The sequence below is a fragment of the Phacochoerus africanus genome, chromosome 1 (genome assembly GCF_016906955.1).
Source record: "Phacochoerus africanus isolate WHEZ1 chromosome 1, ROS_Pafr_v1, whole genome shotgun sequence".
Taxonomy (NCBI): Eukaryota; Metazoa; Chordata; class Mammalia; order Artiodactyla; family Suidae; genus Phacochoerus; species Phacochoerus africanus.
This window is the reverse complement of record NC_062544.1, coordinates 167,287,288-167,359,376: the sequence shown is the minus strand read 5'-3', so window position 1 is coordinate 167,359,376 and position 72,089 is coordinate 167,287,288.

The following is a 72,089-nucleotide window of genomic DNA, read 5'->3' as shown; positions in this document are numbered from 1 at the left end:
AATTTACAACTGCAGATTTCAAATAATTATTCTTTTTTCATGACAAGATTAAAAAGATAGTATTGGAAAATGTGTGAAGGATTAGATATTTTTAAAATATTTTAGTATTTTAAAAGTGTGCTAATTTATTTAATCATTTTGGTGGAAAATTGGGACATGTTTATCAAAATTTTAATGCATGTATAATCCTTGATCCAGCTCTTTCACTTAAAAAATTTCTGGTAGATGTACTCAAACAGGCACACATGCACACAACACACAATTGTTACTCATGGAACAGGACAGAAAAGAAACCTAAGCAACATGAACTGGGTACTAAGTTAAATAAGTCATGATACATATTTAATAAAGAAATATGTAATATACTATATAATAAATAAATATGCAATATTTTATTAGGTTTTCAAGAGACAGAACAAAGTAATCTTAGATATACACTTTTAAAAAGGTAGTCAAAACAATTCTGAGGTGGAGATAAGACAGAAGCACAAACGATTACTATTGCATGATCCATTTTAGTAGAAATATGCTTTATATGCATACATGTAAAGAAAAGCATCAAATTGTTAATAGCATTTACCTATAGGATATTTGATTTTTTTTATTTTATACATGCCCCTATTTATGACATATTTGTTTATATAAATGGAGTATAACTTAAACTTTAAACATTATTTTTATAAAGAATATATTTTGGAAACACACTGGCCTTTATTTAAATCCCATTTCCCACACAGATTAACTATGAAATCTTTGACAAGTTATTTATCTTTAAGCTTAAGGTTTTTCACCTATAAATCTATAAACTGCTTCTTTGGAGCTTAGGAGAGGATGAAATGTGATAATGTACTTAAAGTGCTTATCCTAGTGCCTGAAATAGAAAGTATTCAATAAATGATAGCTGTTATAGTATCATCACCAACTCTATAATGCTGTTATAAAATCTAAGATTAATATTGTTTCAAGTTAGTCATGAGTAAATACTTGAAAAGATGGACCCGTTACAACCGTAATTAATATTCTGACAAAATAAACAGTACCAGTTACTATTCACTGAATAGTTTCTTAATAAGCATACTCATTTCTAATGAGTTTTTTCTCATATTCTTAACAGATTTAAGATAAAGTCTGTAAAATCATTAAAATTTTTAATAACTGACCATTTCCTGCAGAATTGTAATTATACAGGTGGTTAAATGGAAGAATTCTGACCCAAATATTTTCATTCCCATCCACCCTGAAATTGCCTAAATTTGCTATAGAGAAATATAAACTACTAGATAATTTGCTATAGAGAAATATAAATCGCTAGATAATGGATTTACTTTTGGATGAATAGATATGGCTAAAGTATCCACTATTTATACTGACACACAAAGCAACAAATCAAGATTCTCTCTCAACATCTATATCTAAGATACTACTCCATGATAAAATTATTGAAGATAATTTTTATGAAAAGAAAATTTATTCACATTTTGATTTATGTGTTTTTTGTTCAGAGAATTGATCAATTTCTAAATGCAAATATGCTCTAACCAAGATTTTTGAGAAATTAAAATCCTCAAATCTTTCTCATCTGGAACTTCAAAATTTAAGAAAGTTTTGGCAAAATAAATGATTTTCAGCAAAATACACAGCTTCCCTGTTGGAAAAGAAAAAAAAAAAAAGGCTTTTAATTCCACCCATGTCCCATTATGCTATTAAAATACCTATGAATCTCAAGTGCAGTATAATTGGCATTATAACAAATGACGTGGCAAAGTATTGTGGAGCAGTACAGGTTACGAAGATATTGGTCCCACCCAGACACCAATTAACAACTCATCTCTATGATTACTTGTTACTGTTCTTGTCACACCATTCAGACTTACATCTTTTTAGTTCATATTTTGATTTCAAAAAGTTATGCTAAGAAAGGATTAAATGTATCCTGAATGCAAATAAATGTGAAACATACAAAGCTAATTAAGTTTATAACCATCGAGAATAATATGAAAAGGAAAATTAAATTGCTTTTGCTTCAAGGAAAATCTTTTAGGAAACATTCATTGCATAAACATGAAAGAAACTTTTTAAATGTGTTTTATACAGTTGCTGTTCAGCTTATATTCTTATATATGACAATCACTTACATTTCCTTTCATTTTTAATATATGCCAACTACTGTCTTCATAATATATTAGTATTGTGTGTTGGTGATGGGAGGGAGGGGAGAAATATATTTACCAAACCTTTAAAAAGAGCTCGCACAATTTTTAAAGCTTGTCGTGGAAAAACAACACTCCTTAACAATGATAAATAAATTTCACAAACAAGCAAAGTGACAACTTATGGGAAACACCAAGATACACTGAAAGTTTTGGTGATAAAGAAACATTAATTAAATAATGTTTTAACATTCATGACATTATAACACTTAATCTAAGGAGTTACGTCTTTTAAAAATATTCTCTTTAATTATATCTCTGCTATTCCCTACATTCTAAAATATTCAGTAGGCAATATTTTCAATGCAAGTGTTTCAATTATTATAGAGTTGAACTTCAAAATGTATCCATGATGATTTATTGATTAGTTTTAAGTCCTATATAAGAAAAAAGAGCATTGAGGGGAAGTTTGTCTCCACTAATAATTTTTTTGTTCCCCAGTTGACAGGTTTACAGGATTCAGCTTTTAGAGTGTTTGCTGGCACCCCCAGGATGTCTTTCCAGAGCAGAGCAGATTTTAGATCGACTCTGGGGTATTAGCACGTGATGAAGGTAATCTATCTCTTCAGCTGAAGCTCACAAACAAAGCAGTTAAATCCCCATTACAAATGGCTATACTGGGACTCATTACACTTTTCATAGGCCTGGATCTTTTTGTTTCTGAGTCTCTAAAACATTTATATAGGGCAATGAAATTTTCACAGAGTCTGAGCCAGTTCCTTTAACGAAGAATGAGATAGATTGCTTTGAAAGGTATAGTTTTCTTCCAAGTAGGAGTATAATCTAAGGAACAAAGAAGGAATGGAGGAATGAGGAATTAGCATTGCCTTCACAGCTCCTGGTTGAAAACAGAGTAGGGACTTTTCTCTTGAAATGCTGCATATTTTGCCAAAGTTTTCCTTTACTTATTAATTGATCACACTTTGAGATTCTATCATGTGCCAGCCTTTGTGTGAGGAGCTAAAAAAGTGAATATGACACGATATCTACCTCTGAGGAGTTTAGTCCAACAGAAGAGAATAAACAAATACTGTTATATGACAATATGTTACAAATACATTGTAAATATTGGCATAAGACAAGTATGTACATACTGTTACAGGGCAATAATATACATATTGTTATAAAACATTGTGATAAGTAAAAAATATCTAACATTGTGGGGAAAGAGATAAATGGGCTGTTCAGAGAGTATTTAGACTGGGATGAATGGAAAAGACTGGAGCAGAAGACGAAAGCGTTATGAAAGTACCAATTTATAGGTTAAGAGGTGAGAATTTCCAGGTATAAGGAAAAATGAGCTTTTTTGACATTTGTTTTTAAAGTTTCAGATTGACTTTTTGAGTTCAGCAAACCTACTTTCTAAGTGGTTTTAATGCTATGTTCTTTCCCATCTAACGTCTGACTTATTAAGCCAGAGGTCCACTTTTCAATGGGAAAAGAAATGCCTACAGAAACATTAAAACAACATGGATATTAGACTTCTAACAATAAAATTGTTTATATATTCATTATATTATCATCTTTATAGCTAATAATAAAATTGTATACATAAACATATTCTGTATATAACATCATTATGTCTTTATAGAGATAGCGACAGAGAAAGAGGATGAGGAGAAGGGGAAACTATGATGGGAGAAAGAAAGAGAAGGAGAAAGGAATAGATTTAGGAAACCCTGTTGGGCACTGGGTTATTAGAACTGAAATGAATCCTATCCAGTCACTGATGAGTCTCCGCAGTAGAGATTGTATATTATGCTAACAGTGCTCTAAGATTAAAAGTGGTACTGACTTTAGTAGACTTAAATCAGATGTTTAAAGTGTATCTAAATCTGTAAATAAAGACATGGCGAAACTCAGTAACTTGCCCTAGGTCAAAATGAATAAAGGAATCAGAGATGATTTCCAAAGAAGACAATAAAGCATGGTAACGTGTGGTATCTGTAAGGGACAGCAAATAAATCTGTAAACTTGAACACAGAAAGAGTTTATGGAGTTCTCTTGTGGCACATCAGGTTAAGGATCCTGCATTGTAACCTCAGCTGGCTTCGGTCACTATGGCACGGGTTCCACGGTCACAGCCAAAGAGGAAGAGAAAAAAAAAAAGGAGAGAAAAAAAAAGAAAGAGTTTAGGAATGGGGGAGAATAAAAGGGAAACTGGAAAGGGAACATTTTATAAATGAGGTTGTATCCCATGTCAAAAGGTTAAATTTTAGCATCTATTTGAAGGCTTGTGTTCTTCTAGGCCAGCACATCGTATTTGCCAAAATGAAGTTTTCCTGCCTATTTATTTTTATGAACACTGACGTACTTGATCATCAAATTCGACTCCTTGTAGCTCCAACTATCTCATTAGCCCATTCCCTCTGGTATACCCCAGACTAACTTTGTAGTTTAGGACTTGGTCTTTTTACTTAGATTCTACAATTATTTGAAAGGGAAAATGTTACTTAATTTGCAGGCAAAATTGAGACCCACCGCTCTATATGCATCCAATATTTATTTCTATAGTCACTAAAGAACAAATGTTTATTGTCCTATAGGCAAATTCTTCATTTCTTCTTTTATTCCATCCTCTTTTGCCTTTTCTAAGGAAACATATAATGACTCTGTCTCTCTCTCTCTTCTTTTTTTTTTTTTTTTTTTTTTAGTCTTTTTAGGGCCCACCTGCGGTATATGGAGGTTCCCAGGCTAGGGGTCCAATCCAAGCTGTAGCTGCCAATCTATACCACAGCCACAGCAACATGGGATCTGAGCCACATCTGTGAACTACACCACAGTTCACAGCAACGCCAGATCCTTAACCCACTGAGTGAGACCAGGGATTGAACCCACATCCTCATGGATGTTAGTTGGGTTTGTTAACCACTGAGCCACGGCGGGAACTCCTGTCTCTTAAGTTTATATGCATACTGCTTATTTCCATATACTCAAGATCCCAAATGGGAGTTTGGGATTAGTAGATGCAAACTATTGCATTTGGAGTGAATAAGCAATGAGGTCCTGCTGTAGAGCACAGAGAATTATATTCAATCACTTGTGATGGAACATGATGGAGTATAATGTGAGAAAAATAAATATGTATAATTTCTTATACACTTAAGAAATGTATGTATAACATACATACACATACATATGTAGTAATACATATATATGTATTTGTAACTGGGTCACTTTGCTGTACAGTGGAAATTGACAGAACATTGTAACTCAACTATAATAATTTTTTTTTGAATGAAAGTTGCATAAGAGTTAGACTATCATTCATGGGAATATGTTACTATAGATGGTGATTGTGAGGATATTTGCTAAGCTATCCACTAGGATACACCCACTAGAATTTTCTTAATTAAACAAAAATTATATGAACCATGAAATGTGAGATATATTTGATTTTAACATTACATGTATTTTTCCTATCTAACAGCTAAGGATATGTGGGGACAAAAGTGAGTTAGCTCTTACTCTTTTTCACATAGAGCTATAAACCTAGACTAATACATTAATATATCATCTTCTACATGAAGTCTAAATCTCTTAGCTGCCTATGATTGTGGAATGCATTGAAGAGCTTAATTAAATGGTTAATTTGAATTTATATGGTTTCAGAATGATTTTTGTCACAATATATAAAAAAATAAATAAGCAACAGCAGAAATGCGAGCCTACTTCTTGGACTTCATCTTTTACTTCTCATCAGCACTGAAGCTGAACTAGAAATCTAAGTATAATCTATTATCAGCCCAACCAGGATAGTTTCTTTTATTCTCTTCACTGAAGCTGTGCTTATATTGTTAATGGTGGTGTGTATCCTTCATAGAATACTGGAAATCTCTCAAGTCTAACAGTTGTATTCTACCCAACTACACAGTAGATTCAACTCTTTTTAACTGCATGCATTTATGTTTAAATAGTAGATTTTCTTTCCTGAACTGGTTATGACCAAGTAATTCCATCAATCTTATCTGTTTTATGAATTCATATGCATGGTTTTCATAATTTGATAGAACAACCAATACATTCTGGTTGCTATATATTTCTGTATTGTAATATATATTATAATACAGTTGACTTTGAACAACACAATTATGAACTGCGTGGGTCCACTTATACACAGATTTTTTTTCAATAAATACTAGGAAATTTTTGGAGATGCCCAAAAATTTGGAAAAAAACTCACAGACAAACCACATATTCTAGAAATATTAAAAAAAAGCTAAGAATGGAGTTCCCGCTGTGGCGCAGTGGTTAACGAATCTGACTAGGAACCATGAGGTTGCGGGTTTGGTCCCTGCCCTTGCTCAGTGGGTTAATGATCCGGCGTTGCCGTGAACCATGGTGTAGGTTGCAGAAGCGGCTCAGATCTCGCTTTGCTGTGGCTCTGGCATAGGCTGGTGGCTACAGGTCCGATTAGACCCCTAGCCTGGGAACCTCCATATGCCGCGGGAACGGCCCAAGAAATAGCAAAAAGACAGAAACAAAACAAAACAAAAAACTAGGAAAAAGTAGTATATGTTATGCATGCATAAAATATATGTAGATTTTAGTCTATTTTATCACTTACTACCAACAAATCTACATATATCTATTGTGAAAAAAAGATATTTATCAAAGCTTACACACACATACATTTACAGACCATATCTGGTGCCATTCAGAGCCAAGAGAAATGTAAAAATATAAAGATGCAGTATCAAATCATGACGGTGTAAAATTAGCTGTAGTACATACTATTCTACTGTAATAATTTCATAGTCACCTTCCTTTTTATTGCAGAGCTCAAGTATTGCAAGTATTCACTTAAAATTCTGTGTGATGCTAGTCATCTCCACAAGAGGAGTTCATCTCTCCAAAAAATTGCTTATCACAGTAAAAAGTGATCTCTTACAGTTCTCATGTATTTCTTAGTCTTTAGTGTAATACCATAAACCTTGAATAACACCATAGGACACATATGATGTACCACTGGTGATGCTGGAAGTGCTCCCAAGAAGCAGAGAAAAGTCATGACATTATAAGAAAAAGTTGAATTGCTTGATATGGACCATAGATTGAGGCCTGTAGCTGCGGTTGCCCTCCATTTCAAGATAAATGAATCCAACATAGGGACTGCTGTTTAAAAAAAAAAAGAGAGAGAGAGAGAAAAGAAAAGAAAAGGAACTTCATGATGCCATCACTGCAGCTATGCCAGCAGGCACAAAAACTTTGCACTTTGTGTGAAATACCTTTTGATCATTTTAGAGAAAACGCAGCTTTTATGTGGGTGTAGGACTCCTATAAGAAAGGCATACCTGTAGATTCCAATATGATTTGAAGAAAAAGGAAGTCATTATATGACAACTTAAAGCCAAAGGAAGGTGAAGGATCTAAATCTGGAGAATTTAATGCCAGAACAAAATGGTCTGATAATTTTAGAAAGAGTTGGCTTAAAAAATGTCAAGATAACAGGAAAAGCAGATTCTGCTGACCAAGCAGCAGCAGACGAGTGTCCAGATGCCATTAAGAAAATCACTGAGGAGAAAGGATATCTATCTGCTTAAACAGGTTTTTTTTTGTCTTTTGTCTTTTTTGTTGTTGTTGTTGTTGCTATTTCTTGGGCCGCTCCCGCGGCATATGGAAGTTCCCAGGCTAGGGGTTGAATCGGAGCTGTAGCCACCGGCCTACGCCAGAGCCACAGCAACGCGGGATCCGAGCCGCGTCTGCAACCTACACCACAGCTCACGGCAACGCCGGATCGTTAACCCACTGACCAAGGGCAGGGACCGAACCCGCAACCTCATGGTTCCTAGTCGGATTCGTTAACCACTGCGCCATGCCGGGAACTCCTTAAACAGGTTTTTAAACCAGAGAAAAGTGCCCCATTCTGGGGAAAAATGCCGTACAAAACATTTATTAGTAAGGAAAAAGGGAAAGCACCAAGATTTAAGGCAGGAAGGAACAGGCTAACTCTACTGTTTTGTTCAAATGTAGTTGTATTTATAATCAGGACTTCTCTTACCTATAAAGCTGCTAAATCCTGAGCCTTGAAGGGAAAAGATAAACATCAGTTGCTAGTCCTTTGGCTGTATAAGAAGGCTTGGACAACAAGAACACTTTTTCTGGATTGGTTCTATTGATGCTTCGTTCCTAAAGTCAGTAAGTACCCTGCCAGTAAGTGACTACATTTCAAAATCTTTTGATATTGGACAAAGCCTCTGGCTACCTAGAACTTTTTGAGTTCAGCAATGAAGGTGTCTAAGTGGTCTGCTTGCCCCCAACACAATATCTCTAACTCAGTCTCTAGACAAGGGGATCATAAGGACCTCCAAGCCTCACTACACGCTATACTCTATGGAAAGGATTGTCAACACTATGGAAGGGAACTTCAATAGAGAGAACATCATGAAAATATAGAAGGACTACACCATTGAAGATACCATCATTGTTAAAGAAAAAGCCATGAAAGCCATCCAGTCTGAAACAATAAATTCCTGATAGAGAAAACTGTGTCCATATTGTGCATGACTTCGCAGGATTTACAACAGACCCAGTCAAGAAAATCATAAAAGAGATTGTGGGTACAGCCAAAAAGGTATAGGATAAAGGATTTCAAGATATGTATCTTGGAGAAATTCAAGGGCTAATAGACACCACACCAGAGGAATTAACAAAAGGCAACTTGATGGAGATGAGTGCTTCTGAATCAGTAACAGATGATGAGGGAGAAGATGTAGAAACAGCGCTGGAAAATAAATCAACATTAGACAATCCAGCAGAAGGGTTTCGAATAAAGACTGTTTTTGGCTTCTTTTATGACAACATGGACCTTCTATGATACAGGCAATGAAACTAAAGCCAATGTAGAAAGAGTATTTTTACTATATGGAAACATTTTTAGGGAAAAGAAAAAGCAAAAAGGCAGACAGATTTTTACAGTGTATTTCCATAAAGTTACACCAAGTGTGCCTCTCCTCCACCTGCTCCACCTCTGCTGCCCCTGAGACAGGAAGACCAACCCCTTCTCTTTTCCTTTCCTCAGCCTGCTCCGTGTTAAGATGATGCAGATGAAGACCTTTATGATGACTCACTTCCACTTAATGAACAGTAAATATCATGCTGTATAGTTAAAAAACTTATCTGTTGTGTGTGTGTGTGTGTGTGTGTGTGCACGTGCACGCGCATGAGTGTCTTAATGGAAAAACTGAATAACTGTATGTCAGAGAGCCATATAAGACATTTTTGTGTCATCGTCATTGTCATTATGTACAACATCATGTGTAAGATTTGTGTTGAAGTGAATAGCCCATCCTTACACAGGCATAAGGTATATCATATTTAATATAAAATTAATAATGTGCTAGTTTTCTTACTGTTTTATAACTTTGCTTTCAAATAATTAATTGCTATATAGTATGCTTCTCTCTCACAATTGGAGAAAATGTGTATTAACCAATCATCACAGGTAAGTATTTTTTTTCTAAGTAATGATGTTTCAAATACTGCATTTTGAATATGGTTATAATACTGTATGCCATAAGAATTTTATAGCACTTCATTAACTAACGCATAGGCTAGGCTACCATGAAGCAATTGTATTGATTACACTAGGCTACCATAAAGTAATTATATTGCTGCTTCTTTGTTTTCAATGCATGCATTGTTATACCTGTAAATATGTATGAATTTACTTTCACATTATCTTTTCATTTTTGATGTCTAGTGTTAGTAAAATATATAACATCTACAGTGTATTGTATAAGACAGTACTGACATAGGTATTGACAGACAGATGATTCATCTTGTAAACTGATGCAAAAAATAATTTCAAGACATTAGTTAGAATAACAACCAGAGTTTACTCATATCCTACAGCTTGTCTCTCCAAAAAAAAAAAAAAAACCACCACCAACAACAACAAAATCAGTGTTTATAAAAGTTAAATCCACAGATACTCTATACACTATATCCTAAGTATTTCCCTCTCAGATATGCTGGTTAACTACGAAAGCTATTGGGAGACTATTTTGCTCTTAAAGAAGCTAAGTTAACAGAAAAGGCACTTTTAGTTCATTTGTGGGTTTCCAAGAAAACCTTGCAGTTTTGCCCATGAAATAAATGTGATAGCCTCTTCTCAGTGTGATGGCTACTACTGTGTTCTCATGTTTCTACTTTATTCAGCCCAGATCTATACAATTTCCCACTGAGGACTACTTCTTGATATATTCTTTTGTAATTGTTTAAACAACTAATCTGTTTCCTTCTGGCCTACGTTTACATAAATATTAATTTGTCACGTGTTTCTCAAGATGTCTGCAATTATTCTCACAGTTCTTGCCTTCCTCTGCTGTTTAATACCTAGGTGTGTTGTATTTCATTCAATTTCAACTCCAAGAAGAAAAGGGTCTCATGATATGAGACTGTGTTTTCATTCTGAATATTATCAACTGATTGCTGGCCAGGGATAATGGGTTATGTGGTAACATTAACACACCTAGATATTAAACAGCAGAGGAAGGCAAGAACTGTGAGAATAATTACAGACATCTTGAGAAACGTGACAAATTAATATTTATATAAATTTAGGCCAGAAGGAAACAGGTTAGTTGTTTAAACTATTACAAAAGAATATATCAAGCAGTAGGAAAAATAAGTAAATGAACAAGAAAAGTTAGTTACTATGTCCTCAACAGGGATCCTGAGCAGAATTTCTTAGAAGAAAGCTGAGTAGGTCTTTGCCATTGGTGTCATCCTGTTTATCAATGGGTGTGTGGATGGTTGTCTAGCCAAAGTCTGTCTGCTTCTATAGGCCTTTTAGTGAGTCTCATAATTAAATTTCTAGTAGGAATGTTTTGTCCTATAGGAAAATACTCTACTAGAGAAAAAGAAAAACCGGCAAAGCTCTCATAGTTTCAAGATACTGGTGTGACAAATAAGAAACTTGGAACAAGACGGATTTTCTCCATGAGTCATTTATTGACTTTTGGTCATAGGCAAGACGCTAGCAAGTCACGCCAAAAGTGTGTAACCTCCGGTGCTAGAAAAAAGATACTGCAAGGAAGTAGGTATAGGGATCAGTCTTCTTTTCAGTATATTTGCCATGTTTTGACACCACATAGCACTATAAGACAGAGATCTCATCTGTAAAACTATAAAGGCCAAACCAGGATCTTCCACAGTCTTTTAGGTATTAGGAGATAGAGAACAGTCAGGCTTTTAATAACAAGCTCAGGAGGGTACACTACCTGGCAAAAGGAGCTAAATAAAGGTAAAGTCAATATTACTAAAATTTCCACTATCTCCAATGCAGGTAAATCCATAATTGAAGTGATGATGCCCTAAAATTCTTTGCCTAAGAAAGTGGAAACCATCACTCATGGAAAACATATCATCTGGTACTTCTCTGGTCTTTTTCTATATTAGGTGTTCAATCAAAAATTACTAGATAAACAAAGAGGTGAAACAAAAGAGAAAGATAGAATAACAGAAAGAGAGGGGCAGGGAGTTCCCATTTTGGTTCAGTGGGTTAAGAACCCAAAATTGTCTCTGTGAGAATGTGTGTTTGATCCCTGGCCTCACTCAGTAGGCTAAGGATCTGACATAGCTGCAAGCTGCAGCATAGATTGAAGATGAAACTTGGATCTGGTTTTGCAGTGATTGTGGCATAGGCTGTAGCTGCAGCTCTAATTTAAACCCTGGCCTGGAAACTTCCATATGCCGCAGGTACAGGTATTTTTAAAAAGAAAGGAAAGAAAGAAAAAAAATGAGAGGGATTAAAAAATGATCAATAGTGAAGATACAAAATTGAGAACAGAAGCAAAATAGCAGATGATCTAGATATTGTAGTTAGTAGATAAATTAGTAGATAAAATAATTATAATAGATACATGAAGGAAATATGGGGGAAAAGTATTCAAATGGAAATGTTCATGAGAATTAAAATCTATAAAAATAAATATACATATTAAATTTTTTTAATGAAACAAAGTTTAGAACTCAATAGATAGATTCAGCAGGATTTTAGACACAGCATAGCATGGGACATATAAAAAAAGGCAGGTCATTTGAAATAATAAAATTAAGTACACAGATAAGAAAGAATGGGGGGGAAGATCAGACCCCTATCTTAATATATAACATGAAAATGAACTTCCCATAAATTGCTGACCTAGATATCAAAGAAAAGCTAAAGAATTTTAGAGAATAAAACATAGGAAAGCAGTTACGACGCTGAAGTAGTAAAGATTCCTTAAATAGGACCCAAATTACTAACCATGATTTTAAAATGATAAATTAAACAATATTAATGTTAAGAACTTTTGTTGGAGTTCCAGTGGTGGCTCAGTGGTTAAGGAATCTGACTAGGAACCATGAGGTTGTGGGTTCAATCCCTGGCCTTGCTAAGCAGGTTAAGGATCCAGCATTGCCATGAACTGTGGTGTAGGTCACAGACGTGGCTTGGATCCTACGTTGCTGTGGCTGTGGCATAGGCCGGTGGCTAGAGCTCCAGTTAGATCTCTAGCCTGGGAACCTCCATATGCCACGGTGTGGCCCTAGAAAAGGCAAACAAAGGAAAAAAAAAAGCCAAAAAAAAAAAAGAACCTCTATTAATCAAAAGAAACCATAAAAACTACACAACCACAACTTAAGATCTAAATCTATTAAAGAAATTGAATCAATAATTAATAACCCCTCGAAACAGAAAGGACAAGAGATTGGTATATTCATGAATTCTACCAAAAATTTAACAAAGAAATTATGCCAATTCTCTACATTCTTTCAGAGGATGAAAGCAGAGGAGATACTTCCTACAAAACTTTCATGGAAAAAGACACATGCACCCCTATGTTCACTGCAGCACTATTCACAATAGCCAAGACATAAAAACAACCTGAATGTCCATCAACAGATGAATGGATTAAGATGTGGTACATATACCCAATAGAATACTACTCTTCCATTAAAAAAAAAAATGCCATTTGCAGCAACATGGTTGGAATGAGAGACTCTCATACTAAGGGAAGTAAGTCAGAAGAAGAAAGACAAATACCATATCACTTATATCTGGAATCTAATATGTGGCACAAATGAACCAATCTACAGAAAGAAACAAACTCATGGACATGGAGAACAGGCTTGTGGGTGCCAACCAACAGGGAGAGTTTGGGATTAGTAGATGCAAACTATTGCATTTGGAGTGGATAAGCAATGAGATCCTGCTGTATACTACAGGAAACTATATCCAATGTCTTGTGATGGCACATGATGGAGAATAATGTGAGAAAAAAAATGTATAACTAGGTCACTTTGCTGTATACCAGAAATTGACAGAACATTGTAAATTGAATATAATAAAAATTTGTTTAAAAAATATTTCATTTGAAGAGGGAAGCATTATCCTAATAACAAAAACAGACAAAGAAATTACCAAAAAAAAAAAAGCCAAACTGTAGACCAATCTCTCATGAACCCAAAAATATATTAAAAAAATTATACACCAGAACCCAATGAAATGCATCACAGGTATTCAAGGCTGGTCCAACATTTGAAAATCAGTTATTGTACTTCATCACATTTACAAGCTAAAAAAGAATTACATGATCATATCAATAGATGCAGGAAAAGCAGTTCATAAAATCCAATACCCATTTATGAAACTTCTCAGTAAAATAGGAATAGAAAGGAACTTTCCCAACTTGATAAAGAATATCTATAAAAACTTACTGCTAATATACTAATAGCATACTAAATAACAATAAAAATCCAGAGCTTTTCCACTAAGATCAGGTACAAAGAAAAGATATCCCCTCATCACTTTTTTTGAATATCATACTAGAAGTTCTAGCTGATACAATAAGGAAATAAAAGGCATACTGATTAGGAAGGAAGAAATAAAACATCTTTGTTTACAGATAACATCATTGTCTCTGTAGAAAATATGAATGAATTGACCAAAAAATTCCTGGAACCAATAAGTGATTATATCAAGGCTCTGGAGTACAAGGTTAACATACAAAAGCTTAGTATTGGTTTCCAGGAGTTAAGGGTGGGAAAAGGATGAATAGATGAAGTGCAGAAGATTTCTTAGGGCAGTGAAAATACTTTGTATGATACTTAATTGATAGAAGGACATCATCATACATTTGTCCAAACGCCTAGAATTTACAGCACCAAGAGTGAACCATAATATAAACTATGGATATTGATCAATTATGAATGTACCAATGTGGTATGTCAATTGTAACAAATATACCACTCTGGTGGATGACACTGATAATGGGAGACATTAGGCACATGTGGGGCTAGAAAGTGTGTGGGAAACCATTGTCTTTACCCTCAATTTTTCCGTGAAACAAAAACTGCTCTAAAAGAAGTCTTAATTTTTCTTTTTAAAGAAAGGGCGACTTACACAGAGTAAAAGATATCTCCAATACCTATATTCAACAAAGAATTCATAGCCAGGGTATATAAAGTACTCTTTAAAAGCAGTAGGAACAAGACAATGCAAATAAAAATTCTTAAAATAGTTGAATACCCATTTCACAAAATAAGATGTTCAAATGACCAATAAATATATGAAAAAGTACTCAACTTCACTAGTCATCAAAGGAATGGGCATTCTTAAAAGATCAATGAAATATCATTGCACATCCTCTATAATATCTTAAATTTCAAAGACATGATATGCCTGTGATTCTATCCCTGGCCCAGGAACTTCCATATGACACAAGTGCAGCCCTAAGAAGAAAGACAAAAAAAAAAGACAGAATACACCAAGTGCTATTATAAACAAGGGTACACAGAAATTTCATACATTGCTTGTGAGAGTGGAAATTGGTTCAACTGCTTCAGGTAACTATTTAACATGACCTATGAGAGCCCTTTTTATGACTCAGCAAGTTCATTACCAGATATATCAATAAATAATGCCATGCCATAATTGTCTAGGGAAATATCAGACACGTCAGAATGTGATATATTTAGATTTTGAACAGCTGTTAAGTGGTCAAAAGATTAACTTTCCCTAGAAAAAGAAAGAAATGTAACTTTATTTTTATTAGTTTATAGGAAATAAGACACTAAAAGAATTCCTGAGGTGTTAACTCAGGTGAATAAGAATTTTTCATTACCATCTGGGTACCCCTTTGGATCTACTGCAGCATTTATAGAGGCCAAGCTTCCCACAGGCTGCTTCCAGCTTGTCTGAGCACAGCAGGACTATTAATGCTGGTCCGTTACTACAGGATGCATAGCTCTTCTAATTGATGACTCTAGCCATCAGCCTGACAAAGTTTTCCTAGAATTGTACTGCAGTCTAGAGAGTCTTCCAATCAAACCCATTTCATCCCTCCTACCTTCACACATGTCAATCAAAAGCAAATACAGACAACAGAAAGTTGTCTCAGTAGAAAACAGGATCCCTTAATGACAATGACCTAATTGTCAAAAGACACACATTAAGTTTCCCAAAGTTACTTTACTAGCAGAAATAAAATAGTGGCACCAGAAAACATTGAATCAGACTTGACTAAGACTCAGACTCTGTGTGTAAGATCCAGAGAGCTTGAACACTGTACATGAGGTATATCAGAGAAAGGCCACCCAAGTTATGTGCCTTGGTCAGCTCCAATGATGGACTAAGGTATGCAAATTTTGGAGGGACTTCTACAAAAAAGTGTCCTTTTATCGGAGGACAATTAGTCCTGTATAGATTTTCTCAACAAATGCAAAGAGTATTTATAAAAGTGAAGCCACAGACAATGAATAGTCGAGAGAGTTTTCTTAAGTCTTGCTTGTTTTTCTACATCTTGGGCAAGCTGACTGGCCAAAAGCTACCAAGGTGTCTGTTCATCCTTAAACAGGCTAAAAGAGTTGTCTGGGGAGGCCATTTTCATTTTTTATGGGGTTTATGGGTTTCCTGAGAAATTCTATAGGTATGAAATAGCTACTAGTGCCTTCTATTGAGGCCTCCACTTTAATTAGGCCATGTCTTCACCATTTCTCAGTGTGTTTCTCACAAGTAAGTTAACAAATTAATGTCAGTGGTTATTGAGTTGTACTCAGAAAAAGAAACAAAAACTATGTGACAAGCAGTGATGTTTATAGATGGGGGTAAATATTTTAAATGGATGACCATAGACATTCTCTCCGTGAAGAAGAGGTGGTTTTTGAGCTGAATCTTCTGTGATTATATGAATCAGTCATGCAAAGATTGGAAAGATAGATTCTCTAGGCCAAGTGATCTGACATTAGAATTCATTTGTCTTTTTCTTGGAACAAAAAGAAAAGCAAAGGTGCTTGGTCTATCTATAAGCCAGGAGAGGATCTGTGAGTTTAGAGAAGTGGGGCATAGTAAAAGGTCTTCACTTTTTGTTTAGGGAGGGGGCATGTGGAAGTTCCCAGGCCAGGGATCAAACACATGCCATAGCCATGACCCAAGCCACTGAAGTAACAATGCCGAATCCTTCACCTGTTGCACCATAAGAGAACTCCCAAAGCTTTCACACTTTAAGTGAAATGGGAAGCCACTGAGCCACATGATTTTATTCATGTTTTAAAAAGATTACAGGGAGCTCCCTTTGTGGCTCAGTGGTTAACGAACCCAAGTAGTCTCCATGAGGACACGGATTCTATCCCTGGCCTTGCTCAGTGGGTTAAGGATCCATTGTTGCCATGAGCTATGGTGTAGGTCATAGATGTGGCATGGATCTCACATTGCTGTGGCTGTGGTGTAGGCCAGCAGCTGTAGCCTGGGAACTTACATATGCCATGAGAGCAACCCTAAAAAAAAAAAAAAAGCCAAAAAAAAAAAAAGATTACACTAGCTGCTCTGAGATAATGAACTGGGAGTTGAAAAGAGTGAAAGCAGGAATATGGGGAATGGCAATTGATCATATCATTGGAAATAGAAAGTAGAGATGGATATCATGATATATTTGGAGACAAATGTATCAGGTGTTCTGTAGAGTGTTTGCGTGGGGTGAAAGCAGGAATGAACACTGACTCGGGATTTTACATTTCCATCCACTATTTACAGAAAGATTAGTTGAGGAATCCTCTATGGACCAAATGGGCTTAGAATGCCCCTTTAACATCCTAATGAAGATGTCAAGTGGACAGTTTCATATATGAAACTGGAGCTCAGGAGTGATATCAGTGCCAAGGACACATATTTGAAATAATCAGAATATGGATAGTTTTTAAAATTTTAAAGTCACGTAACTACATGAGATCTCTTAAGGGAAGGGGTATTTAGGAAAAGGAATACTCAGGATGCAGCATTAGGGTACTTCAAAATTTAGAGACTGAAAAAAGAAGGACAACTTTTAAAAGGAGACTCAGAAGTCAAGAGAAGAAATTATGTCAAAGACTATGAAAGGTCAAATAAGATAAGGACAGAATGTAACAACCATTGGATTTAGTGATACAATAGTTATTGGCCACCTTAACAAAAGTAGTTTCAGTGAACTGTGGGAATAGAAGCCCACATGTTCCATTGTAATATGAGAGAAGACTAAGAACAGTGGTTGACATGCAGGTGGTTGTAAAAATATTTTGATGAAAGTTGTTTCATCAAGTGGTTCCTATAAGATTGCTTAAATTCTATAAAATGTCCTTAATGAATTATTGCATAAGGCACTGGTAGAAGTGGGGGGTGCAATACTTCACACTTTGGAAGACAGAAGAAAAGTTGACTTGGTTATCAATTCCACATATCTCAAAGCTTGGCTATAAGTCTCTGAAATTCTAACAAACTGGCTAAAAAGATTAACCTTCCCAAGGAGTTAATTCACATGCATGAAGCTAGAATTAGCTGACTTTGCTATTTCCTACAAACTCTGCTTCTAAACTCTTTAAAATCTGTCTTGATGTCAATTGGAAGTTGACATAACAAGCACCCAAACAATTGTTTGTTTACATCAATTCATATACATAATTTCCCCTCAAAAATAATAATATACTTAGATAATTCTAGGGGAGTAGAAAGAGAATGCTGGGTCCAAACAAGAAAATGTTTGAGCATAAGGAATTTAAAAGATGTTTTTAAGAGTTCCTACTATGGCACAGTGCGTTAAGAATCCAACACCAGCAGCTCAGGTTGCTGCAGAGGCATAGGTTCCATTCCTGGTGAAGTGGGTTAAATGATCTGACATTGCCAAATCTGTGGTGTAGGTCATAACTGCAGCTTGGATTCAGTCCCTGGCCTGGAAATTTCCATATGCCATGGGTGTGGCCATAAAAAAAGATGAATTTAAAGTAATATAAAAAGTGTATTTGAATTTGAAAATATTCTCCAAATATAAATATTGAAATCTAAAGAGTTCCTTTATACGCTCATATTCTACCTCACCAGTCAAACAAACAAAAACTATTGTGTCAATATATGGCCAGATTTTTATACTATCTTCTTTTTTCTGCTGAGTGATAAATGAGATCACTGGTTGTTAAAGACACACACATACACATGCATATAGATAATAAATGAAATCCAAGTTGGTAAGACATGGGCACAAATTAGTAAAGATTCCTAATACTCCATGAAGAGGAGGTTGTGGTAATAGGTAGGGATACCTCCATAATCAACGTGACAATCATTTAAGATCCCTGCAAAAACTGCCCTTTTTTAAGGGCAATTGAAATAATTGATTCCACACTCCAGGTACAGTTCTTTACCTATATTATCACTAAGCCTTAATATAAGACTAAAGAGAAGTATCATTAACTCCCATTTTATAGATGAGTCAACTTGGGCTCAAGGAGATAATGGCAAATCTAAATTCACACAACTATTAAGTGGTGGAGCTTGGATCCAAACCCAGGCCTTTCTTCATTCAGTGTTGTAATTTTTCTACTATGCTACATTACTTCCAAAAACAAGGTCTGAAATAATTTGAGTGTTCTAGAGGTGACTAGGTACCCAAAACTGTTTCACAAGAGGACACCTGTGTATCTGTCCCAAACCAGACACAAGGCATGTCCTAGAATGTTTGGATAACTGTCAAGAACAAGTCAACATTGAAAAGAAATTTAGGTGATACCTAGATTTTGAATCTTTTCCTACTGTAAAAAATTTCTACTGAGCAAGATATGAGGATATACTACATTGAAGTTATATTTATTCCCAAACTTGTAAAAATCCACTTCTCTTCCTCAACACACATACACACACTCCTTGCTAACTACCAAGCGTGGAAATGGACAATCTCACTGCAATCTTGGGTATCTATCAAAGCAGTAAGAAAGGATATGGTTGACCACTGACAACCGACACACCTACTGAAACTGAACATTTTCCCCTGAGTCTCATTCTTTATTTGCCTTCAAAGTCTGATAATGTTTAATCAAGTGATGTTGGGAAGAGTAATTACTAAACAATGATTTCAAGAAAAGAAAAAGTCTATTCAGTTGATCGTATGAGATACTGAGAAAGTCTGTCACTCTATTTCACTTCATAAACATTACATTTCTTAAACTTTTTCTACCAACGTCATGGCTTTCATCTAAATAGTGCATGATGAAAACTAATCAGATTCTCTCTGAAACCACAAAATCTTGGATGAGAATCAATGCTTGAAAACACTCATGACTAAGTTTTGCTATTTTTAGGTGCAGTTACACTTACCAGCCCCAAATTATATAGCCTGATTGACCAGGTCTTTATGAAGACCTATGTTGTTTTTAAAATTATGTTGCTTTCAGACTGATTGTTGTTTGAAATGCATTGATTCTGACATAGTAAATGAAAAGATGCCTATACTTAGTAGGGAGTAAATTCTAATTATTTTAGACAGAGGCAATGAGTAATCAAACAAGGAAAGGGAAAGTGAGTAAAAGGAGGCAATGTCATTGTAAAGTCAAAACAACTGCTTCCTAGGAAGATAAGAAAGTCATACCAGACTTGGCTTTCACAATATAGCTCATAGCTTCCTTTGAAGGAAATAACTCAAAGAACTAGGGCTATAAATCTGAGTGTTGTGATTGAATCCCATTATCTACCTATGCTTTTTAGTTATTATGTCAGAGAGTAGAGCCTTTGTAGTGTTAGCACTCATCTCTCTTTATTTTTAAACATAATTTCTACTTGCATGCTACTTTACTTTCCTGCATTTTCAGAGTTAACTTATGCATCAAAATACTCCTGGAAAATATACCAATAAGAATAATTTTCCCTGCATGCACTGCATATGTCATAAAGCCCAGGCAACTAAAGAAAAACTCATAAATAATTCTGTGTATTCTTGTGTGAGAAACCAATATCATTTAAGAATTTGTAGCTTCCTGGTAAGTAATATAATCCATTAGCAATCCACCCAGTCAATACACAGCTAGTGAATCAAGAATGGTAATAGAGCAATTCAATTTCAGTCTGAGATTTCCATACAGTTAGAGCCAGAGAGGCCTCATGCACTGTCATATCCTACTTTATTAAAATTTTAAATTATAAACACTTTGTGAGTCTGCAAAAAAATCTATACAGAACTAGTTACTTGTTCTGATCTCTAATATCAATTTACATGATAAATAAACATATATTTGATAGGCTGCTAACGCCAATTTCTGAATTTAATTCCCTATGCTTAATGAACCTCATAAATTTGATCTAATGCCTTCCCAAATTAATATGTTAAGTCTAAATTGACTTGTATTTCATAAGTACAAATTTGTTCACATTTAAATTAATCTTGAAGAAAATATGTATTACATAGAAATGTGCATTTTATAGTCCTCATATATGAGGGTCCTTATTTTATTCATTTGGTGCTTTTAAAAGGGAAATAAATACCTAGCTCAAATAATCACATGCATAACAATTGCTAATTTCTTGCAAATGTTTTAAAGAGAAGACGTTCATTATATATGACTCACTGCCCACTGAGTGCAAGCTCCTAACCTAGGTGTTGTGAAATATAGCCAAACCATAGTTAAGATATAAAACTTTGCCCACGAACTTCAAGCCCATGTCAATGGATTCTATTCATCTGCGTATGTTTTTTCAATATAATTTTCCATTTATTTTATGCTTCCTATGCATGCTATCATATTTCCTTATTTTTATACCTATTTTATTATATAGACTATATAAAATGCACATTTATAGAAAACAAATATAACATCCGTTTAGAGAGAAAAAAGGCTTACATATAGAATCTTAAAATATAATATCATAAAATCATATAAGCACAAAACAGAGTATATATAAAGACCACAGTATAAATGTTGATAATAGAGGGAGAAACAACAAAATTATCAAGATGAGTAAGTCCAGTGTTAAGTATGAAAGGATATAAACAGAAGAGAATTATAGGATGTCACATTTGGATAGATCACAGCCAATTATTTACTCAGCAGATATGTACTGAGTACCACCTTTGTGTTGAGCCCTGTGTGGAGTAGAAAGGACTTAGAGGTGATTAAAAGAGACATAGACTCTGCCTTTGTAGAATGCATAGCTTCTGGAAGTAAGGGCAATAATATTAACCAAGTAGTCATTCCAGACAGGGATACAAATTATGAAAAGTGCTGTGTTGTAAGCACAGAGAAGCCTCATCTCAGCTAAGGCCTGAAGTGTGAACAGTTTCTGTGTGAATTTGGGTGGAGGAAAGGGTTAGGGAGTACTCTTATTCCCAGAAAAGGGGAAGAGGCATGGAAAGGTGTCTTGAAGCAGGAGGCAGCGAAGCACATCTGAAGAAGAGATGGAAACGTGTGTCTGAAATGTTGAGTGAGAGCAGAGAGTACTGTAAATTGAGACCACAGATATTGTTGAGGGTCAGTAGATGTGTTGTCCTGGTGGCCTTGGAAGCATTTGCAAGAATCTTTATTCTAAGCATAAGAGGAAAGTACTGAAACATTTTATGCAGAGATGATTTTTTAAAGGATTATTCCAGCTGGAGGATGGAGATTGTATTGGAGGGGTTCCAAAATGAAGGCAGTACCAGCTAGGTGCAATAGTTTAGGCACAAGGTTGCAGTACTGTGGGTTAATATGCTGTGCTATAAGTGCAGATGGAGTAGAAATAGATTAATATGAGAGATGTTTAAGTAAAGAAATCAAAAGAACTGTCATTTAATTGAATTAGGCAGGGGGGCAAAAATTACGTCAAAGATAACTCTTAGTTCTCTAGCTTGTTCAACTGGTGATGTCATTTACTAGAACTGGGAATCCTAGAGAAAGACAAGATTTGGGAGGGATAATGGAGTGAAAAATCATTGTTTGAGTTTTCGGTGTACTAGATTTTGAAGTTTCCATGAATAGATGACATGTAAAATTTTGGATAGAGCTATGAAGCTGGACTAGCAATTTAATTAAAGAGACTAGCTAGCCTTCTCCAACATTTAGCTGAAGAATGAGCGAAGAAAAGAAGAAAGAAGGAATGGAAGTATGGAAGGAGGTGATTTCAGAGGTAAAAATGGTACTGGAGAATCTATGTTATCTAATAGCCCCAAAATATACTATTTATCTTCATGATTTCATATCAGATTATGGACTTCTGCTCTATGATTTAAGACACAAGATTTTTTTCAGTTTCACCTTAGTTTAGATCACAAGACATGTACTTACTACCAGAATGCCAGAGAAGGAAAAGTCCTGTTGAATGGCAAACTCATATGGACATACTCAGCCGGCTCTTTTCACTGCAAAACGATCTGCATGGAAAGCGGGATTACAAATGATGGTTAATGATAATAAGATCTTAGTTATGAAACTGTTAACAGCATCAAGATTTAACAATCTTATGCTTTTCTCCTGGAAATCCCTAGCTATGTGTCCCACGAGTCTCAGAACCTTGGTACCTTTTTCTCTAGTCATTGTTTAGAGAAGGTAACCCAGTTCTGGTTTTTCAGGTTCTACTCTTCATGCTAATATAAACTTTTTGTTTCCAGATCATTTTTCAGACAGGATTGTTGTACTTCCCCTTCACCCATAAACAAAAGAGCTGGAAGCTCCTCTGATGATGATAAAAACATACCTATGTTATAAAAAGTAAAAAGCTACTTAAAGATTTAAAGAAGAAAGTAAAAATAAGTTGAATTCCTACTATGTTAAGATAATCACCATTAACACTTTCATAATTAATTCATGCATTTTTTTTTTTTTTTTTGGCCGCCCCATGGCATATGAAGTTCCCAGGGCAGGGGTCAGATCTGAGCTGCAGTTGCTGCCACAGCTGCGGCAACACTGGATCCGCAACACATTGTGCCAGGTCAGGGATCGAACCTGCATCCCAACGCTCTCAAGACCTAACCAATCCCGTCACGGTGCAGGGGAAATCCAGTTCTCGCAATTCATGCACATTATCAGGCAGCCTTTATTATTATTTATGATGATGATCATGATGATGACGTTCCTTTACTCTTTTCTATACTTCATTTTCCAAGACTATCAGACCAACTAGTTCTAAAAACCTGCTGCTTACCTTTTCATACATTCTGTGACGATTATGTAATGAAATAGATATGTGAGAGAGATAAATACATTTTTGTTATTTATGTTACAAAAATAGGATTATATTTTTTCCACTGCTCAATTTCATTTTTTTTTCATTTAATGTGAAAATTACCTCCTTTTAAATGCTAGGTAATAACATGGATGGCAGAAACACTATGGTATAAATATGCCATATATACACACACACATATATATAGACATACATATATAGTAATATTAATTCAACCGCTTTCTGTTTTCTATGCTTTCATCTATTTCTACTTTTTACCAGAAAAATGTTACAACAGACATACTTGGGAAAAAATATTTGTACTTTAATTTATTTGGCATACTGTCCCAGGACCCATATTACTTAGTACCAAAATCTGTTTATCTTTCAAGAGGGCTGTGACAATTCACATTTCCATCAGCAAGGTATGAGAATACTACAGCACTGTGAGCAGCAGGTGTTATCACTTGATTTAATTTCCCAATATGAAGTGCACAAAATGATGCAACTGTATTCCTATGATTTAGATTTTCTTGCTGCAGAGAGGTAGAGAGTAAGTTCATGCTTTTCTCTAAGAATTTTAGAATTTAACTTCTACATTTTTCTAAAATATTTACTTTATTTATATAAACTTTATCTAGATTTGTTTTTCATCCTAAATGGATAGTGTGTTTTATCACTGACATTTAGTAAATTAATCATCTGTATACCACCAAATCGATATATCTATTTTATTATATATAAAGTTTCCATGTATACTGGTTTCTATTTATAGAGACAATATATGTAATAATTGTTTTATTTTATTTTCCTCTTTCATTGTAGTTACAAAAATCTCTAAAAAATGTTAAAGAATAAGGAAGAAAGCTATGCATGCCTTGTTACTGTTTTTAATAAAAATTACTTTAATGATCCACCATTTATAATGATGCTTGTTGCTGATTTTGGCAGCCTCTATAATATTTAAGTAGCTACTTTCTATTACATTAGTGAGTTTTATTTGGAGTGGCTTCTGAGTTTATAAAATTACTTTTTAGCACATATCAATAATCATCATATGGTTTCCCTTCATTGATTGAAAGACACTATAGGTTGAAAGATTTCCTTATATTTAAAGATCACTGCATTCCCTGACATAAACACTTATGGTGTAGTATGTATTTATTATATCTTACCAAGCCTTGGTTTCCCATAAATTTATTTAGAATTTTTGTGTCCACATTAATGAGATTGGTATACAGTGTTTGTTTCATTTTGTCTTTTACTAGCTACTCAGGTATTGATATAAAGGTAATAATGGCTCTATTAAATGAATTGGAGAACTTTGATTTGGTAAATGAATTGGGGAGATTTCCAATATATTTCATACCATATGGTTTTGTTAATTTTAATATTTTTAAATGTGTGAATCTTTTATGGCCCTTCTAAAACTTTTCACAGATAATGTCATTAACCAGGCTTTTTTCTTTTGGTCAAGAATTGATAATTTATGATTTTTCTTTTTTAACTCAAATAATATGAATTATATGGCATATTTCTTAATACTGAAATACCTTCCATCCCTGAAAAAAAATAGATGTACTATATATATATATATACACACACACATACATATACACATATATATGTATATTTCTAATTTAACATAACTGTACTTTTCTGCATGTTTGTATGATTATTTAGATTAACTAGTGGTTTATTTATCTTTTTGGTTACTTCAGAAAACTTAAAAAAACTTTTGAACTTATTAATTCTACATTTTATCTTTTTACTAACATAATGACTCCTGCTTTTACCTTTCCTAATCCCTTCCTTCTACTTCATTTTGGAATTTTCTTTCTCTACATTATTTAAGTATTCATGCATTCATTTTAATTTTTCAAAATTTTCATTTTTATTTGTTATCTCTCCTAAATTTTAAGAAATTCTTCAGTTTTGTTTTTTAGAAATCATTAGAAAGAAAATGTGTTTAGTGTAGTGCTTTAATGTCCAATTGGAAGAACTCTTCTTTAGTATTCATTTCTATACTTAGAAAAAAAAGCTTTTTTATTACATCCATGCATACGTACATATTTATTGCTAAGCATAAGTTCCATTTTTTAAATATTATAATATATTCATTAATATCATTAAATATTCTAAATCTATCATTAATAAATTCCATCTAAAAAAAGAAACTCTTTGTCATTAATTACTTAGTTATCCTAAAGTACACTGGATGCATGACAATAAAATTTATGATGACTCTTTTTCTTGACTTACCAACTGGCAGAATAATGACTTTGTTCATTGGTGTTCTGCAAAGGAGATCAATAAGATTTTTTAAAGCAGATCTTTATTTTAATTTTATTATTTTTTTACATTTTTATAATTTTTAATTATTTCCCCAATACAATTTTTTTTCTACTGTACAGCATGGTGACGCAGTTACGCATACATATATACATTCTATTTCCTCACATTATCACGCTCCATCATAAGTGATTAGACATAGTTCCCAGTGCTACACAGTAGGATCTCATTGCTAATTCATTCCAAAGGCAATAGCTTGCATCCATTAATCCCAAACTCCCAATCCACCCCACTTCTTCCCCCTCCCTCTTGGCAACCACGAGTCTATTCTCCAAGTCCATGATTTTCTTTTCTGTGGAAAGGTTCATTTGTGCCATATATTAGATTCCAGATATAAGCGATATCATATGGTATTTGTCTTTCTTGTTCTGACTTACTTCACTCAGTATGAGAGTCTCTAATTCCATCCATGCTGCTGCAAATGGCATTATTTTGTTCTTTTTTATGCCTGAGTAGTATTCCATTGTGTATATATACACCACTTCTTCCTAATCCAATCATATGTCAATGGACGTTTGGATTGTCTCCATGTCTTGGCTATTGTGAATAGTGTTGCAATGAACATGCTGGTGCTTGTGTCTTTTTTAAGGAAAATTTTGTCCAGATACATGCCGAAGAGTGGGATTGCTGGGTCATATGGTAGTTCTATATATAGATTTCTAAGGTACCTCCATAGTGGTTGTACCAGCTTACATTCCCACCAAGAGTGTAGAAAGGTTTGCTTTTCTCCACACCCCCTCCAGCATTTGTTATTTGTGGACTTTTTTTTTTTTTTGTCTTTTCTAGGGCCGCACCCACGGCATGTGGTGGTTCCCAGGTTAGGGGTCAATTTGGAGCCGTAGCCACCAGTCTATACCACAGCCACAGCAACGCAGGATGAGCGGCATCTATGACCTACACCACAGCTCACAGCAACTCGGATCCTCAACCCACTGAGCGAGACCATGGATCAAACCCACAACCTCATGCTTCCTAGTGGGATTCGTTAACCACTGAGCCACAATAGGAACTCCTATTTGTGGACTTATTAATGATGGCCATTCTGACTGGTGTGAGGTGGTATATCTCATGGTAGTTTTGATGTGCATTTCTCTAATAATCAGGGATGTTGACATTTTTTCATGTGCCTGTTGGCCATCTGTATATCCTCCTTGGAGAAATGTCTATTCAGGTCTTTTGCCCATTTTTCCATTGAGTTGTTGGATTTTTTGCTGTTGAGTTGTATAAGTTGCTTGTGTAATTTAGAGATTAAGCCCTTGTCTGTTGCATCATTTGAAAGTATTTTCTCCCATTCTGTAAGTTGTCTTTTTGGTTTCATTTGCTGTGCAAAAGCTCGTCAGTTTGATTAGGTCTATTGGTTTATTTTTGCTTTTATTTCTGTTGCTTTGGGAGACTGACTTGAAAAAACATATCTTTAAAGTCAGAAGAGGTTAACTTCTATTACAAACAATTTCAAGATTTTGGTGTTTTAACACCTACTGCTTTACCATATCACCATCCAACATGTTTCTCCAAAGGCATATATGGTCCACTGCACACAGTCGGTCAGGACACAGGTTCCTTCCATCTTGAGACACTTCCATCTTCAACCAAGTTTCCTGGGTCTGCATGAAAGGAGAAGACATAGCACACAGATAACACTTATCTGCTCTTAAGTTTTTTAGTATTTCTATTCGTCTCCATTGGAAATACTTCATTACATAGCCACATGTGTATGCAATGGAATAGAAAATGAAAATTAGCTGAGTTCTGGGGAGGGGAAGGAATGGACTTACAGAGTATATAATAAACTAAGCTCTGCCAAAAGGAGTTTTAGGGTCAGAAAATTTGAAAGGTCTCAAAATGCACCCTATATGTAAGCTAATAAGTCAGTTTCACATATGTATATATATGTGATATATATTAATATGTAATATACATGTAATATACATTGTACATTATATATAATATGACTTTATTTTTATATTTTCATGAATTATATTTTCCTATATTAAGCCAATAGATTTTTTAAATCTTAAAGAGGAAAGCTGTAGTTTAAAATTATAGCAAATTATTATCAAGTGTTACCTTGATTTTAGATTTTTGGAAGATAACAGCAACATAAAAATAGTCAATAATCTGCAACATTAAGGTCAATGATTTTTAGCATTAAAATCAATTTACAGTATGTTTGCTTGAGGTGCACATAAATTTGAAGAGGCAGTAAGTATAAACAGAATAGCTGATTTTTTGGATGCCCTCCAATATAATTATAGCTATTCACCCTTGTGACTATATGCGTGTGCAGCTTAAAGCTATTTCCCTGCCCCAAGCCACACTTGCAGTATTTTTAGATAGGTTTACAACTGACTGAAATGCAAAAATCTCTGTAAATTAGAAAAAAATACTCTCTAAAATAAATACACAAGAAAATTTACATAGTAGATTAAACATGTATTATGTCATCCATGTCATTTCCTAGCTTATAATCTTGTGACTTGGAATTGAGTTATCCCTAAGTATTTAATCACAAAATAGTGTATTTCTAATAGGCAACTGTAAAGAAAATCATCAATCACATTTATTACAAACATCTCATAAAACAACAAAACATTTATGGGATTGTGGAAGGCAGCTAGGTTGTTCTGTAATGTGTAAAGTTTTGCATATATAAAAAAAAACAGCAGGCAGCAAACAAGGTTTTATTTCTCTATTTTCCAAAAAGTAAAATTGCATTTAATGCAATGTCTACTTAATTTTTATTAAAATATATTATATCTTTTTGTCAGTAGCAATGATAATCACTATATTCTAAGAAGCTTATATTTTGAAATAAGTAAACTCAAATATATGTGTGTGTGTGTGTGTGTGTGTGTGTGTGTGTACTGTTTCTCCAGCCCCAGGGTGAATCAGAACTCCTCAAACATATTTGTGATGTTAAATGATATTACCTTGTATTTCGTGCAGATATATACATATGTGGAAGTATTGTTATTGGTTTTTATTATTGTTTTGCTCTCTATGATGAAGATATTTAAGTGACAATAGTGTTCTCAAAATAATTCTGTTTATAGCTTACATAGCTAGCAATGTTTGTATGTGGGTAAGAATAAAATGTGATTTTATGGAAAGAAAGTAGTGCTCTTTTTATCTGTAGCCTTAAGGCCGCCAACTGTCGATACCTTAATCCACTAATCCCCTCTGTAATCATGTGTTCATGTGCTGTGCAAAAACACTCAGAAATCATTTTAAGAAACTCTTTTTCTTTCCTAGTCAAAAGTACACACATTGTAGGCTACATGTTATAAAATGGCTAATAAAATATTTGAATATTTATGTATCAGCAACTGAAAGTTCTTGCTTTGGGGTAGACCTTTCCATTTTCTGACAAAGTAAAAAACAAATGTCATAAAGTTTGAAGAAACAAATAGAATAGTAAAGAGAGAAATGAATGCCATCACGCTGTACACATTTGCAGGATATTTTTACATTTGGCTTTCAACCACTTTTAAAGATTCTGCCTTCTAATACTTGTCAGATGCTAGGATTTAATTTTTGTATGATGCATAGAATTTCTCCATATTAATATATTTATATAACAAATTTCTGAATGTTTTAGTGATTGATTCTGCTGACCAAAATATGCTTTCAGATTAGAAGTCTTTCTTTTTTTTTCCAGAGAAGACACCAGCTGGGACAGAAGTCTGATTGCCAAACAAAAGAAATGTATGGTTTCTTCAAGAGTTCCATCTAGCAGTTGGCGATGCTATTAAAAAAATTGCATTTTTAATGAAAATTACCTAAGGATTTAGGGGAAAAAAAAAAAACCTTAGGTTAAAATGGCCTAGCTACCTATTCTCAGGCAGTATTAGCATACTGATTGGCCGTTACTTCTGTCACTCTTCTGACTACAAAATTATGACAGGCGCCACAGTAGGAAGCAAATGATCATTAATACCCAGTCCTCTGGGTCACAATAAACTGTCATTCACTTGCATACAAATAAAATACACAAGATTTGTCTGGCAAGGAGACAAAAAAAGAAAGATGCTTTTGCAAAAGGGTTTGATACTAGAGGGTCCCAGTAGGATGGGACCACTGAAAGGGTTTTTTTGTCACTCTACCTCATCATGGTAAGGAGATTCTTTTATATAGATTTCATTTAAAAATATCCTCTCTTTCTCCACCTGAGCTCTTTGAGCTCTTCAATTAAATGGCAAGGTCTTGCTTCTAAGGAGAGGGAAAAAAAACCCTTTATAATCCTATAATTAATCCCACAACATAGAAAGCAAAAGAAATTCTAAAATTCCATTAAAATGTAAGACAATGCTCTCTTGTAGTTTAAATATAATGTGCAAAAAATTCTGATTAATGTATTTGAATAATCTCATTGCAATGAGTAGGGATGAGATAGACTTCAGAATCATAGGCTTGATGAGATCAATGTAAGCACACCATGTTTAGAAAAATGATACATGAATGGTATTATTGTTGAAACTCCACTGTCTACTTGCTACATTAAAAGATAAGGTCAAATTTCAGTTTAATTAAATATTACCACATGATTGAGTTTGTACTTTCTTATAACCAGGTGATATAGTACTGAGTAATAAATCAGGGCAACACTTGTAAAGAACTGTGAATGATTAATTATTTTGATATTTATTAGAGCAACAATTACTCTGATGAATGTTTAATTTTTCAATCACTAGGCTAAACTTTTCCTGAAAGCATGCAGAGAATATGGTGATTATTAGTAGACTCAAATGTTTCATAGATTGTATATTCATCAGTCTTACCTATAAAGACATTATTTTAACCTGAAAAAGTACAAGTGCATATATTTACAGTCTTCAAATACAATCTGCTTAATTAGTTTAACTTTACTGATTTTTCTACATGTTTATTCTCCTTGTGATTTTTCCAGTGAAACACAAGTTATGCTCAAGGATTTGATTTATACTCCCAACTTCTGAATCAGCTTTAAAAGAATTTGAATAAGAAAAAGTTGCTGATTCTATCATTTAAACTCTAGGCTAAAAGAAACAAATTACTTATACCTCACCACATAGATGAATATCAAATGCATTACACTAAATGAAATGAGCCAGACTCAAAAGGCTACATAATGTATGATTCCATTTATATGAAATTATCTATAAGGACAAAAAGCAGATCAATGGCTGTCAAAAGTTGGAGATGGGAGAAAAAGTTGAGCAAATAAACACAAAGAATTTTTTGGTGTAATGGAGCTATTCTATATCTTAATTTTAGTGAAGGTTACACATGACATGCATTTGTCAAAACTCAGAGCTCTACAGTAAAATGAATGAATTTTGCATTTTGCTGTACATAAATTATACTTCAATAAACCTTACTTAAAAAAAATCCTCCAGGCTTGGTAATGTTATGACAGCACAAGAATGTTCTAAATTAGGGTTATTTAGTCTAGGCAAAGTAGTACAAATGATAGTCATATCTTTAGAACTGGGTAGTTTTTTCAGAATTGCCTGTAGTGATACAACTCTCAATATTGAATATTAGGGAGAGTGAGAGTAGATTAAAAATATTCCCTGCTATTTTAATCTCTCCCTTATGTAGCATTAAGCAAAAGCAAAACTCCAATGTTAGTTAACACACTTCACAAGAAATAGGTGAAAGGGATTAAGAGGTACAGAGTTCCAGCTATAAAATGTCAGACATGGGTTGTAATATACAGCATAGAGAATTTAGTTAATAATATTTTAGTGACTTTGTATGGTGACAGATGGCTACTAGACTTATTGCTGTTATTATTTTGTAATGTATTTAATGTCAAAACACTACATTGCATACCTGAAACTAACATAATATTGTACATCAACTATACTTCATTTAAAACAAATAATTTTAAAATGACACTTCACCAGGGATAGATTATCATCTTCATTGTGAAAAGAAAAAAAAATGGCAGAAAATGCAGTTCTGTTAAGCACACTAACTCCTTCCCCTTTCTTGATTTGTTCTCCATTTTTATGCCTTAGAACCAAGGACATTATGAACTACATTGCTAATGTCAATTAAATAATCCACATCTTTCTTTAACCTGGTGGCAAAAGGCATGTGTCATTTTTACAACTGTGAATACATTTCATGGTATAAACCTAGAAATGTCACCTCTCAGATGTGACAGAATTGCCACTATGTCCCAGTAACTCCCCAAAATGATTTTTAACCGAGAAAATCAAGAGCAACTCTTTTCAATAAAATTGCAGAGAAATTTTTGGTAGTCTCAATGTTATTAGCCAGCTTGGATTATAGCCAGAACTGAGACATAAAAGTAGAAGAAATAAACACTTCCCAATTATTTAGTTTAAAATAAAGAACAAGTGGAAAATTATCAGCAATTGGAAAGAAGAAAAGAAAAAAAATGATTTGGATATTATGTGACATAATAATCATTAAAATTATGTATATAAATCTAAATCCATAAAAACAGAGAAACTCCACAGAGGGAAATTTCATTTCCAAATACATCTGCAATCAAGTTAGATGAAAACTAGCTATACATTCAGTAAAACCTGATTAGCTTATGCTTTTTGTCAGGCATTTCTTGGTGCTAGAGATAGATGCTCAACACAAGAGATATTCTTCTTGCCTTCATGGACTTTGCAATCTAAATCATCAGAAGTATATAATTTTGTGCCAAAGGGGATTGTAATTCTATCTTGCATATAGAAGGAAAAATTAAAGTTATATTCCATATTTTTTAGGACATCACACATTAGGTGCCTTTTTAAAAAATACATGAAATAATTAGTTCTTCAGGAGTTTTGAATGTAACTCAAATCAATATTTAGTTAGACACAATGACCAATTATTACAAGATTATCCCCTGAATTTCTGGGCTGAACTTTAAACAGAATTAATTAACTCTGCTTCAAGGTATGTTAGCTTCTCAAATTATTTTCTTACAAGCCTTTAGGAGTAACAGATAATAAACTCTTGATTATATAGACAGGAATGTATTTCTCATTGTCATTTATTTATTATTACTCATATCCTTAATATGTTTATCCCTGATTTATAAAATTCTCTTTCCTGATTTGTAAATCATTTAGAATTCCTCTAAAAGGTCAGTTTATTATTTATAAATGTGACTACTTAGTACAATCTGCTATTATAAAATAATTTTATAATATTTTTGAACATTTTTTAGATAGGCACTCATTATAACCCATTAACATATGCATTATATCTCTAATAAATCAATGTGATCTGAATATTATGATTTTTTAAAAAAAATATTTGTTAAGTGATTTTTAATGCAGATATAAGACATATAGACCAATGTAATAGAATAGAGAACCCAGAAATAAACCCTGACACCTATGGTCAATTAATCTTTGACAAAGGAGGCAAGAACATAAAATGGGAAAAAGACAGTTTATTCAGCAAAAATTGCTGGGAAACCTGGACAGCTGCAATGCAAATCAATGATACTAGAACACACCCTCACACCATGCACAAAAATAAACTCAAAATGGCTAAAAGACTTAAATATAAGACAAGACATCATCAAACTCCTGAAAGAGAACATGGGCAAAACATTCTCTGACGTCAAATGTTTTATCAGGTCAGTCTCCCAAAGCAACAGAAATAAGAGCAAAAATAAACCAATGGGACCTAACCAAGCTTTGGCACAGCAAAGGAAACCAAAAAGACAACTTACAGAATGGGAGAAAATACTTTCAAATGATGCAACTGACAAGGGCTTAATCTCTAAATAATATAAAGAACTTATACAACTCAACAGCAAAAAAAGCCAAACACCCAATTGAAAAATGGACAAAAGACCTGAACAGACATTTCTCCAGGGAAGATATAAAGATGGCCAACAGGCACATGAAAAAATGCTAAACATCCCTGATTATTAGAGAAATGCAAATCAAAACTACCATGAGATACCACCTCACACCAGTCGGAATGGCCATTATTAATAAGTCCACAAATAACAAATGCTGGAGGGGGTGTGGAGAAAAGGGAACCCTTCTATACTCTTGGTGTGAATGTAAGCTGGTACAACCACTATGGAGAACAATATGGAGGTAACCTAGAAATCTATACATAGAACTACCATATGACCCAGCAATCCCACTCTTGGGCATATATCTGGACAAAACTTTGCTTGAAGTTCATTGCAACACTATTTGCAATAGCCAAGAGCTGGAAACAACCCAAATGTCCATTGACAGACAATTGAATTAGGAAGAAGTGGTATATATACACAATGGAATACTACTCAACCATAAAAAAGAACAAAATAATGCCATTTTCGGCAACGTGGATGGAACTAGAGACTCTCATCCTGAGAGGAATAAATCAGAAAGACAAATACCATGTGATATCACATATCTGATATCTAAAACACAGCACAAATGAACATTTTAGATAGACTTGTGGTTGCCCAGGGGAGGGGGAGGGAGTGGGAAGGGTTGGGAGTTTGGGGTCAATGGATGCAAACTATTGATCATGGAATGGATTTACAATGAGAATCCTGCTTGTAGCACTGAACACTATGTCTAGATACTTACAACACAGCATGACAATGGGAGAAAAATTTATGTATGTGTAAATGGGTCCCCATGCAGTACAGTGGGAAAAAAAAGTGTGTTGGGGAAAATAACAATAAAAAATAAATTAAAAAAAAGAAAAGAAACATATGCTGGATTATCTGTTGTCAGCTAGTTATCACCATTTCTCCCTGTTGAGGTGTCCTCAGCAGAGAAGAACCAAGCAACTCCATTCCAGAATTCTCTTGCCCACCTGTTCTGAATTAGAGGACTCTTAATGAGAAACACAAGAAATTTTGAAGGAGGAAGAAAAAGGGAAGCCATCATTTTTTCGATACAGTTGTGTCCAGATACTCAGGCAAATGTGAGCTTCAAAGAATCATCTACATAAGGTTCATGAGAAAATTGGATATCGGTCCTGCTGGCCAAGATGGTCAATGGGAACTACCCAGAGTTTTGGGAGGCTAACCAGCACCTACATGAGCTCTTTAAAAAGCCACTCACTTCAGTGCTGCATGCTGGGGGACTTTGAAAACCTTGCATAAGCCCTAATTTCCTTTATCAAAAACTTTTATACTCCAAAACATAGTGATTCTGTTTGCCTGATCAAACTCCAACTGATATAAATTTCACTCAATACAAAACTACAGAAATTTAAGTGGTATTTACTTATTTATTGCTTTTTAGGGCTGCAGCTGTGGCATACAGAAGTTCCCAGGCTAGGAGGTAAATCAGAGCTGCAACTGCCAGCCTATGCCACAGCCACAGCCACAGCAAAGTGGGATCCAAGCTGAGTCTGCGACCTACACCACAGCTCCCAGAAATGCCAGATCCTTAACCCACTGAGCAGGGCCAGGGATCAAACCCACATCCTCGTGCGTACTAGTCAGGTTCATTACCATTGTGCAACAACAAGAACCCCAGAAATTTACATGTTAAATCAAGTGGTTTAGACTATGAATGTAGGGAATAATCAACTGGATAAGCTTTTGCACAGCAAAAGAAACCATCAACAAAACAAAAAGACAACTTGCAGAATGGGAGAAAATATTTGCAAATGATGAAACTGACAAGGGCTTAATTTCCAAAATATACAAACAGCTCATACAGCTCAATAAAAAAAAAAAGGAGTTCCTGTTTTGCTCAGTGGATAACGAATCCGACTTGGAACCATGAGGTTTCCGGTTCAGTCCCTGGCCTTGCTTAGTGGGTTAAGGATCTAGCATTGCCGTGAGCTGTGGTGTAGGTGGCAGACAAGGCTCAGATCTTGCATTGCTGTGGCTGTGGTGTAGGCCAGCGGCTACAACTCGGATTAGACCCCTAGCCTGGGAACCTCCATATGCCGCGGAAGTGGCCCTAGAAAAGGCAAAAAGAAAAAAACAAAACAAAAACAAAAACAAACAAAAACATTCAAATAAAAAAAATGGGCAGAGGACTAAATAGACATTTCTCAAAAGATATGTAGATGGTCAATGAGGCACATGAAAAGATGCTCAATATCACTAATTATTGGAGAAATGAAAATCAAAACTACAACAAGGTACTACCTCATACTGGTCAGAATGGCCATCATTAAAAGGTCTACAAATAATATATTGGAGAGGATGTGGAGAAAAGGGAACTTTCCTACTCTTGGTGGGAATATCTATTGGCACAGACACTATGGAGAACAGTACGGAGGTTCCTTAAAAAAACTAAAAATAGAAATGTTGGAGTTCCTATTGTTGCTCAGCATTAATGAACTCAAATAGTATCCATGAGGACATGGTTTCAATTCCTGACCCAGCTCAGTGGGTTAAGGATCCAATGTTGCTACAAGCAGTGGCAGAGGTCACAAATGCAGCTTGGATCTGGCATCACTATGGCTGTGGCATAGGTGAGCAGCTGCAGCTCTGATTTGATTTGAACCCTGGCCTGGGAACTTCTATATGCTGCAGGTGTGGCCCTAAAAAGAAAAAAATAAAAATAGAATTGCTATATGATCTTTCAATCCTACTTCTGGGCATATATCCAGATAAAACTAAAATTTAAAAAGATACATGCACTCCTATATTCATGGCAACAACATTTACAATAGCCAAGACATGGAAGCAACCTAAATGTTCACTGACAGATGGACAGATAAAGCAGTTGTGGTATAGATACACAATGGAATACTACTCAGCCATAGAAAATACATGAAATAATGCCATTTGAAGCACCATGGATAGACCTAGAGATTACTATACTAAGTTAAGTCAGAAAGAGAAAAACAAAAACCACATGATACACTTATATGTTGTATCTAAAATATGACACTAGTTAACTTATTTATGAAACGGAAACAGACTCAAACATAGAAAACAAATTTATGGTTACCAAAGGAAAAAAAAGGGTGGGAAAGGGATAAATTAGAAGTTTGGGATTAGCAGATACTACTACTATATATAAAATAGATAAACAACAAAATCCTACTGTATACTACAGGGAACTATATTCAATATGCTCTAGTAAACCATAATAGAAAAACATATGAATGAATCACTGAACTGTATATCAGAAACTAACACAACATTGTAAATTAAGTACACTTCACTAAAAAAAATAAGTAAACAGACTATGAATGTTGTAGAGGTTTGGGGGAAGAAAGAAGACTACATAAACCTTGAGGGTAAAATTTTTGTAGAGTTACATCACATCAGGACTCCATGTATTTTACCTCTTCCTGACACAGCAGCTCCCAAAACTTCCATGGTAATAACAATTGAGAGTAGATGTTATCTATGTCTAAAACTTTCAAGAGTTTCAAGGATATACAAAACATTATTTATTCAGCTATTCAACAAATAGATACTCATTGAGCAATTTCTTTGAGACAGCTACTATTCTAGGTACTTGGGTTATGTGAGTGATTGAAATAGGCAAAGTTTGTCTCAATTAAGGAGTTTAGGTTGGAGCAAGGAATTATCATAAAAGAAGCAGTTTGCTTAATAAAAATTATATGATGTGATCAAAAATGATACTAGTATCAAGAAACAAGAAAGAATACCACATAAACAAGAAAACAATACACTTAAAGGAACTAGAAAAATAAGAACAACTAAACCCCAAAGTTGATAGAAAAAAGAAAATAACAAAGCTCATAACAGAAAAAATATGAAATAGACACTAAAAAGATAATTTGAAAAAATCAATATGGCTAAAAGCTGGGTTTTGAAAAGATAAACAAAACTGATAAAACATTAACTAGATTCATCAAGAAAAAAAGACAGGACTCAAATAAATAAAGGTATAAATGAAAGTGGAGATTTTACAATGGATACTACAGAAATAAAAAGAATTATGAGACTACTATGAACAATTATATGCCAATAAATATGACAACCTAGAAGAAAATGATAACTACTAAAACATACAAGCTACCAAGACTAAATCATGAAGAAATAGAAAATCTGAGAAGACTGATTACTAATAAGGATATTGAATCAACAATCAAAAAAGAAAAGCCCAGCAAACAAAAGTCCAGGATCAGATGGCTTTACTAATAAATTATACCAAATATTTAAAGAAGAATGGATACCAATCCTTCTCAAACTCTTCCAAAAAACAGAAAATGAAGAAACACTTCCAAACTCATTTTACGGGGCCATCATTAACCTGATACCAAAAACATACAGGGACACCACAAAAAAGAAAATTACAGGCCAATATACCCAGGGAACATAGATATGAAATTCCTCAATGAAATAACATCAAATCAAATTCAGAAATACATTAAAATTATCATACACCATGATCAACTGGGATTTATTCCATGGATGCAAAGAGGTTTAACATGCAAAAATAAGTCAATGTGACAAATCACATTAACAAAATGAAGGATAAAAGTTATCTGATTATCTCAATATATACAGAAAAGACATTTGACAAAATTCAACATGTATTTATGATAAAAATTTTTCAACAAAGTAGTTATAGAGGGAAAATACCTCAACATAATGTTTGGTATAATAAGCCCACATAGCATCATATTTAATGGTGAAAACCTGAAGATTTTTCTCTAAGTTCAGGAAAAAGATAATGATGCTCCACTCACTCTTGCACTTTTATTCTTCACAGTATTTGAAGCCCCAGCCAGAGCACTTGGACAAGAAAAAGAAATAAGGGGCTTCTAATTTGGAAAGAAAGAGGTAAAACTGTCATTATTGGAAGACGACACAATATTATATTTTGAAAACTTTAAATATTTAAATAAAAAAAAACTATATGATACTAAAGACAAATACCATATGATATCACTTGTATCTGGAATCTAATATATGGCACAAATGAACCTTTCCACAGAAAATAAAATCATGGACATGGAGAACAGACTTGTGGTTGTGGGGGTGGGGAGGAGTGGGATGGATTGGGAATTTGGGGTTAATAGATGCAAACTATTGCCTTTGGAATGGATAAGTAATGAGATCCTGTTTTATAGCACTGGGAACTATATCTAGTCACTTATGATGGAGCATGATGATGTGAGAAAAAAGAATGTATACATATATGCTGTGACAGGGTCACTGTGCTGTACAGTAGAAAACTGACAGAACACTGTAAAAGATATAATAGAAAATATAAAAATCATTATTTTAAAAAAAGAGGGATCAAATTAAAAATATAAAAATAAAAAAATGAAAACCAGACCATATTTTTAGCAGTTTTGGTACCTGAACTCACCATTCTGTTGAACCCTGGACATACACTACAATGCAGGTAATCCTTAGACCAGTTTTCCAATCCATGAGTTCAAAACCTTGACAGTTTAGGGAAGCTAGTGCAGAAAACAGTATGGAGATTCCTCAAAAAACTAAAAATAGAACTAACATATCATCCAGCAATGCCACTCCTTGGCATCTATCTAAAAAAAACCATAATTTGAAAAGATATAGGTACCCTTATGTTCATAGCAGCACTATTTACAATGGCCAAGACATGGAAACAACATACATGTCCATTGACAGAGGAATGGATAAAGAAGATGTGGTTCATACATACGATGGAATATTACTCAGCCATAATAATAAAAGAAGTTAAATAATGATATTTGCAGCAACATAGGTAGACTGAGAGATGATCATACTAAGTGAAGTAAATCAGAAAAAGACAAATACATATAATACCACTTATAAGTGTAATCTAAAATACCACAATCTATGAAACAGAAACAGATGCATGGACATAGAGAAAAGACTTGTGGTTGCCAAAGGAGTAAGGTGGGGAAGGAAGGATTGGGAATTTGGGACTATTGTATATAGGATGGATAAACAATGAGATCCTACTGTATAGCACAGGGAACTATATTCAATATCCCATGATATACTATAATGGAAAGAATATATGTATGTTTAACTGAATACATATATAGTATAACTGAATCACATTGCTGTACAGCAGGAATTAACATAATATTGTAAGTCAACTATTCTTCAATAAAAGTTAAAAAGAAAAAACCATAAGATACTAAAAATAAAGGAAATTATAGGCAAATATATTTGAGGAATATAGATGCAAAAATTATCAACAAAATTTTAGCAAACCAAATCGAATGACACATAAAAAAGACTACATACCACAACCCAGTTCATCCTAAGTTCACAAGGATGGTTCTACACAAATGAAACAATATAATACACCACATTAACAAAAGAAAAGCTAAACACCATGTGATCATCTCAACAGATGCAAAAGAAGCTTTTGATATAATTCAACATCCATTCATGACAAAAACTCTTTCCAAAGTGGATATAGGGGGAACATATCTCAACATGATAGAGGCTGGTTATCACAAACTCACAGTCAATATAATATTCATTGGAAAAAAAACTGAAAGCCTTCTTGCTAAAATCTGGAACAAGACAAGGATGCCCATTCTCACCATTTTTATTCAACATAGTTTTAGAAGTCCTGGCCACAGCAATCAGACAAGAGAAATAAATAAAAAGTATCCAAATTGAAAAGGGAAGAGGTCAATTTTTCACTACATGCAAATGACATGATACTATATATAGAAGATGTAAAGATGCCACATGAAAACTATTCAATCTAATGAACCAATTCAGCAAAGTAGCAAGATACAAGATTAACATTTATAAATTGGTTGTATTTTTGTACAATAACAATGAAATATCACAAAAAGAATAAAAAGACAATACCTTTTAAAATTGCACTAAATATTAAATACATAGGAATAAACCTGACCAAGGAGGTGGAAGACATAATTATACACTGAGAACTATAAAATATTAATTAAGGAAATTAAATAGCATTCAAAGAAATGGAAAGTCCATGCCCTTGGGTTCAAAGAATTAATATTGTTAAAATGGCCATACTACCCAAAGCAATCTACAGATGTAATGTGATCCCTATCAAATTACCCATGATATTTTTCACTGAACAAGAACAAATAATCGACAATTTACATGGGGTGGGGAAACAAGCAGGAGGCATAACTCTCCCAGACTTAAGACAATACTAAAAAGCCACATTAATCAGAACAGTGTGGTACTGGAACAAAATCAGACATATGGATCAATAGAACAGATGAGAGTCCAGAAATAAACCTAGACATCTACAGCCAATTAATCTTCAACAAAGGAGGCTAGAGTATAAAATGGGGGAAAAAGTGTCTTCAGTAAGTGGTACTGGGAAAATTGGACAGCCACATGTAAATCAATGAAATTAGAACACACACTCAAACCATGCACAAAAATAAACTCAAAATTACTTAAAAACTTAAACATAAGACATGACACCATAAAACTCCTAGAAGAAAATATAGGCAAAACATTCTCTGTTATAACCCATAGAAATGTTTTTTTTATGTCAGTCTGCCAACGCAATAGAAATAAAATAAATGAATGGGACCTAATCAAACTTACAAGTTTTGCGCAGCATAGGAAGCCATAAAAACAAATGAACAAACAAACAAAATGAAAAGACAACCTATGGAATGGAAGAAAATAGTTGCAGATGATGCAACCATCAAGGGCTTAATCTCCAAAGTGCACAAATAACTCAAAAAACTCAAAAACAAACATTAAAAAAAAAACGTAATCAAAAAAAGTGCAGAAAGCCTAAATAGACATTTCTCCAATGAAGACATATGGATGGCCAATAGGCACATGAATAAATGCTCAACATCACTAATCATTAGAGAAAAGCAAATTAAAATGACAATGATGCACCACTTCACACCAGTCAGAATGGCCATCATTAATAAGTCTACAAATAAAAATGCTAGAGAGGGTGCAGAGAAAGTGAGCCCCCTTACATGGCTGGTGAGAATGTAGATTGGTATAAACTTCTATGGGAAACGGTATGGAGATTTCTCAGAAAATTAAATATAGAACTACCATATGATGCAGCAATTCCATTCCTGGGCATATACCCAGATAAAACTATAATTTAAAAAGATATCTGCCCTCCTATGTTCATAGCAGCACTATTCACAATAGCCAAGACACAGAAGCAACCTAAATGTCTATCAAAAGATGAATGGATTAAGATGTTGTGCATACATACAATAGAATATTACTCAGTCATAAAAAAGAATGAAATCATGCTATTTGTAGGAACATGAATGCAACTAGAGATTCTCATGCAAAGTGAAGTAAGTCAGAAAGAGAAAGACAAATATCATATAATATCACTTAAATGTATAATCTAAAATATGGCACAAATGAACCTATCTACAAAAGAGAAACAGACTCACAGACATGGAGAATAGAATTGTAGCTGCCAAAGGGGAGAGGGAGGGAGTAGGGTGGACAGGTAGTTTGGAGTTAGTAGATGTAAACTCTTAAATTCAGAATGGATAAGCAATGAGGTCCTACTATATAGCCCAGGGAAATATATTCAGTCTCTTGGGATAGACCTTGATGGAAGACAAAGAAAGGGTATGTGTATATATATGTATATGACTGTATATGACTGATGGCTGGGTAATTTTCTGCACAGGAGAAATTGGCACAACATTGTAAATCAACTATACCTTAATTTTTTAAAAAAAACTGTTAGAACTAATAAACAAATTTACTTATGTTTCAGGATACAAGTTTAATACCCAGAAATCTGTTGTTGCCATACACTAATAATATCATAAGGCGAATTTAAGGAGTCCCTGTTGTGGCTCAGCAGTAGTGAAACCAACTAGTATCCATGAGGATGCAGGTTCAATCCCTGGCCTCACTCAGTGGGTTAAGGATCCAGGTTGCTGTGAACTGCTGTGAACCAGGTATAGGTCGAAAATGTAGATTGGATCCTGCATTGCTATGGCTGTGGCACAGGCCAGCAGCTGTAGCACTGATTCAGCCCCTAGCCTGGGAACTTCCAAATGCCACAGGTGTGAACCTGAAAAGAAAAAAAGAAAGAAAGAAAGAAAGAAAATTTAAGAAAACCATTCCATTTACAACTGCATCAAAAAGAATAAAATATCTATCACTACATTTAACAAGCAAGTAAAAACTGTGTACACTGAAAACTATAAGACATTAATGAAAGAAACTGAAGAATACACAAATAAACAGAAAGACATGGATTGGAAGAATATCATGAAAATTTCCATACTACCCAAAGCAATCTAAAGATCCAAAGCAGGGAGTTCCCATCATGGCGCAGTGGTTAACGAGTCCGACTAGGAACCATGAAGTTGCGGGTTCGGTCCCTGGCCTCACTCAGTGGGTTAACGATCTGGCGTTGCCGTGAACCGTGGTGTAGGTTGCAGAAGCGGCTCGGATCCCGCGTTGCTGTGGCTCTGGCGTAGGCCGGTGGCTACAGCTCCGATTTGACCCCTAGCCTGGGAACCTCCATATGCCACAGGAGTGGCCCAAGAAATAGCAAAAAAAAAAAAAAAAAGACAAAAATAAAATAAAATAAAGATCCAAAGCAATCCACATCAAAATACTAACGGAATTTTCCCCAGAACTAGAACAAACAATCCTAAAATTTGTATGAAGACAAAAGCCATCAAATAGCCAAAGCAATCTTGAGAAAGAAGAACAAAGCTGGAGGCAGCCCACTCTCTGATTCTGAATTGCACTACAAAGCTATAGTAATCAAATCAGTATGGTATTGGCATAAAAACAGTCAATGGAACAGAATAGAGAACCCATAAATTACCCATGCCTATGCAGTCAATTGACTTATGATGAAGGAGCCAAGACTATACAGTGGAGAAAGGACAGTCTCTTCAATAAATGATTAATGTTGGGAAAACTGGACAGTCAGATGCAAAAGGATGAAGCCAGATCACTATCTTACAACATACCTAAGAATTAACTCAGAATGGATTAAAAACTTGAATGTAATACCTGCAACCATAAACCTATCCAGGTGAAAACATAGACAGTAAGTCTATGATAAATGTCTGAGAAGATAGGGCCAAAAAAGAAAACAGAAAAATATGGTTGGTACAAACTACTAACGTCAGAAATTTTTTAAAAAGAGAGAAATCACCACAGATCCTAATTAAGTTTTAAAAATAATAAAATCATACTGAGGAAGACTGTATTTTCTGGAAATGGCTAAAACTTTCCATCCTACATACCATTTTCTCAGTGTAATTTTGATATTCCTCCCATTTGGAGGTGTGGTCTTTGTTCTCTCCCTTGAATCTGGATTAATGTGTGACTCTAGAAGATTTTATGTGACTTCTAAGGGAAGTTCACAAAAAGTGATAACTTTCTAGCTGGTTTTCCTGGAATATTAGCTGTTTTAATGGTGGGAGTTTAGGTAAGCTATTCCATAGCATTGCTGCTGTGGAATCTATTTTGTTTGGCCAAGTGGCCTACAGGGGACTACATTAGACCTCTCATTGTAAGCACATGCCCCAGATTAATAGCAGATAGTCACAAGTAACTGTAAGTTCATTTTTTTTTTTTGCTTTTTTGCTTTTTTTTAGGGCCACACCTGCAGAATATGGAAGTTCCCAGGCTAGAAGTCAAATTGGAGCTGCAGCTGCCAGCCTATGCCACAGACACAGCAACAGGGGATCTGAGCCTCACCTGTGACCTACACCACAGTTCACGGCAATGCCAGATCCTTAACCCACTGAGCAAGGTCAAGGATCAAACCCACATCTTCATGGATACCAATCAGGATCATTTCCTCTGAGCCACAATGGGAACATCCAGATGCAAGCTCTTAATATGACTTCCCCAACAGCCCTTGTGATAAACAATCTTTCCTACTTCCCAGTCTTCTCCTTGCATATCTCTTAGATAAAACCTTCTTGGAGTTTACCAAAATCCTACTCTTTTTGGTTTGAATTGAATAATTAAACCTTAACCTGGGAGACCCAAGGAGCTCCAGGAACAGAGGCTATGGATCCTGATAAAGGTGTGCACCCCCATATCCAGTCTCTCTCTCTCTCTCTGCGTGTACCCTGCTTTGACCCTCCCATGTAGCCCCTTGAGGTTTGCCATGTACTTCTTCCAGGACCGTGAGTACCAGACTTCTCTATTTCAATTTCTCTTGTGATCTACTTACCATCCAGCACTCTATGCTTCATTTAACAAATGTTAACAAAGTCATAACATGTAACCCAACATTGTTAGGGTAAGTATAAGCAGACTTTGGAGAGGACCTCATGGAAAGAAACCAGGATTTCTTTGCCCATATTTCTGACTGAACTCCCAGAAAGCACCAATTTGATTTGCCAGACACATGAATGAGTCTTAATGAAAGGTAAACTTCAAGCCCAAGCTGATCCAACCTAGCCATTTATTCATACAGAAACAAGCTGCTCGAATAAGTTCAGGCCAAATTGCAGCATTATAAGTTGATAATAATTTGTTGTTGTTTTAATAGAGCAAATCATCTAAGATTTCAGGTAGTTTGTTAAGCATCAATAGATAACTATTATAGCGGTTATAAAAATTGTCAACAAATTAAAATATTTAGTTGAAATGGACAAATTACCAGAAAAACAGCATTTATCAAGAGATTCAAAAGATAAAATATATAAAAAAATCCTACGTCTATTAAGTAAACTGAATTAAAACATCCTTCCAAAATAGGTTTAATCAAAGTCCTCCTAAAAAAAAATTATCAGTCAATTTAAGAAATAACACAATGTGGAGTTCCAATTGTGGCTCATCAGGTTAAGGATCCAATGCTGTCTCCATAAGGATGTGGGTTGATTCCTGGTCTCGCTCAGGGGGTTAAGGATCTGGTGTTGCCACAAGTTGCGGTATAGGTCACTGTGACTCAGATCCAGCATTGCTGTATCTCTAATTCAATCCCTGGCCTGGGAACTTTCATATGCCACAGGTGCAGCCGTTAAAAAAAGAAGAAAAAAAGTAAAAATACCTATATTATATTACACTCCTGGGTATGATGGAGTAACTTTATTAGACTAACCTTCCTGCCAAGAACAATAAAAACTAGATAAAATATACAATGCATGTGTCTGAAGATATTTGATATCTACCAAGAATACTAAAAAGAAAGGAGGGATACACTACAAAATGAGCTCTGCACATGCCTTTTCTTTTTTTATCAAGGATTGGTTGAATTAAAGTATGAGGAACAGAGGCCTTGCACTAACAGTAACCAAAAATGTTTATTGCACTCAGGATATGGCATTTTCTAAAGGACCAGTCTTTAAGAGATGAAGAGAGTCTTAGTATCTTGTGCTCTAAATTCTATGTGTAATTTCCTTACTAGTCATTTTCTGCATCCTCTGAATCTTCAGTTCCGTTACTTCTCAGGAACTAAATACAGTGTTTGAAGCTGGGACTCTAAAGAACTGAGCAGGAGTTCCCATCATGGCTCACCAGTTAATGAATCTGACTAGCATCCATGAGGACGCAGGTTCGATCCCTGGCCTTGCTCAGTGGGTTGGGGATATGGCATTGCCATGACCTGTGGTGTAGGTTGCAGCCACGGTTTGGATCCTGTGTTGCTGTGGCTGTGGCATAGGCCAGCAGCTACAGCTCCAGTTCAACTGCTAACCCTTGTCTGGGAAACTCCATGTGCTAAAGGTGCAGCCCTAAAAAAAAGAATTTAAGAAAAAAAAAAGAGTTGAGCAAATATGTGAACGGTCCTGAAAAGTTTATGGCCCAACAAGTTGAAACATTTCCAGTAACTCTGGGGCACTTAAGCTGAGACTCAAAAGAGCTTCAACATGGAAGTGATGGTTACTCCCTAGGATTAAAAGCAGACTAGATAAAGTTCAGGGCTAAGTATAGCCTAAAACACCCAAATGACTAGATCAAAATGATCTGTCTAGAATTTGTCAGCCTTTAAGGAGAAAAGTAAACCTCTCTGAAAGAAAATAGAATCATAAGGAACCTCTATAATTTTTTATGCAAAGTGTCCAATATTTGATCAAAAATCACTAGTCATGTCAAGAAACTACGTATAACTGCAAACCAGGAGAAAAAGATAGGCATTCTAAAGAGAACCCGAGAGATACATATATTGGAATTATCAGATTTTAAAAGAACTATTGTGAATATATTCAAAAATTTCAGGAAATGATGCAGAATTTTATCACAACAGAGAACACTATTAAATTGATATTATAAAACTGAAAGAAAAAGACAAATATTAAAATTTACACGAAGAGACCTAATTCCATATTAGTTATGTTAGAGATATATCAGTATAAAATATGTAGAATGAAGCACAGAAAGAAGAGGGTAGAAATTTAGAGAAGAGAAGAAAACATATATGAGAGATAGTAAATAGGACTTTATTTTATTAAAGGCACAGAAGGAGAGGAAAGAAAGAATGGGGCAAAACTATATTTAAGAAAAAATAAGGCTGAGAATTTTCTAATGCAAAAATAGACATCATGACAGAGATTCAAGATATCTGTAAACACTCAGAAAATCCACCTGGAGATATACAATAAAAGTTCTAAAAACTGAAGAGAAATGTTTTTAATTATAAAAATAGACAAAAAAAAGCAACAAAAATGACAAACAATTTTTCAATAGCAACAATAGAACATGATGGACCATAATGTGAGAAAAAGAAGACATGCAGATGGTCAATATGTATATATGCACTGTACAGCAGAAATGGGCAGAACACTTTAAATCAACTCTAACAGAAAAAATTAAAATCTTTGAAAAAATGGAAACCAGAATACAGTACAGCAACATCATTAAAGAGCTATAAGAAAATAAGTGCCAAGTTAGAGTTCTTACCCCACCAACAGTCAGAAATAAACTTAACATAAAAGATATTTTTAGACAAAAAATAAACTGAAAGAGGTTATCAGCAGCAGTCCTGCAATAAAATAAATACTAATGGGAATAATTCAGATAAAAAAAATTATCCTAGAAAGAAGAACAATCATTAAGGAAGGAATGAAGAACACCAGAAAGAATAAATATTTGAAGAACTCTAAGCAAACATTGACTGTTTAAAACTATAACAGTGCCACACGAGGGTATAATATTGAAATGATTAAATTTTATAAAATAGCATTTTATAAGGCAGGAAGGGGCTAAACAGAGTTAAAGTGTTGTAATAGCCTTGTGCTGTTTAAGAAATAGAAATAGTACTAATTGAAGGTAAATATAATGAGTCTAGAGCGTTTATTAAGATCCTTAATGCAGTACTTTTGAACTGTTTCTTCAATAATAGACAGGTCCCATAATCTGTGTTGTTCTACACTATAGCCTTTAGCTACATCTGGCTATTGAGCACATAATATGTGCCTAGTGGGGTGGAGGAATTGAATTTTAAACTTCATTTAAACTTAAATAGCCATATTTGGCTAGTAGGTACTATATCAAACAATACAACTCTGAAAAAATCATTAAAAATGTGTAAAAGAACATATGATTAACAAACTAACAGAGAGGGAAGATAAGAATTTTTTTAAACATGCTTTATCTAAAATGAGACAAGAATGGTGAAAAAATAACAAAGAACAAATGAAACACCAACACCGCCAACAAAAGTTGTATGTAGCAAGGTAGTAGATTTAAATCCAAATAGATAGGAAATTATACTAAATGTGAATGGAGGGGATACACTGAGAAAAGCCTATGATTGTCAGATCAGTAAATTTAAAAAAATATATATGTATTTTGCCACTAGTAATTTTAGTCATCAAACAAACAGGTAAAGAGAATTGGGGACTGGATGTGAGAAGTGAAAAGTAGACTGAATTGATATCTAAATAAATTTCCTGAAGTCCCCTTGAATAAATATCTACATGAACATATAACTATGTGATTCCTCTTTAGTGTCTTTAAAGTAGACTGAAAATGGGAAACTTACACATGGTCCATTATCTGCCTTATTTTTAATCATCACTAGCTTCTCAAAGAAAGATCCATAGAGGAATATTCTGGCCATTTTTCCTGGATCCACATTACCAAAGAGTTGTTAAAGATGTAAGATGGCATTTCATGTTTCTGTGAATTCAAAGGATCTGTGCTGCCCTAGGGCATGTTCGTCAGTCAGGATTCCTCTCTCTAGAAGCGTCCTTGAATTCTCCCATTCTTCTTTCCATGTGTTCCTCACCCTAAGACCTTTTTTTTGCCTCTCATTTACTCATAGATAAAAATCTGTTATATCTCCTAACACAAGATTTTAGGCTATTGAGTTTAACACAGGTATTACCTGAGGTCTCCTGAGGTGAACATAAAAGTAAATGAAATTTGGCCACTGCCATGCCAAAGTTTCTCACATGATTTCTCATTTTGCTAATAGAATGTCTGAGAAAGTATAAAGAGTTATTAGAAACATTGATTCTGGAATCAGAAAGACTAATATTCAAATAATTGATTTCATGACTTATTGTCTTAAGTTTCCTCATGTACAAAAGGAGAATGATCACCTGAGGCAAATTTATCATTAGGGAATAAGGCTTAAACATCAAGACTTTTAGCAAGAGCAATCTTGAGAAAGAAAAATGGAGCTGGAGGAATCAGGCTCCCTGATTTCAGACTAGAAGAGAACATAGGCAAGACATTCTCTGATATTAACCTTACAAATGTTTTCTCAGGTCAGTCTCCCAAAGCAACAGAAATAAAAGCAAAAATAAACCAATGGGACCTAACCAAGCTTTGGCACAGCAAAGGAAACCAAAAAGACAACTTACAGAATGGGAGAAAATACTTTCAAATGATGCAACTGACAAGGGCTTAATCTCTAAATAATATAAAGAACTTATACAACTCAACAGCAAAAAAAGCCAAACACCCAATTGAAAAATGGACAAAAGACCTGAACAGACATTTCTCCAAGGAAGATACAAAGATAGCCAACAGGCCATTAAAAAATGCTAAACATCCCTGATTATTAGAGAAGTGCAAATCAAACTACCATAAGGTACCACTTCACACCAGTCAGAATGGCCATCATTAATAAGTCCACAAATAACAAATGCTGGAGGGGGTGTGGAGAAAAGGGAACCCTTCTATACTCTTGGTGTGAATGTAAGCTGGTACAACCACTATGGAGAACAGTATGGAGGTACTTTAGAAAATATACATAGGAGTTCCCGTCGTGGTGCAGTGGTTAACGAATCCGACTAGGAACCATGAGGTTGCGGGTTCGGTCCCTGCCCTTGCTCAGTGGGTTAACGATCTGGCGTTGCCGTGAGTTGTGGTGTAGGTTGCAGAAGCGGCTCGGATCCCGCGTTGCTGTGGCTCTGGCGTAGGCCGGTGGCTACAGCTCCGATTCAACCCCTAGCCTGGGAACCTCCATATGCCGCGGGAGCGGCCCAAGAAATAGCAACAACAACAACAACAACAAAGAGACAAAAAAAAAAGAATTTATAAAAAAAAAAAAAGAAAGAAAATATACATAGAACTACCATATGACCCAGCAATCCCACTCTGGGCATATATCCAGGCAAAACTTTCCGTGAAAAATACAGGAGCACTCACATGTTCATTGCAACACTATTCACAATAGCCAAAAGCTGGAAAAAGCCCAAATGTCCATTGACAGATGATTGGATTAGGAAGAAGTGGTATATACACACAAAGGAATACTACTCAGGCATAAAAAAGAACAAAATAATGCCATTTGCAGCAACGTGGATGGAACTAGAGATTCTCATACTGAGTGAAGTAAGTCAGAAAGCGAAAGACAAAACCATGTGATATCACATATCTGGTATCTAATATACAGCACCAATGAACCTTTCCACAGAAAAGAAAATCATGGACTTGGAGAATAGACCTGTGGTTGCCAAGAGGAAGAGGGAGGGCGTGGGATGGACTGGGAGCTTGGGGTTGATACAGACTATTGCCTTTGGAATGGATTAGCAATGAGATCCTGCTGTGTAGCACTGGGAAGTATGTCTAGTCACTTATGATGGAGCATGATAATGGGAGAAAAAAGAATGTATACTTGTATGTATTAACTGGGTGACCATGCTGTACAGTAGAAAAAAAATAATGCATTGGGGAAATAAAAAAAAAAACTAAAAAATAAAAGACCAAAAAAAATAGATAACCAAAAAGTTCCTATTATATAGCATGGGGAACTCTCCTTGATATGGTTCATAAACTATAATAGGAAAAAGAACCTGAAAAAATGTTATATATATATATATAACATTTATATATAAAACTTATATATATATATAACATTTATATATAAAATTAAGTTTATATATAAAACTTAATTACTGTATTGTACACCTGAAACTGGCACAACATTGTAAATCAACTATACTTCAATTTTTTCAAAAAACTTTTTAAAAAGACTCTTCATTGATGGACTACTTGGAGGCTCTTCTGAGGGCCCTCACAATGTGTTCATAAAATCTTTTATTTCTATAAAACTTCATAAAAGGTAGATATTTATGTCTTCTTCTTAAAGAATCCCTACCCCCTAATTTTAAAAGCTTCATGTTTCTCTCACAAAACATGTTCCTTCCATAATGGTAATAATAAACATATATGTTTGTGAAGAAAATTAAATAGAATGAAACTTTTTCTTTTTTTCTGGCCACACCTGCAACATGCAGAAGTTCCCCCACCAGGGATCAAACCTCTGCCACAGCAGCAACCAGAGCCACAGCAGTGATAATACTGTATCCTTAACCCACTGAGCCACTATAAAACTCCAAGATAAAACTTTCTGCTCTCTCTTATCCTTCTTCCATTATCAACTAATTCCTCATTGCCATCTGTATTTTAGCTTAATATATTTCCTCCACCCTAGGTCAGTTAGGTATGGAGATCAGGGCTTTCTAAGCACTCTCATTTCTACTTGTTGACAGAGAGTTATGACTAAATGATTATTTCCATAGATGTTTGCTGTTATGGCTGTGTCCTCTGCTAGAATGTAAACTCTAAGAAAGAGGAGTCGATATCTACCATGTTTATCATGATAATTCCCTCTGCTTATAAGTGCTAATAAATTGGTTAATTCAACATTAATGGATTAATAATAAATTAATATCTGACATTAAGTACAAATGAATACCTATTTTCATTAATGTACAAGTACTTCATTAATAAACAAGTAAAGCCATAAAGAATAATATTAAGATAATAGTTAAAATGGTTTTTTTGTTGTTTGCTTTTTGTTTTTTGTTTGTTTTGTTTTGTTTTGTTTTTGTTTTTGCTTTTTAGGGCCTCACCCGCAGCATATGGAAGTTCCCAGGCTAGCGGTTGAATCTTCGATTGAAGTTGCAGCTGCCAGCCTAGCCATAGCCACAGCAATGCAGGATCTGAGCCATATCTTTGACCTACACCACAGCTCACGGCAACCCAGATGCTTAACGCACTGAGTGAAGCCAGGGATTGAGCCCACATTTTCATAGATAATAGCTGGGTTCATAACTAGTATCTGAGCCACAATGGAAACTCCCTAAAATGTAGTTTCAAATTGGTTGAGGTATTTTATGTCTGACAAAATCTTAGAGGCCTGATATGGAAATCTACACATGGGAGTAAAAAACTTAAATTTATATGATTATCACTATATTTCACTTGTGGATTTTACTTTAATTAACAAACATGGATTTTTTTTTTTCTTACTACAGACAATTACCACACAATTCATCTTGTGCAAAAAAGGATAAATTCAGGTTATAGGCCATTCTCAACTGTTAATGTGCTGGTATTGAGAAAAGCAGTTAGTGGGAAAAAAATTCCTCTTCAAACTTGTGCTGTAATTCAGTTATAACTAGGTTTAAATTCAAGCTTAGACACATACTGGTTGCAGGATTTGAGGAAAGTTGCTTAATTTTTCTAACTTTTAGTTTTCTCATGATGTCATGATAACACATACCTCACATTGTTAGGGTAAGCACTGTCAATGAATAAAACCTTACACCATACTGAGAAAAAAAGGCACTATTTGCCAATTGTGAGCTATTTTTACTTTTAAAACTACAAATAAATTTTTAACTAAAAGTTCTAATCACACTATACTATTTGGCAATATCAGGTAGATAATGCCTTTGTTTTATTCAAAGGAAAAGCTCTATTTAAAAGTTTGGATTTTTTTCTAAGCATATTTTGATTTGGCTTCATACAAAGACCTATCTAGCATAACTCTGATAGTACATTAGAAGATAAACTTTTTAATAAAACACAAATTTATTAGTCATTATTCTAATTTAATTTGGAAAGAAATAAAGAAATAACAATACTGAACAGGAACACATGCCCTAGTAATTATCAGAAACAGATTGTAATTCCTTAAATGTTCTTTTGAAATAGTATAGTGTTATTTCTGAACATTATATGTTCCATATCAAGAATGACTATTTTTCTAGCTCTGCTCTGGAAATACTGTATTGCACATACTGGAACAAGAAAATTCTGCTAAACATATTCCAATAAACTTATGGGCAACATGGAATGCTGTACCCTGAGAAAGTAGAAAACTTCTCATGAGAATGTTTGAAATGTCACTCCGGTTCAGTTTAGATCAGAGTGCAGGTGGCTCTACAAAGCATTTGCTGGAGGCTGCGTGTTTATACAGTTGTTGCTTCCAGGATGGTATTGATTGGTTAGGCAACTAATAAAACAAGCAGGCTTGCTTTCATCTCTGTGCGTTTTGGGGCTTCTAAAAGATAGAGAAGTGGTTTTAATTATGACATGTTCTATTCACTTACTTTTTAATTCTTTTTTCTTACTTGACCATTCCAATCCACATCCTTCTCCTATTTCAGGATCTGTCTCCTTGCTCATGATTCCAAAGCCCCAGATGCCTTAGAAAGCAAATAATCCTGAGGAAGACATTCTTCCTGGATCCCTCAGACAGAAACACTTAACATCAGAAAAATTAATAGGCCTGATTGTTCCTATTACATAAATTTCTATTCAGAGTTACTTATTTTATTTATGACCTAATCTATATGGGCCAAAGTTTTTCAGTTGCAAATAAAACTAAAATTTATCATGGAATTTATGAAAAATATCCTTAAAATAAGATGTTCTACATTTTATATGACAGTTTGAGTACATGAAATCATACTGTACACTAAATCACTGCATATCTGTGTGGAGTTTATGTATAGATAGATGCATATATACATGGTACAGAATTTCAAATTTTATACTAAACTTGTATTTTTAAAATATTTTCCTCCATACCTTTAGATTCTCATTATATTTCCATATTTTTTCTCACACTTTTGTACTATTGCTATTTCTATTTTCTATATCCTTTTAAATTACCCAAAATTTATATTTGACTTAATAATGAATGTTCAATAAAAACTGAACACAATATTCAAAGTGCAATTCGAAGACTATAAATAAAATTTCTTGTCAGAGGGCTACATAGACTATGCTGTAAGAAAAAAAAGATTTTTTTTTCCAAGAAAAACCTTAAAAAATAAGAAGGTGGCAAGCATTAAAAATCAACCACAATAAGCAATGAGATCCTGCTGTACAGCACAGGGAACTATATCTAGTCACTTGTATAGAACATAATGGAAGCTAATATGAGAAAAACTATATATATATATTTATGTATGTCTGACTGGGTCACTTTACTACATAGTAGAAATTGACAGAACACTGTAACTCAACTATAATGGAAAAAATAAAAATCATTTTAAAATAAATAAATAAATAAAAACCAACCACACACATTAGCATAAAATGGAATCAGAATATTTTTAAAAAGGAAGAGCATAGAATATAAAAGTGCTAGTGTAAGTCACATAATGGTAATCAGCTAAGAACATGAATTATAAAATAATTACTGTATTTTTTGGCTCAAATGAAACAATTCTCATTTCATTTATAATTCATTCAAAGTGTTTCAAGAATCTAAAGAAAAAGAAAAACTCATTTTGATAGACCTTAAACTGTTTTTCAAGTATAAAGACTTAGTATTGAAAACACTTTCTTATAGTGTGATTTAATTTTAATGAACACTCTGGTAGAATAAAATCACAGCTGATGAAAATTCTGAAGAAGGAAAGAAGTAGAATGGACCACCATGTCTCTCACCCTATGGTTCCCAGGCCAGCATCAGCATCACTTGGAAACTTGTTAGAAATTCAAATTCACAGGCACTAACCCAGACCTACTGCATTAGAAACCCTGTAATTTGTGTTTTAGCAGATCTTTGAGTGATTTTGATGCACTCCAATTTGAAAAGCAGTAGCAAACTCATTAATAGTGTTTACTCTGGAACCAGACTGATAGTTCAGATCTCAAATTTGCTATCAGCTGAGTGGCTTTCATCAAACAAATCTAATATACTGTTCTTCTGTTTCTCTTTTGCAAAATGGGGCAAAGGTAGTATTATCTCATAGTAGTGTAGTGAGGATTAAGTGAATTAATATATGGAGAGTATCTAGGCCATTTTTGGATGATACACAGACGACACTCAACAAATATTATCAATTGTCATGATATATTCGAATCCAGGTTCCATTGAAAATAAATGACTTAGTCAAGGTCATACAGCTAATGTAACTTAAAAACTAACAGTTCCAGCTTTTTCTATTCATGTGCACAGATTTTTTAATGGCTGGGAATGACTGAAATTTACCACATGTTCTCTAAACAACCTAACTACATACACATACAGTATTTTTACAATATCAATGTCTCAGTCTCAATTTTTACTTTGCATTTTAATGATATGTACTGAAAAGGCTATCAAACTTTCAGCAAAATAATTAAGAAATAATAACCTTTTCATTTCTTTTTATGATAGTGATAGCCATAGATTTATGTTATTTAATAACCAGTACAGGGAGCATGTGCCAAAAATTATGGAAAGGTTAGTGGAAGGAAGATAATAAGACCAACATATACTACAATAGCAAATAAAAACCTTTGTCTTCTAAGTTACGTCAATAGGAAGAGAGTTAAGTGCCCCTAATAAAATATGTTATGAACAAATATCAGATAACATCACTTATATATGGAAGCTACAAACCAGATACAAATGAACTTATTTGCAGAACAGAAACAGACTCATAGATTTTGGAAACAAGCTTATGCTTACCAAAGGGGACAGGTGTTTGGCAGGGTGGACTGGGGGTTTGGGACTGGCATATACACACTGTGGTATATGGAATGACTGACCAACAGGGGCCTACCCAATATTCTGTGATAATCTCTGTGGGAAAAGAACTGAAAAAGACTGGATGTGTGTATATGTATGGCTGAATCACTTTGTTGTACAGCAGTAATTATCACAATATTGTAAATCAATACTCCAATAAAACTTTAAAAAATGAAAAAATATATTATGAAATTTGAGGAAAGGCAGCAAGGAAAAAATAAGAATAAATATGCATTAATGTAATATTAGTTGCTTTAACAAATACATTTAAAATAGTATAATAGGGAGTTCCCATTGCAGCTCAGCAGGTTAAGAACACAACAGAGTATCCATGAGGATGTGAGTTTGATCCCTGGCTTCATTCAGTGGGTTAAGGATCTAGTGTTGCCAGAAGCTGCAGAGTAGGTCATAGATGTGGTTTGGATCTGGTGTCTCTGTGGCTGTGGTATAGGCCAGCAGCTGCAGCGCCAATTTGAACCCTAGCCCCAGAATGTCCATGTGCTTTAGGTGTGGATCTAAAAAAAAAGAAAAAGATGGAGTTCCTGTTGTGGCACAGCGGAAGCAAATTCAACTAGTAACCATGAGGTTCTGGGTTTGACTCCTGGCCTCGCTCAGTGGGCTAAGGATCTGGTGTTGCTGTGAGCTGTGGTGTAGGTCACGTATGTGGCTCAGATCCCGTGTTGCTGTGGCTGTGGTGTAGGCCTGCAGCTGTAGCTCTGATTCGCCCCCTAGTCTGGGAACCTCCATATGCTGTGGGTGCAGCCCTAAAAAGCAAAAAAAAGAAAGAAAGAGCATAACAAAGTAAAATGGTAGAATAGCTCAAACATAATCAGCGTATTTCTAGTCTTAGAATCACCCATTGCAGGAGTTTCTGGTCCGTGGGCAGACTTCCTCCTTGGCAACAAAGGCTTATTCTATCTGCTCCACAGTCTCTAAAGGTGTTCTTATGATCTTTACCATGTTGGAAAAAAATGGGAAAAGAATGTGGGATGCACACATCATTTCTTAAAGGCCTTATTCTAGAAATGGAGGCCCTCCATCCTTTCATATTCTATCCATCAGAGCTCAGCCATCTGGTCACACCTGACTGCAGGGAGATGAGTATACAGGTCAGCTGTGTACTCGCCACAACCAGCCTCACTACATTTACTTATCTGATGCCAAATGAATGTACTGTCAGAAAGGTGATAGGTAAATAATAAGTTTAGATATGATCATTTGAATTTTTTGTTCCTCAGTGGTGGAGGTAAATCAGAATATCATGCTTAGAATTCTTCATCCAATAAAATGAGAGGAAAAGCTCTATACAACTCTATAGGAATGCTGTGAGGATTAAATGAGAATGCACGCTATTTTATTTTAGCCTAGTATCTGCACAGTAAGGGGTCAACATATTTTATATATGTATATATTAAAAAAAAGATTGGAGGGAGGAAAGGACATGGGAGTCAAGCAATATCTGAGTTCAAGAACTTAAAGCAAAAACAATTTGGAGACTTAAATATTTATCAGAATTTTTTTTTCTCTTTATGGCCACACCTGCAGCACATGGAAGTTCAAGGGTCAGGGGTAGAAGCAGTGCTGCAGCTGAAGCCTATGCCACAGCCAAAGCAACACCAGATCCAGCTACATCTGTGAACTACACCATAGCTTGCAGCAATGCCAGATCCTTAATCCTCAGACAAAGGCCAGAGATCCAACCTGCATCGTCATAGACAAGTCCTTAACATGCTCAGCTACAATGGGAACTCTCAGAATGTTTTAAGTAATCTTTTTATTTTAATTATGAACTCGTTTAAGATTTTCCTTCTTAAGCTACTTAGTGTAATTAAAGCTTATTAGCATTTTAACTAGGGAAAATTCCATTTCAACCTAGTGCAAACATGTTCAATTTCTTTAGTTTAGAATTTATAACCATGAGTCCATGACTGACTGAACGGCGTGTTTCCAAAAGAGTGCTTGTTTCCTCATTCCCAAGTGGGAGTGAGCTTAGGTGGCCCTTGCACAAATGTCAGTACTGGGTTTAAGTTACTTTTATGAGAAAACTATTTTTAAAAAGCTGTTATGCCTATGCAATCCAGTAACTATCTTACTGCCCTTTAATATATTTTTCCTCAAAAGAAAAAAGTCTCCAGTTAAAGAGCAGTTTTCTGATTTGAGCATGAAATCTTATTTTAATTCTATGTAAATTAGAAGAGGAAGAGCAGAGCATTCAGCCTCGTACTGAGAATATGCCACTTGGCCTGTGCGGCCGTTGAACATCTCAGCCCACACTGCCCCTGAAGCCCTCTACTATCATCCACATCAGTACTTAGGAAACTTCATTCTAACCCTCAGGGTCAAATGCCTTGAGCTTTGTACCAGATATTCGGTCAGCATTCAACATTCAATCATTTTTTAAAAATTCTAGCAAAGCCAACACATTAGTGAATAGTGTAATCACAAGTCAATGAGAAAGAAAGTCCAAAAGGATGTTCAGACCTCGCTAGAAAGTTTATAAAATAGATGAGAAGAAATTCAAATATATTTTAAAATCCTACTAGGAGAAATCTTGTTTAGAGGAATTTGAGAATTTGTTTGTTTTCTCTATTCATCTTGAAATTCCGCCTGAAACATCAAGAAAACATTCTTGAGAGAAAATAGAAAGATTTAATATTTGAACTAAAATAGCTAGTCCAGAATACATGACTTCCTATGCTGTTCTGATATCTCAGTACATTTCCATACAGAAATCACTCTGTAAAACATGCAGGAAATGAGAACACAGCAGAGTAAATCACAATGGGAAGCTACAGAATGAATGACTGATGAAGATCCATGCAGGATAAGGCTCTCCTCCCTTTACATAAGCATCAGGTTAGATGCACAGCTTCCCTGCAATTCTCACCTTCTCCATCAGGCTTTTGGATGCTCAACATCTGCAAGAATATATCCAGTTATGCCAGCCGGTGAGACCTCAATGCAGTCAAACAAGCAGAGCCTCTGAGGAGTTACATACAGGTTGCAGCCAGAAAGCCACTCAAATTTTGATTTTGAATTACCTCACACACACACACACACACACACACGCACACGCACACAACCTTTCTATTCTCCACTAACATACACTCTCCATATCTCTGAGTGGCCTTCATGGATCCAAACCCTTTGGGGGCATTATGCCAGCATTTATCCAACTTATAATCATAAATGTAAAAATAACCCAGATAGTAGGTGTTCAATTAATGCTAGTTTCCACCTCTCTTCTAAGAAATATGATAAAAGGATCTTCAACTCTGAAGTCTATGATAAGTCTATGATCTTAATGAAATCCTGACTATATAATCAGATTTCATGACAGGTCTTGGGGAGAGATTGGAGGGAGGCAGCTCTGTTCTCCACAAGTGAGACCATATAAATTGTGACTCTCTGATACACAAAGGTTTCACCTTAAATCAGTGTTTTGTGAATTACTACACTGAAGGACCAGGGGCTCCTCCCTCCCAAACCCCATCAGAGCAACAATTCTGTCAAGCATGAACTTGCCTATCCCGGTACTCTCAGTTTCTGTGCTTATCTCCACATGAAAGAGAGAAAAAAAAAAAAATTCAAGGACAGAGCACCAGTGCCCACACCACTCGAGATTAACATCATTTTAAATCCTTGTAGCTGTATCAACTTCCAGAACATTTAATGAGGGACTCAGTAATGCCTGAACTTTTAATTATTCTTAATTGTATTAACTGTTAGCGTAAAGAGAATGTAGTGTCTGTGATATTTTAAGTAACAGGGTGTGCAATTCTATAAACAATAAAGTGGAGGGCATGAGCAGGCTGGGAAGGAACTCATTTTAAAAAGTCTTAGATGTCAGTTCTAATCAGAAATGACCTCTCTTGGCTGTTTCCAGGCACCTAACTCAATAGCCTGCCGATCCAGGAGATTTTCTTGACTAGATACGGCTATAGCTCCCAGAGTTCAAAAAATCAATAACTATTTTCAAACGGCAAGTAGATTGGGAATGGGAGATACGTGTACATTTTGACTCAAAAAGCATTAAAATAGAAAAATGTTAAATAATAATAATAATAATAATAACCTTCTTTGATTACTACATACTATGCCCCAGGTTTTTTTCTACATGTCCTCTCATTCTTAACACAGCTTTTTAACTATTATTCATAGTTTACAGATATAGAAACAGAAGACTACCAGCAATGAAATTATATTTCTAATTATATTCTCACTATATTTATTGACAAACATAGACACACAAAATCACACAAAAGCTTTATTCCTCACTTCCATGCCTAGGACAGAAACAGGCTGCCCCGCCCTTGGTCTCTTCCCTAGAAAACATACAATGAATGTCTGTTTACCACAGGGACTATAATATACATCATCAAGGGCTCTTTTTTTCACTTTTTGGTCAAAATCAGAGTAAAGAGAAAGGGGGGGAGAATGTTAAGAAAATAAAGAGTAGTTTATGCCATTTAATGGGACTTCCTTTTTTTTTTTTTTTTTTGTCTTTTTGCTATTTCTTTGGGCCGCTCCTGCGGCATATAGAGGTTCCCAGGCTAGGGGTCGAATTGGAGCTGTAGCCACCGGCCTACGCCAGAGCCACAGCAACACGGGATCCAAGCCGCGTCTGCAACCTACACCACAGCTCACAGCAACGCCGGATCCTTAACCCACTGAGCAAGTGCAGGGACCGAACCCGCAACCTCATGGTTCCTAGTCGGATTCGCTAACCACTGTGCCACGACGGGAACTCCGGGACTTCTTTAATATTTAATAGCAACAAATTCTAGACTCAGAATTCAGAGGGTCAACACTTACCTTAGCTTTTCTATCCATTATGCCCGTGTCAATGTAAGTTTGGAAAAGTTGGTTTTCTGAATACACCATTTACCTTGGGAAAATACAATATGCCAGAATCTGTGTTTCTGAGTAGTTACTTTAAAATATTCAATATAAAACATTCATTTTCTGCAGTTACAGAATGACCATAGCATTCTGAAAGATGTGTATATTTTAAAAAAATGTTTACCTTGTTTATCTTACATGAGTTCAGCTGAAGTGTATTCACGCTGTTCTTTTTATGGTATAAAGCCAATCCACCTGCACACTAAACATGTGAAAACAGACATTCAGATTTCTTTAAAAAATGAGAATCTATAATACTAAACCATTGAAAGAAGAAAATGTTCATAACAGATCAGTGGTTGTCCAAGGAAGGATTACAAAAGGATGCAAGAAAACTCCATAGAGTGATGGATATGTTTACTATCTTGATTTTGCTAATAGTTTCAGGGGATGTATATACACACACACACACACACACACATATATACATGTCAAAACATCAAATTGTACAAATTAAGTATATACAATTATATGTCAATTATGACTCGACAAAACTATAGAAAGAAAGAGAAAGAAAGAGAGAAAGAACGGAGGGAGGAAAGAAACTTTCATAATTTCCTAAAGAGCAATCAGGTCTGAGTTAATTAGGAATGAAAACAATAAAATGCCAAATTGCATGTATTGTGTAGTTTGAAACTTAGAGATGACCATTTATATGATGAAGAAACAAGTTGGGCTGATAGTGTAAGTAAGCTTTGTTTGCCCTTCCGTTAAATAAAATGGAATAGAAGTCCACATTAATGAGCCCTACATTTTATAATGAATCAGAGTGAAGCTGATGATTTGTTTAAGTTCTGTTCACCAAGTTCACTAACTTAATGTAATATACAGTGAAAAGGACCTTATCCATCATATTATTCAACATATCCATCTCACCCTCAACTCTAAGTATCTAAAACATGCCTCATGGTATAAAATAGCTGCTTGCAAAATTATGCAGAATAATCCTTGTTGTACGATATTACATGTGGCCTGTTATTATTTGGAAGCATTATGTGTACTAATCATAACAGTATATGTAAAAATAAACAGATAACTTATGGCATTCTATTGGCTTTGTCGTAGTTGTTTTTTTTTTAATACTAAAATCTTAATTTTTTTCACATTATCTACCCCTGATGCCAAATAGGACACCGACAGACAAGAAGAGGCAAAAAAAAAAAAACAAAACCTGAATTTTCTGTGAAAGAAAACATGAGCATTATCCAAAGAATAAAGAATGAAACCCAAACATCCCAAAATGGCCTTGCTCCTTCCTAACAAGACACCACACTTTTTAAAATAATGTTTTTCACTTTTATCAGTTTACATCCATCTCTGTTTAACTGCCAGAACAGGTGCTTAGTAAATGGGATCTGTAACCCCAAATTTACCTGGCCAAGCCAAGTCCTCTGGGTAGAATGTCCTCTTTTCTCTATGCATGTTGCAAACATTCATTGTCTCCTACTTTGGGGAACTTACAGAGACAGAACTTTAGGTAATATATACATTGATATGAACCTAAATTGTTGCTAAATTTTCTGGTTTAAAAAAAAACCCATTAAATCAAAAGGCTACTTATTTGAATTACTAACATCTTATCCCATTCTAGCCCTTCAGCCATACCTCCTTATTGTTTTGAAGGAACACATACTTCCACACTGTCTGGAAAAAAACCACTGCCATTGTTCTCCAACTATGTCCCAGTCACCCCAGCAGCCAGGGCTCTGGAACACCCTGAAATTCCCCTGGATCCAGCAACTGAAGGGTTAATGGTCAGCACAAATGAGCTCCAAGCCCTCACCCCTGCTCTTGGCCAGCATCTGTACCAATTATGAGATATTTTCAATGCCAACCCTGACCATGATGGCAATTCATTTTTAAAAATTCTTCTTGGAGTCCAGAGGATGAGGTGATTAATTCCAACCCTTGAGATACAGGAAGCCTATGCAAAGCAGGTGAAATGTGAGTTGAGTCCATAAGTGACCAACAGAGTTTTATCTCCTAACTTGTCTTTTCTCCTTTGAAGTTTCTAATTGCCTCTATATTAGGAAATAATGCATGTTAGGAAATAAAGCATGAGTTTTCATGATTTGTAAGTTTATTTTGAGGATTGTGAGCTAAGAGAAAGGAGATTCTGATCAAAAGTAGAAGGCATCTCCTGAAGACCATGTACAGTTTTGGCCTTGAAATTTTAAGCCAGCAGCTTCAGTTATGCAGAAACCATTTTATTTCCTAGCCCTCAGGTGTCTTCTGGATGATTAGATTAGAGAACAAGTAACTTCCTCATAAATGAATGGATATTAAATGCCTTTTGAAAATATTTGCGGGTAAAGTGACTACTAAAGGCAATTTTATGAAATACAGGCCTTCTGAACTCAAAGTATATTTGATATCTAGCTTTCTTATGCTACTGTACTTATTACAGTTAGAAATGTTTATGATAAGATTTTATCCGATATTTTCATTAGACTCATCTTGGCCAATGAGATGTTGTTTCCATTATCTTTCAAATATGACTTCATGTAAATGTAAAAATAATAAAGTAATAACTTCAGAGAAAAAGTAAGGAAACGGAAACTTTGAGCGCAGTGCCTAAAAAGCTGTACTGAGTATAAAAGTCCAGGATAAAAAATAAGCCATATTTTTACACAATATTAAAACGAGAAATCTTCAATGATGGTTGCTTAAAATGTCTGCAATTATATGGGATTCATAAGGGCCACCCCCTACTGTTTTCCATTCAAATGAATGGGAAGCACATGGGTAAATTACCGCCTGCAGTGCATGATAGCGGACAAAGTAAGCAGCTGTCACTGTAGCCCTGTAATTATGCAAGTATCCTTCCACTATTACACAATTAGAAAGACCTATCTTTCTTTCTTCCACTAGGTAATGTTTTTGTTGGTGTCAAGAGGACTAAACTATCTCTACTTTTTCAATCACTTGTATCTGAGTTGAATATAACCAGTATAACATTAGGGGGGACTTGTTTTCTCAATATCATTTCTTAGCCCCTCTGAGAAATTGCTATCAAAATAGGAAAGCTTATGTTATTCTAGTTAACTTTTAGTACATAAAAAAATTTTCAGATTTTTCCGTCTTCTTCCCAGTGATCAGCTCTGTTGGAGCCTATCAAGGTGGGAGGTGGGGCAGATCAAACATTTTGGAAAATCATTCAGTATCATAAGTAAATTAGAGAAGTAAAAACTAAAGTGCAATTATGAAATACTTTCTCATATCACTGTTTAATTTGAAAAATAGATTTTAAAAATCTACGGGTTAATAAATGTTTAAAAGCTGAAAAATTTCAAGATCATTGAGGAATAGAAATTTAATTGAAATTTAGAGTATCAAAAAATAAATTATGACTTACCAGAAATGAAAACAGGGCACTTCGTAAATATTTATGGATCTCAGAAGGCACTTGGCTAAAAAGATAAATGTTTTTACTTGACTCAGCTAATCAGCAATGTCTGTACATAGTGACCGAGCCATGAATTATGGATCTCTTTTTTAAGAGGGGTAGAGTTGGGGTTGATCATGTAAAGCCAATCAGATAAGACTGTAATACTTGCATGTTTATTAATTGCAGTCAATCTATTTCTAGTTTAGAGCCTAAAATATATGTCATAATTCATAATCTCAGAATTTCCCTTGTGGCACAGCAGAAACAAATCCGACTAGTATCCATGAGGATGCAGGTTCAATTCCTGGTCTCACTCAATGGGTTGGGAACACAGGGTTGTCATGAGCTGTGGTGTAGATTGAAGATACTGCTCAGATCCCATATTGCTATGGCTGTGGCGTAGGGTGGCAGCTGTAGCTCCTATTCAACCCCTAGCATGGGAACTTTCATATGCTACAAGTGTGGTCCTAAAAAGTAAAAAAAAAAAAAAAAAAAAAAGTTATAATGTCACTAATCATACACTGGCATTTACAATTTGTTTAGCTTGTTAGAAACATCTTTATCACAAGTCTTAATAAACATTTCACTTCATGCATAGTGACTCAAACACAACTACGCTGAATGCAGCTAGCAAGTGGATAGTTAGAACAATTTTAACTGCAAGTCTTTTTTCAATGAAGTATAATTGGCATATAATATTGTATTAGTTTCGGGTGTACAGCATGATTTGCTATATACATTAGCATTTTAAATAAAAACTAACTAGAAGATTACACAGAATACTAAGAAGAGACACTTTTATTTATTTATTTTATTTTTTGTCTTTTTTTGCCTTTTCTAGGGCCGCTCCCGTGGCATATGGCGGTTCCCGGGCTAGGGGTAGAATCGGAGCTGTAGCCACCAGCCTACACCAGAGCCACAGCAACGTGGGATCCGAGCCACGTCTGCAACCTACACCACAGTTCACGGCAACGCCAGATGGTTAACCCACTGAGCAAGGCCAGGGACCAAACCTGCAATCTCGTGGTTCCTAGTCGGATTCGTTAGGAACTCCAGAGCCACAATGGGAACTCCAGAAGAGACACTTTTAAATGGGGACAATCAGGTCACTGAAGGTGTACACTTACTACATCATTAGAAAAGAATAAATTTACAGACAAGTTCAACATCACAATAAAATTCTATCAGTCAATTAACACAACCAGTTAATGATCAGACTGTTTCTTGATATTCTTAACCTTTTCCCATCTCTACTCCTTGTATTTGCTATATCACCAGGGCCATTGCTCACTGCAATGTGTCCTAGATTTGAAGTTTCGCATTCCCACTGTCCCTGCCTAAACCCCAGCCCTCAAATATCTCCTGCCTTTCTTAGTATCTTAGACTTTGGGCACCATGAGGAATTTTTGTTTTAAAAATAATGGAGAGGAGTTCCCGTCGTGGCACAGGGGTTAATGAATCTGACTAGGAACCATGAGGTTGCAGGTTCGATCCCTGGCCTTGCTCAGTGGGTTGGGGATCTGGCGTTGCTGTGAGCTGTGATGTAGGTCACACACGTGGCTCGGATCCTGCATTGCTGTAGCTCTGGTGTAGGCTGGTGGCTACAGCTCCAATTGGACCCCTAGTCTGGGAACCTCCATATGCCACTGGAGCGGCCCAGGAAGTGGCAAGATAAATAAATAAATAAATAAATAAATAAATAAATAAAGGAAAATCCAGAGTTCCCATTGTGGCTCAGCAGGTTAAGAACCCAGCATAGGCTCCCTGAGGATGTGGGTTTGATCCCTGGGCCCTACTCAGTGGGTTAAGGATCTGGCGTTGTTGTAAACTGCAGAGTAGGTTATAGGTGCCGTTCGGATCTGATGCAGCTGTGGTGTAGACCAGAAACTGCAGCTCCAATTCGACCCCTAGTCTAGGAACTTCCATATGCCACAGACTCAGCTGTAAAAAGAAAAATAATAATAACAGAAAATCTTAACCCAAACAGGCTTGAGCCACAAAGGCCTCTGCTGCTTAAAGAAACAGAAAGGTCCAGAAGAGGGTCTGGTTTTAGGAGTCCATCTCTCTCTACTTCTTGGCTTTACATTTCTGTGGTGGCTTCATTTTCAGCCTGGTAGTATCCTTAAAGTGGTCATATGGCTGCTTCCAGTTCTAGGCTTCTAAACACCCTACAGATTCATCAAAAAGTCCATCAAAAAAGAGATGTGCTTCACTCTCGTTGGTTAAAACTGAGTCATTCTTCCCTAAAAAGATGAGACACTGTTCTGATTGGACAGGCCTGAATCTCTGCCTGCCTCCAGGGTTGAATTGGAATTAAGAACATCAAAACCACATGGGCTCAGAATGAAAAAGAGATGATTCTTTCTAGACAGCACTAATAAAGAAATCTAAGGTGAGCTACTTATGTAATTTCAAGTGTTCTAGTAGACACATTTTAAAAAGTAAAAGGAAATAGAAAATAGTATATTAATTATAGGATACATTTTATTTAACCGAATACATCCAAAATATTGTCATATACTGTCAAAGTAAAAATGTATTAATAGAGTATTTTATATATTTTTATTTGGAGTAAATTTTCAAAAATCAGTGCATAGTTTACACTTCTGGGACAGCTCAATTCAATTAAATATTCAGTCCCGCAACTGCATTACCTTCATTTTGAGTGTTCCATGCCATATGTGGCTAGTGGCCATCATATTGGGCAGCAAAGCTCTAGAATCTAGAGGACACTGGGAGTGTAATGTTAGCAGAAAATAAATGAATGCTATAGGTTGGTAAAGCAACAGATACACATTATAGCCTCCTAATTGTTTTCTTTGGATTTTGTCTCTTTCTTTTTTGTCTTGTCCTATCAATAAGCAGACAACAATATGACCAAGAAGTTAAACAACTGATCAATCCTAATTTTTTCCTAAAGCTAACTTGCTACGTTATTTCTGTGCTTAAGTTCTGCCCCAGCCTGAGTTTTCATTAAAGTACTGCCACCTGCTTACTCCTCCCTCAAGGAGTCATTTGCAAGGGGTAAGATGTCCTAGGGAAGATTTGGAAACATGTGCGGGCACTTCAGTGCTTTTGGTGACTAGGAATTGTAATTTTGGTATTTAATGGGCAGCGGCCAAGAATACTAAACATTCTGCAACAGGTAAGAAAACCTTGCACAAGACAACTTGTTCTACCCAAAATGCCAGTAGTGGTCCCAAGTAAGAAACACCATTAGTCTACTGCAAAAAAAGCTCTCTGGGAAAAAGAAAAAAAACAAAAACAAAAAACACCAAGATTTGTAGAGTTAACCGATTTCCATGATGTAGATATTCTCACCATGGCTGATTTCAAACTGCCAACATGAAATTTTTAACAAGTGGATATAAAAAGTATCTGTTAAATATGGCTCCCAATGCCAGAAATATGCAAAAATAGTCACCTTTACTTGAACCATTAAAAATTCAGTATATACAACAAATTCACAATGATGGTTGCTTTCAATGAAAAGGACTGAGCTTGGGAAGCATATTAAAATTTGACTTTAAAAAAAAAGTTGACTTTAGACTACAATTTAATGTTTTAATGAAGAGAATGTAGTAAGGTAATACTTGCATGCATATGTCCATATATGTATATAAGAATACATATTACATGTATAATTAATCATATATATAAAAAAGCATTAACAACTGTTATATTTTGGTTTTTTATTATTTAAGATTTTTTTGCTATTATAGTTGATTTACACTGCTCTGTCAATTTCTGCTGTACAGCAAAGTAACCCAGTCATACACATATACATACATTCTTTATCTCACATTATCCTCCATCATGTTCTATCACAAGTGACTAGATATAGTTTCCTGTGCTCTACAGCAGGCTCTCACTGCTTATCCACTCTAAATTCAATAGTTTGGATCTACTAACCCCAAAGTCCCAGTCCATCCCACTCCCTTGATGACTATTATATTTTGGATGGAGACAGAAATTGCGGTCCTAGAAGTTCTTTTATCCTTAGTTTCCTTACATTTGCTTGAAGAAACATGAAAAAGAAGCTTCCGTTAAAATATTTATTTTATTCCATACAAAATTTTCAATTTTTGAACTTGCATATTCACTCCATTAATTCCTGTTTTATTTTGTTAGGTCTGAAACTTAAACCCCTCATAATAAACCTTGAAAAGATAAAATATGCAAATATACATACATTCAAAGAACTCCTTAAATAACTTTAGAAACTCAGTAACTTTGAAATTTTTAACAATTTACACACTGGTTGTCTAAAGATTTTCAACTTTATAATGCCAAGAACATAATTTCATGATTTTAAACCCTAAATGAAGTTTAACTTTACAAAAAAAATTTGCTCTCATGGTAATAAAAAATAAAAAGAGTGATCAAAAAGCACATGAAACAACATTTCTCATTTTAATGAGGGAGTGAGCCAAGTTAGGTTGTAAAACTATTACATCTGGATTAAACATAAGTTGGTTTGAGTTTCTATACCAATTTAGACTTGTGTAATATATTGAAATAGTGACAAACTGATTAATATCTTTTAAGAAATTAGATCTACCAAGGATATATAATTAGGCTCCTATTTATTCCAGTAGTATCAAAATAAAGCAAATATGCTTTGAAATTTAGAGATGTATTCTTATCAAGAAGAAAACCTGGAGTTTTTATCATGAAGTTAAATATCTGCCTTCCTAGAGAAAAATCAAAAACATGACATTATAGTGCCCCCTATTGTTTAAAATGGGGTATGTATTAGAAATGGTTTCCAAATTATATACAAATAAAGTAGACATTTTGGTAACTTGTGGTGACTTTCAGAGCAGCTACTAACATTAAACAAATATATATACCTCCTAGACTCTTAAGAGAGCATTTCCAAATAGTTTAAGATTTATAACTTGAATAATCTGCCCACAAAAAGGGAAATTCTAACAGATCCAGAAGATACAAATTAAAGTTCAATTGTGTGACAATAACAATAAACTTATTTACACATATGTATTTAGTTAATATGCTTATATATTTATTTCATTAAAATAATGACCCCGACAGATGCCTACCTGCTCCCAGATGCTTAAGGATCACATAGAATTAACCCCAAATCCAGGCTATACCAGAAGAGGATGGTGTGATAGGTGGACTGGCCACATGATGGCAACATTTCACCACAGAAATGCAAGTAAACCAGTATTTGACACTGGAAATCCCCCAAATTTAAAGATTTTAATTTAAACTAGGAAGTAAACAAAGGTTCATTTTCCTTGTGGTACTTTACTACTTTTATAGTACTACTTTACCTTCTGTATAGTCAAGTAAATATTACCTAAAATCCTACCAGTATGGAGATACTAATTTTGTTTCGTGGTTGAGTATGTCATTTCTCACATAAAATCTAGTTTACATGCAATGCATACTTTATGTCAACCTTTTTAAATATTCCATTAAATTTAAATCTCCATGTGTGAGGGATTTGTTGATTTTCCCCTTGAAACAGTTCTGTATTACTGAAGCCTGTTATAGAGTAGGGCTGTCTCTGTAACCTATTCCACATCTATGCCTCTGCTCAACTGCTCCAGGAACCCTTCCCTGGCGGGAGAATACTACAGGAGCCTTCTGGACTCCACAGCTGTTCCTGGCATCCGAACTGCAAACAGCCTCAGGGTTGGAGAAAATCTGATTATGCTTTTAGTGGAAACACCTAGAGTGGGGAAATAAGACATTCCAGTTTTCCTGACAGCTGGGCCCAGAGTGGTTTTCTAAGAGAATCTCTCAATTTTCTTTACTACTGACAATTAAACAGGTCCACAACATTTAAAAGAACCAAGAGGTAGTATTTGATTAAATGAGTGTGATAAAGATAAAAGCAAATGATATACTTTACCACTAAGTAGCTACTTTCAAGTCCCATGTTTATATACAGTGGAAGTTAACCCATTTTCTGATGCCTCCTAATCTGTGTACTAGTCATTCATGCACATCTATAAGACAATAACAGGAGTTAACCTCTATTCATTAATATGTGGATCAGATTGATGATGCCATACCCTTGGAAATAAACTACCATCCTTTGTGTTATTCTATAATCAGAGAGTAGGGCTCCAGCACTCTCACAGAAGGAGCCATTAGCAACACCTGAGACATTAGACAGAGGCAAGAAAAGTAGCAATGACTTCTTACAAACTCAACACTGCTATTGGAAAAGCATTCCAACCTCCCCATTCCAAAAACAGACCAATAGCAACATTTTGGCTTACAAAATATCTCTATCCTATCACTCAAACATGAGTTATAAAACAATGGGTTTAAAAAAGTGTATAATTAACACTAAATTACAATTGCATGACAAGTTAATAATGGCTCAGGAGGATGTTAGTAATGTGTTCCAGGTATGCATTCCAAGGAAATAACTAGATGTGGAAAAGTTATGATTTACCACCTAACAAGTAACATGTTATGTAAACATCACAGTCAATTAAATATGTATGTGTACATAAATAGCTGTTTATAATATATCACCCACATGTATATTTGAAATGACAAAGATGAAAAACACTGAATTATTCATAAAATTAATATTCATAAAAATTTTTGTACTCTGACCCTATTTATACATAAAATCCCAAACCCAGTACTCCCAGAGAAACTGATGGAACAAATACAGTACAGTGAGTCAAACATGGTAGATGACCATTACATACATTTGTGAAATGACGGCATGTTTTCAGGTTGCCACTGATGTTGCAAAATATTCCTAAAAAGAAACTTATGTCCTGAGGAAAATGTGTGTTATTAATAATTTGCTTTTAATTTGGAGGCAACCAAAAATTGTAGGATGCTTGGCCAGCGTTATTCCAAAGATCAATGATCTATGGAAATACTACTAATCTTAATCTACATGCAGGACAAATAAAGAAGCTAAGGTTAAATTTTATGCTGCTGACTTCTTATAGGCAGAAGATGGGAAAAGAATATAAAAAATTTGTGTGGGGAAATTCTCTTGGTACTAAACATTGGTGTTCTCATCACATATTAATATTATATAATTTGTATTTTATATACTTATAAATGTTTCATTTGCATTTTAAATATTATTTCATAAAATTGCTTTGTCTTCTCAAAATACATAAGTTTTGTCTCCATGGCCTATTGTTCTCACCACTAGGTGGCTCTATTATGAAAATTCCACCCTTAATTTTTAAATTATATATATTTATAGTCCTTTTTAGTATATTTTATGAAAAAGCAAACAAGTGAATAACAAATAAAATTATTTATTTTAGTATAATAAACATAGACTTTAGCAGAATGACATGGAAAATGTCCTTAATGCCTATGAAGTTCCCACACACCCTAGAGTCAAGAAATAGTGGTAAAAAATGCTTGATCCTCAATTGAACCATTATGGGAGATAAGTGCATAATGTCTATAACATCAGCAAAGGGTCAAGAAGTTGATGTAAAAGTATGTAAATTAGAGATACAAAATTACCAAAAATAATTTAAAAATTAAAGATGATTCTCCTGGGTATTAGGAAGTAGAGAATTCTTTGATAACACATAGAAAAAAGGAAGTAATTTAACTGGTAGTATAGGTTTCCTCCTCCCTTTCAAATAATCTATACAGTTTTTTTCCTTGTGATGTGCTAAACATTAGCATCATCGTGCTCTTAAATTTATGTAAAGAAACAAACCGAAAATAATTGGAAAAATAAAAATAGTCTATGAATCTGCTCCAAGTGCCATCATGTCTTTGGATTAGAAAATATGGGTTAGAAATTTTAGTAAACTACTTCTGAGCAA